Below are 72,089 nucleotides of genomic sequence, written 5' to 3' on the forward strand. Positions count from 1 at the left end.
ACTGTGTGAGAGCAGCCCAGTGTTAACAAGCCTGTCAGGCACCACCTTTTTTTTTTTTCTTTTTTAATTAGTAAATTTATTTATTTATTTGGCTGTGTTGGGTCTTCATTTCTGTGCAAGGGCTTTCTCTAGTTGCGGCGAGCGGGTGCCACTCTTCATCGTGGTGCACGGGCCTCTCACTGTTGTGGCCTCTCTTGTTGCGGAGCGCAGGGTCAGTAGCTGTGGCTCACGGGCCCAGCTGCTCCGCGGCATGTGGGATCTTCCCAGACCAGGGCTCGAACCTGTGTCCTCAGCATTGGCAGGCAGATTCTCAACCACTGCGCCACCAGGGAAGCCCAGGCACCACCTTTTAAAGTCTGTTTGCTAATGGAAAGGGGTGGAGGCTCAGCTCACCACTGGACCACACTGAAACAATCCTGGTGGGTTGTTTCAGAGCGCTGCCTCTTCTGGAGGGCAGGAGTGGGGTGGTGTGGAAGATCAAATCCTAGCTTGGCCCAACTGAAACCACAGGACATAGGGGATGGGTGCAATATTCCACTGGCACTTGGCTCGAGTAGTGTGTATATTCCACTGGCACTTGGCTCGAGTAGTGTGTATATTATTGCCCAAATGGTTTTCTGTCTTTAGCAACCCCTTTCCTCATACTTTGGCTAGGGGGAACAGGGTTTTGTGTTTTTTTCTGAAGCTTTTTTGTCTGTTGTTCTGTTGGTGGTTATTGATTGGGGGTTCCTGTAATACCCTCTCCATGATGTATGGGAAGCAACAGGAAACACAGGGGACTCATCACCATGTTATTCCTCAAGTCCCAAAGTCCCTAGTTAAGTCTGCCTTCTCATTTCCACCTTTCAGCATCTTCCTATGTTTGTTTGTTGTTATGTTCAGGGTTTTAGTTTTAAGTGGGAGAACCTGGGAGAAATGGGCTACTTCATCTTCTTGGAAGCAGAGGTCTGGAGGCCTTTTGATGTTAAAAAGTACTGCTGACTGTAAATTAATATTTGATGATATACACCTTGCCCTTTAAGAATTATTCTACTAGATGATGTGGCTTCCCAAAGTTGCTACAATTTGATTTTCATACTTCTAAAAGCCAAGTGTTTTGCTGGAGTTGAAATTTAAAGATAAGCAAGAGATGAGGCTAAGATGATCTATGTGGTAACAGATTAAAGTTGGAAACATCAATATACATTCATGTTTAGCTTAATATTGCTTCATATTACCTTAATACACATGGTTATGTAGAGAGATACTTATAGATATGTGTGTATACATGGGTCATGTACACACATATTATCTCTTTGCTCTGTCAGCTGAGAAGATCTAGAAGCAATGACATCCGAGCAGCAATTAGCACACCCTACACCCAGATCCTTCTGTCTAATACCTTTCTCCACTAAAAAGACCTAGTTATCCATGAAGAAACAGCTGATTCTAGGACTGGGGCAGTTAATATACAAGATTTATAAACAAGACCATCTTATAGTGTCAGAAAGTAAGGAAGTTCCAAAAAAAAAAAAATACAGGATGGGGATACCTCAGAGTGGCACAAGAGCCAACTGAAAAGAGTTCACAAGGGTCAGGACTAGAGCAATTTGAGGAACAAAGTAACTAAAGCAGAATTAGATTATAACCCAAAGTATAAAATAAAAATCCATGAGTTCTTCTGATAAAAATAAATAATTGGATACATAAATGCAGGAGAATAGATAAATCTCAAGTGCAAAGGAATTCCAAATAGTTTATGTAGTACTCCATCTTAAGCATAACTCCCTATTCCTTAGTTGTGGGCTGAGCATATTGACTTCCTTCCAAAAAAGCACAGTATGAAAAAGGGAAAACCGTAATCTTATGATGGAGAAACCTGAAAAACACTACTTCAGCCTGGTGATCAAAGTCGACCTCAGCATTCATAATGCATATTGATACTTTGTACACTTGATATGATCTGACAGAATAACCCTTCTACTCTGTGGTCTTCCTCCCAAAAACACATAATCCCAATATTATCATGAAAAATGCATCAAACAACTTCTAGTAGTGGGCATCCTACAAAACCCTAACTACTCAAAATTGTCAAGGTCATCAAAGGAAAATCTGAGAAGCTATCAAACCCAAGAGGAGCCTAAGGAAACATGGCAACTAAAGGTAATATGATGTTTTGGATGAAATCCTGGAATAGAAAAAGGACATTAGGTAAAAACTAAGGAACTGGACTAATGGATGGACTATAATAAATGATAATGTATCAATATTTGTTTATTGATTGTAGCAATATAACATACTAATATAAGTGGATCATCATAGAGGGAAATGGGTATAGTGTATATGGAAACACTTTATACTATCTTCTCAATTTTTCTGTAAAATTAAACACTTCTAAAAAATAAAGTCTATAAAAACGCTGTGTTTTCTTGTTTTATGATTATGTGCCTGTATTTCCTAATGAATATGTCAATTTGCTTTACCTTCCTTGATAATGATATTACAGAAAATACTAAGTAACTCTGAAAGAATTTGTAACTCCAATTCAACAAGCAATAATTCTTGTATTAACTTTTTGGAAGAACCCACCGAATAAATCAATGCAAATTGTCTTTAAAGGCTGAATTTCTTTTCAGTGTTTAATCTTTTATATTATTAATGCATACCACAAGCAAGATTCTGTTTCAAAGGGCAGAAAACGTTGATTGTAGGCAATGTCTAAAGTACAGTGAAATATTAATGCCTGATGCTATAACAACTTTAATGTATTTAATGTTTTCAAAATGATGAATTGTTATTTCAGTCAATAAAGTATTCACTTTTATACATTTCCTACCCATCTTTTCCCAAGACACCCACAAGGAAATGATACTATCATCTGACATTAGGTTCATCAATTTAAATTGGAGTTTTTGGTAGCTGTGGTTGCCAATGGTCCTGGAATGTGTGATACTTTTACAAATCCTCTCCATGGCAAAATCTGATCCTCACAAGGTAAATCACAGGAGGTGCTTAAAGCCAAATGACATATTGCTTTGTAGCTAGATTACCAAGCACTTTACTTAGAGGCACAATAGAATGTAGAAAAGGCCATTTCTCTTTCTGTCTTTTTCTGCTCAAAGGTCACTCACCATCTTACATTTTATCAGCCATTTCAAAAGTTTTCCATAAATTTAGACCATATAATGTCACTTAATGTGAATGTAGCTCAACCTTCTGTTTTAGTACAGCTAATCTCACATTATTTTATTGGTGCTAAATATGTAAATCATCAGCAAATTTTTGTACTTAACTTTTTTTTTTTGATGTGGACTACTTTTTAGAGTCTTTATTGAATTTGTTACAATACTGCTTCTGTTTTATGTTTTGGTTTCTTGGCTGTGAGGCATGTGGGACCATAGCTCCCCGACTAGGGATTGAACCCACACACCCTGCATTGGAAGGTGAAGTCTTAACCACTGGACCGCCAGGGAAGTCCCTGTACTTAACTTTTTCTTTTTTTTTTTTTTGCGGTACGCGGGCCTCTCACTGTTGTGGCTTCTTCCGTTGCGGAGCACAGGCTCCGGATGCGCAGGCTCAGCGGCCATGACTCACGGGCCCAGCCACTCCGCGGCATGTGGGATCTTCCCGGACCGGGGCACGAACCCGTTTCCCCTGCATCGGCAGGCGGACTCTCAATCACTGCACCACCAGGGAAGCCCCCTGTACTTAACTTTTAAAAATAATTAAAATAAGCTATTCAACACTTTTTTCCTTAAAAAAAAAAAAAAAGCAATTCTCCTTAGGCTGGCCCTGGGCACATATGTGACTTTGCCATTTTTTCCATGGACTATTTTCTTATCTGTTTTACGGTGTCACATTTGTTCTACCTTCTCAAAAAGAAGCATTTAAAAATTCATCTACGTGTTCATGCATTCATACATTTATTAAATAAATCTATTGAACACCTACAGACGGCACAGAAAAAAAGGCAGAAAACTAATCTGGGTTGCACAGAAAGTAATGAACTCAGTTAAAATATTTGGTGAAAATAGGTATTACTCAATCTAATGGAAATTACATTTCATTATGGGGACTCACAGACTCAAGGAAAACCAAGACCTAAATAATAATAAAGTAATAAAAGGACTAGCCATTTACTGAGTGCCTGCTTGTACCTGACTCTGAAACTCTAAAATCATTACGGATGTTCTGATGATTGTCTGATATAATTGTAATCTCCATTTTACAGATGAAAATAACAAGGTTCAGAGACATTAGGTTACTTGCCTAAAGTGAAGTGGCCCAGAAACTACAGAACTGGAAATTGAACCTTAGACTTCATAATGTCAAAGTCTGTGCTTTTAATCACAATGTGTGTGTGTGTGCGAGAGAGAGAGAGAGAGAGAGAGAGAGAGAGAGAGAGAGAGAGAGAGAGAGAGAGAGAAAGAGACAGAATGTGTTTAATAGAGAACCTCTGAGAAATGGCAAGAAAACTGCCAGGTATCCATAAAACAATAATTTAGGAGCTTCTTACTATACAAGTAATTGTTAATCATATGGCTGAACTAAGGATCTCTCACTTTTGAACTAAGAAATCAAAAGCTTCCAGAAGTTGAGTCTAAATTTTACACTTACTTAAGATACTTCATACAGAATGCTCAAGTATAATAACTAAAGAGCTCTGAAAATACTGGAAGCATTCATATAAGTATGATTTCATAATGTGGATAATAGAGGATTTAAGAAATTGGCAGAATCAACTGCAGACTCATTTGTTATCATTTCTGTGAAGGGCAAGATAAATGAATAAAATGAGAAAAATGAAAAAAGAATGGCTAGCAATTTTAGATAGTTTGCTTAATATCCATACTAGGAAAGACTAAGCAAAAAAAAAAAAAATTCTCCAAATAATATTTTTAAAGCACCTACAAGTGTATATGGTCTTTTTATACCAAATAACTTGGAGTTATGAACTGTCAAATAAGTCTAATCTTCTCTGATGATAAAATTGCTGACTTTATTTGAAACTATGGAATGAAAAATGAGGTAATAATCAGAAATTCTTAAGAAAAGGAGTAGAAAAAACAAAATTATAAGAGTTATGTTAAAAAATATTTTGAAACAAACATAAAATCCCCATTACTGGTACAGAGCTTTTAAAACTTTATTTTGGTTTTAAGTTTTAATAAATATTTATATGTTTACATAATTACTGTCATAAGGAAGAGACAATTGTAGGTCAACTTTCTTCATTCTTTCTTTATTAAGCATTATTCTATTTTGCTCCATCATCTTGTAATTATACTATAGTAACTGTGTAACTTTCTACTAAGTGGATATTTCCTAAACTGTTTTCCTATTGTTAACAATTAAAGGTGTTTCCAATGTTTTGTTATTACAAATGACATGACAATGAGCATCTTTATATAATAATTTTCTGGATTATAAAGTATTTATTGGCATAAGCGTCCAGAATTAGAATTAATGTGTAAAAAGCTCTTAACATTTTTATCTTGCTAGACATTGCCAAATTACTTGTCAAAAGATGGAACTAAATTATATTGCAAAAATCTTTGCCAACGGAAGACGTTATATATAATTTTTCATTTTGCTAAATTAATAAGTTGGAAACCTATGTTCCATTTCTTTGAATTCTTTGATAACAGAGTGCTGCTAGAGGCTGGGAGGGCAGCCATGTCTGTGAAGGCTCCCCAGAGTTGGAGCTGGGAAGTGGATAAAGGTAAAAAAAAAAAAAAACTAATTGTATTTTCCCTCGATTGTTATCTCTCACTCTCTTCTGCCTCTGTGTAACTTATATCCAGGTAGCTGGAGAAAAATCATGTGGCAGGGCAAATTGGTATTCCAATAACTTAATAATCACCAGCTTCAAATGGATTTTCAAGACTGGAAATAGTGCTCTGACTTACAGTAAGCTCTTTCTAATTCTCCTTAAGGACTATTTTCTTAGAAGCTTTACTTAACCTCCATCCTCTCTACTCCCTCCATTCTGAGCCGGTGAGGTGCTTCATAACTCATTAAGAACACAGAAGTCAGTAAATACTCCACTGCCAAATCCATTAATTCATTAGCATTTGCATTGCTCTTTGTGTTCCCTTTTACTACAGGAGTTAAAGTTAAAAGGCCATGTGCACTACAGATAGGATTTCATTTTCTCTCATCTTCTCAAGTACTTCACAGCACTGCATTTTCTACAGCCCATCTACCCCTTATGAATGATTCTTGCCAAAATTCAACCTCATTCTAGACTAGTAACTCCAACTTAAAATGTTAAAAACTATACGTGCAACATGAAAGCCTCCCTCCTCCCCTAATCCCTGCATATCTTCTTTAGCCAATTCATGTCTGAACTTTTCAAAATTGTTATCTTCATATATTGTTTCCAATTCCTCACGTCCCATTTACTCTGTAAGTTACATCCATCTGACTTCTGTCACCGTAATCTCACTGCCCACTGTCCTGAAATTTTACTTATGAAGGTCACCAGCGATCCCCATGTCAGTATAGCCAATGAATAGTTTTTGTCCTATTTCTAGGCTCTTTCCTTCTTTAAAAAAGAAAAAGAATAAGAAAAACAAAAACCATTTTTTTCTTCTATGCTTTTACACTCTCATCATCTTCTGTCTTGGTATATTTTATTGGCTTTCTGTGTTTAATCTGATTTCTAACATTCTATTAGTTTCCTTTATCTTCAGTGGAATAAACCAGTATATGAAGGATTATTCTCAACAGTTAGTTCTCATAATAACAATACTAGTAGCAGCAGTCAACACTCTGTGATGCTTATCATGTGCCAGACACTATTCTAAGACACTGTTTAAATACATATATATAGACACACACACATATATATGAGGTTTTCCTCCTCATACGCCTATGAAATAAGCCTATTATTATACCCGTGTTACAAATGAGAAAACTGAGGCAATGAGAGGCCAAGGTCACATGATCAGTACTTGGTGAAGCTACGCCTGAGTTAATGCTGGAACTTTAGAGTAGACAAGTTAATAATGTCTCACAGATTGGCCCTAAATGTGAGCAACATTTAATTAATGACTTGTGAAGTATCAGAAAAAAATGGAACATTTTAAATTGATTGGGAACTACTAAGTCATGTATCAGTAACTAAGAATGACTGTTATTGAATGAAATTAGTTTTCATTATTTTTTGAAAGGCGAATATTCTTGTGTTAGTGTTTCAGTTTTTTTTCATTCACATATTTATTCATTTATTAGCCACACATTTCCTTCTATGTGCCAGTGTCTCCTGCAAGCCTTGGAAGATTCAGTGGTGAGCAAAAAATTACAAAGTCCTTGCTCTTAAGCAAATGTCCAGTGGTGGAGAAAGACAGAGTAAACATGTAAATAAATTTTGTACAGCGACAGAAATACGACTGGACAATGGGACAGAGAGGCACTGAGGAGGCAGGTCTCTTTGGTCAAGATAGTAGTGGTGGCGTTTGAACCGAGACCTTAATGATCAGAGGAAAATTGGTCTGGGTAGAAGGATTAGCCAATCTAAAGCTGGGAGAGCAAGAAGTAGAGCTTGTTGCATCTGAGGGACTGAAAAAGATAACTGTGCCTCGAACCCCATGAAGGTCAGGGAAAGATGTGGTAAGTGACCAGAGCACATGGTCCCTGTGAGCCTGGCTAAGTAGTTGAAAATTTAATCTCTTTACAATAGATAGCCTTTAGAGGTTAGAAGCAGTGCAATAATAGCATCTGATTTGTGCTTTTTGAAAGATTACTTTGACTGTTGAGTGTCCTACAAAAGCAAAATACTTGTGTCTCTATGAAGTGCAGATAGTAAAATTTAAAAAGCCCAATGAGCTCATAAGCAGTTGGTTTACTAAGTGTAATCATTTATCTTAACTAGACTTCATTAATATAAGCTTGGTGACCTTGGGGCCCTGGGACATATTAGATTAGGGAAACCCAACTATTTTCAAATAGTGTGATTTGAAAAATTCTCGAAATTGTTGGGGTTCAGGAAGATTATTTTATTGCTGGGCCTGGATGGGAAGTTTAGAATAAGAAAAGAAAGTATGATGGCTGGCTTCCATCTATTCTCCCTTCCTGTGGGAGAAATGATGGTGGGGTGACTACTTTGCTGTTGTCCCAAAGCTTAAATTTCAGAGCTAGTTCAATCCAGTAAATATTTGCTGAACAACTATTATATGTTAGGCACCTTGCTGAAACTGGGAATATAGAGAATAATTAATAATAAAAGCAGGTATTACTAACAAGAGACAGGCACTGTGCTAATGCTTAACATGCACCATCTCAAGTTACATTAATTTACACACTAACCATATGGGGTAGATGCATTTATTATACCATTTTCTGGGTGAGAAATCTAATCTCTTTAAGGATTAAGTTACTTCTCCAAGGTTACACAGCTAGTTAGGGGCATAGGCAGGATTTGAACTCAGGTCTGGTATCAGCACCAATTCTCTTAGCCATTATGCTCTATAAGGAACTTACTTGAGAAGATCAGGATTATACATATATGGGTACAACCAACCCTAAGACCATCTGGCAAAACTGGCTGCTTGAGAAGTCCTGGATTTATGTAAGATGCTCTTGGAATGGAGAAGATCGTGAAGGAGGGTCCCCAAAACACACTCTTTATATTAAGGGGCAACAGAAGAGAAAAGAAGTAGCCTACAGCAGTATGATATTGAGGACCAAGAAACAGTGTTTCTCTCTTTTGTGAATAGTTATTAAATTATTTCTACTTCAGAATATCACAAAGAAATCACAGTACTATGGACAGTTTTCAGAGCCACCCTATCTTAGCGTGAATCCTGGCAGGTGTAGAGTTCATAGTATGACGCTGGCACCTAAGTGTAGTTAAGTAAGCTTTCATTTTTCTTTAGCCTGAAAGCAAAGTAGCTTTCTGATAGGTATAGTTTAGGAAAGTCTTCAAAGAAAATATTTAAAGTCCACTATCTCAGAGAAAACCAATTTTGCAAAAGATCTATCAGCAAAAGCAAGGCCAAACACACCAATTATTTAGTGAGACTTGTATTGTTATATCATTGCTCATGTTGTTTCTTTATGCATTTACCTGGAAGAAGGCTTTTAATGTTCAACAATTCTCAAAGAGATAAAGACCCACACTGACGTGTCAGAAAGAGCTGTGCCCAGGAATTAGATCAGTTTAGGTTTGACAACTTACTAGAATTAGGTAACGTTCTTAATCTTTCTGAGTCTGATTCCTATCTGCAAATAGGGATAACACTATCTATTACAGAGGGAGGTGGTTAAATTAAATGACACATGTAAATGAAATATATCCTTCCAGACTGAGAACATACCTAGTAAATGTTAAGTGATCTGCAAATATCCTGCTTTCTTGAAATGGATGAAACCTGTTATCATGTTCTTAACCAATGGTCTAAATATCAAGACAATATTTAGTTAAAAGTTATATTTGTTCTTTCACTGTCCATCTGCATTTTAACATATTCTAACATATTCTCCTTGATCATTTGTGTCAATATTAGTAACATTTGTCATTTAAGCTATTACTGTTCATATGTTTAAAATATTTCAATGCGATATAAGTCATTACTCAAAGGGATGCCTAGCTGTCTTTGTCAAAGATTTATTTTAAGTAAAAATGAAAGACACATTTTTCATTTCCACCAAGTTTTAGTGAACAGTGTATTCATTAACTGTATGAACTTTGCGGCCAACCCAATACAGTAGCCAAGACATGGAAACAACCTCAGTGATTTTTGTGGATGAATGGATGAAGAAAATGGGGTGCATACAACCTACATTTATTCAGCCATGATAAAGAAGGAAATCTGGCTATTTGTGACCATATGGGTGGATTTGGGGGGCATTATGCTAAATGAAATGTCAGACAGAGAAAGATAAATACTTTAGGATCTCATATGTGAAATCTAAACTGCTGAACTCATGATTGAAAGAATGGAATGATGGTTGCCAGAGCTGGGGGTTGGAGGTGAGGAAAATGAGTGAAGATGATCAAAAGATAAAAACTTCTAGTTATAAGATAAGTGAGTAATCGTGATGTCATGTACAGCTTGGTCGCTACAGTTAACAATACCGTATTTTATGTTTGAAGGTTGCTAAGAGAGTAGATCTTGAAAATTCTCATCACAGAAATAAAATTTGTAATTATGTGAATTAAGGTTAACTAAACTTATTGTGGTAGTCATTTCACACTATATATATCAATCATCACATTGTACACCTTGGACAGATCCAATATTATATATCAATTGAATCTCAATAAAACTGGAAAAATCTCATTTATATTTTAGCATAAATATATCAAATGGGTTTCTTGACAAGATGAATAATAACTATAGATAAAAGGAAATAAGATATTGTTGTTGCTGTTGTTTGCTTTTCCAGAGTGCAAAACACTAAAAAGGGGGGAGGTGAGTATGGGCTTGCAAATGCTGCTTCATGGGCCCTAATGCTATGATACAGACATTTAGTCTAGATCTGAAAGAGAACTTGAGTCATTTCAACAAATCTGCAAAACTGTCAGGTTCAAACATGAAGAGATATCAGTAAATTCTTTTTCACACTGAAAGAAATCTGCCTTCAGCTTTCAACAAAACCTCAGTTTTTGGGTTATGAGGGTAAGAGTTCTTAAGCAAGCAGTACAATGCTTCCACCAGTGCTTTCTCCCTATGATGAATAAGTTTTCAATCTCCCCACCAGTGCTCATCCCTTCTCCCCTTAATGTCTTGGCCAAAATTCAACCATCACCCCAGAAAACTCCTTCCCAGTTTCATTGACAGTACGTGACCACGTTATTTCAATCACCTTGGCACATTTATATTACCTACTTCCTAAGGTAGGTATTATATATATGAGATTTTAAATAAAAGAATGCCTGTAAAGTACTTAATGCTCAACTCCTAGCACAATATGAATATTCTGTAACTGCTGACTAGCATTATTATTATATCATTTACATTAAAACTAATCTGTGCTTTCTTTCACACACCCATGTTCTTTGTCCCCAACTGGGGTAAAGGAAATAAATGAACATTTATTGATTATCTACAGTGAGACTATAGAATGCAGTGTAGGCTATAGAATTAGTGGTGTTCAAGACTGAAACTGACCTGGATTTGAATTCCAGACCTCTCACTTACTTAGACTTTACGACGCCTCAGTTCCCTTACTGATAATTAGAGATCATAGACATTTCAGGGACCACGGTAAGGATTAAAAATATTATAATGTTTGGATCCAGAAAGGGCATTCATTACCTCATTTAATGTAAACTCTTAGATAATCTGATTGAGTTTTGAGAATCTGATAACGGCTCTGCATCCTTTTGCTATTTGCTAACTATTCATAGCATTTTGCATAGAATTCCAGGGCTTTGCTAATATGAAAATCAATCAAAGGCTTTAGTTGGCACAAAGAATTCAGAGAAATTGTTATGGGGCAAGAATTAGAATTCTTCTTGAAATACAGACTATCATCCTGGAGAAGAAAGAACAACATTTTAATGTGGTCATATTTGGGTCAAAACTATACACTTCCATAATGATGTTTCTACCAGGTCTTGATTTGACTGGGATTGAAATTTCTGACATTACTGTCCCCATCACAGACTTGAAAACCTGGCAGACAATCAAGTGCAACCTACAGTTAAAGGTCGCTCATCTAAAAACAATATGGGTGTGTTACTACCATTCTGACAAGAGCATTATGAAGATTAAGAAAAAGCACAAATAAACTCACCTAACACCTGACAGCCAAGTAATCCAACTTTCAGCTCTTTCAATTCTTTTTCCTTCTTACCTGACTTATTTCCTTCCTTGCTCTGAGTTCTCACTGTGTTTCATGTCCCACAATGCTGGAGTCATTGTAATGCTTTTACTCAGAAATCTCATTTAACATTTAGCATAGTAAATAAGAAAGCCTAAGAAGTGATTGAGGTAAACTGCCATTATTACATCATTCTGATAACCTGATTTGTCCAGAAATGTAACTTTGCGATTCTCCTTTACTTCTAGTTGCTCACCATTCATGGGCACAAATTGAGTGTATATCAGATATATTAAATTCCTGCAAAATTATCTGTGGTGTGATTTGGGGCTCTCTTTGTGTACTACAGCTTTCCTAAAACTAAACTATTATCATTTCTACTCCTCTTCTGTCTGAAAATCCTCAAAACATAATTTCTAATTAATAGTTATACTAATTGGCATTATAGTCATTCTTTTTTGTTTTTTCTCTGATTATAAGTATCTTCTGATGCTTAAGTCAATCCAATGGGTTCTCTACATATGAGGAAGTTCAAAGAGGAAAGTAGGAGGAGTAGGGTAAGAAGACATTCACACATAGAATTAGTGGAAGCCTTAGCAGTAACAAAGCTAGTGAAATTAGAGCTCATTAATCAGCAGTCAGGAAAATTTCATCATGTGTTGTCATTAATTGGTCAACTAGGGTAATTAGGCTTACAAACAATAGAAAGCAAAGAATGGAAAATCTATTGTTTCTGCCAGCTTCTCCTGCTTGTTATAAGCGTAATTTTCTCCTAGTTTATGAAACAATAACAGTTTGGTATTAGAATTTAAATGCCATCAGTATAAGATATGGAGATATGTGAAGCCTACTACACTTTCTTCGTAAACTAGTACTATAGCATCATAGATTCCAGTAGAATGATTTAGTTGAAAGATAAAATTCATGCAGAGTACACTATTTGTGTAAACTTCAAAAGAATCAAAAAGGATTGCTATATCTTGGCACACTCTTCTTTGTAGAATATGTTAGAGCTGGCCTTTTTTGATTAAGAGCTACTGTTCTGTAGAGAACACATTTTTCATATTCATAATCATCAGGCACATAAAGGATCTGACTTCCTTAGAATCAGTAAGTGTTTTTTTTCCTCACTTCTTAACAAAGAACAGAACAGCTGATAAGAAAACTAAAATACCTCTTTTTATTGATGTATAGATGACTTACGATATTATATTAGTTTCAGGCGTACAACATAGTGATTCAATATTTTTATAGATTATACTACATTTAATTATTATAAAATGATGGCTATGTTTCCCTGTGCTGAACAATAAAATCCCTCTTTTGTTAAAAAAAATAGCAAATGATGGGTGTTAGAAAATTAATTTATTTCCCATGAATAATGATCAATAACTATGGGACACTGGCCCATGTAAATTAAGAGGCTTCTTTTTCCATGTGATTCTGAATACAAAATGTATCCATATTCAGGAATCGTTTTCAAAGTGAATTTTTTTTGGTACCTTAATAATCATAATGGGTAGTAAGATCAATTTGTTTTAACACTTACGTAGATCAGTGTTGAATATAAAATGATAAAACGTAGGGTCTTTTCACTTTTTAATTTTAACTCTGTATATTAGACAAAGAAAACGAACTGCTTTCTATCATACTGTAGTTTTTGCTCAACTCCTACGACCAAAATCCTTGAAAGAGAGAATTACCTGTTTGTGTCCTTTCAGAACAACCCCCTTGCATACCAGGGCCATAAAAAACAATAGCCTTGAGAGACCATTCAAGGAAATCATTGTTATTGATTCATCCCTCAAATAGGACCCAATTGAGCAACAAAATGATGCTGAAGTTTATCGTCTCTTCTCAGTGAATTTATAACACTGGAAGATTTAAATGTCTTTTCCTAGATGACAGAGGTGGCTTCTATACACATACTCGATGGACACATACACACAAGTAACATCCTGATATCCATTTTACATCTGTAATTCCACTCTGAATTCTCCCTGCCATTAACCAACTCAATTGCTACATTATTCAACTCGTTTCCCTTGCTGGTTGGATTGGGTTCAGGAAACAGGGAGCAATTTTAATGTCCTCTTTAGTAAACCTACACCCTATTTATGAACTAAGAAGAAATAGTTTTGGTTTCTATTTTCTGATATCTTGAGCCTTTCATATGATTGCATCTCTCCAACTATATAGCTTGCAGAATTAGTATTATGACTAGAGATGCAGAAAAGTTTTGATGCCTAAAAATGTCTTCTCATCTACTAACTGATGGTTGGCACTCAACTCTCATCCCTTTATCTCGGAATCTCATCCCTTTAGCTTAAATCTTTTTTTCCCATTAAAATTCAAATACTGGTTGTGCTTTAAGATCGTAGTCATTTTTACCTCAGCCTGAATGATCCAAAAGCAAGTTTTGGTGATGTGCAAGAGGGAAGAGAACTTGAGGGCATAAGTGTTCTGCAGAGGGTATTAGGGAATAGAGAAGACAGAGCAATACATAGACTCACAGGGGAAACTCAGAAAGTGGAGCTTGATGAAACAAGCAAACATCACGGTTTTGCTAAGGTCTATTCTAATTAGTTGTTATTTGTGTGTAAAAGTTTGCCTAAAAAGCATAACCTATGAGTGATTTGTGCCCCTGCTTATTATGGATGTATAATATAATTCAAACAGTGCAAGGAACACACAGATTACCACATGGCCTCAGCCATGCTCCATTTTGTAGTCTGCCCACTTTGAGCATCAGAAAATGGATTGTAGAAATCTGGTTCATCTTATTTTAAACTTCTCATTTCCCAAATTTGAAATAGTATTTATTTAAAAACTAGGCTCTTTATAAAGATCGCAAAAACACTATAAAGTATTCATTGAAAAGAACCTAACATTTACTACTGTAGTACATTATGTACAATTTATTGACTATTTCTACTGAATATACATTTATGTATTACATAATCTAACATTTATATTAAGTAGAACTATAATATGATTCTTGTGTCAACCTTGACAAAGCTTTTGCTACAAAAATATGTCTCTGCCTTATCTTTTTGTTTCTGTATTAGTTTCCACATTTGCCAGCAAGATACTTTTCATCCTTCTAAACTAATAGGCCACTTAGTTGAATACTGGATAAAATACAAATTGCAGAGAATTCTCCATTTCTGTTGATAATTTTAAAAATTTCAACTAAAAGTGCAAAGCTTTTATCAATTTCTGTAGCTTGCTCTCTTCCTAAACCTACTTGCTTCTTCCATCAATATTTAAGTTTCTGGTTTTAAATAACTGTGACTCTCCTTTAATGTGTTCTCTGTTAAAGGCTTTCTCTCCTTTTAGAATTGTTAGTAGGAGAAGTGGTATTTTTTGTGGGAAGAAAACTTCATCTTCTCTACTACTCAGCTGTCAGGACTATAGAGCTACATCCTCAGTTGTATAATCAAAAACCTGGCCTGGCATCAACTAGTGAGATTAAAAACCACTTTTTCAATTCCATGCAATTAAAATATTTACATCAACTTCTCTTGGTTGTAACAATACCATAGAGAACCCAGTGTGGGTGTGGCTCATGATTCTGCTTCTCTGACTCATGATCTTATACTTCTTGCTTCCAACTTCCTAATGAAATTGCCCTTTAGCAATTGCTGGGGGCCAGGTTTGTTTACTGCTACTCCTTTCCAACAGTTCAAGGCCATGAGGTATCTCTTGAATGTATTTCTTTACTACAAAGTATTTCTCTGCCCTGCCCTCACCCCACTCTCAGGTTCTGTTGCTTATTTAAGATTTGCATCTGTAAAGAGTCCTTTGGGTTTGTTTCCTTGGTGGACTGGCTGTCTTCCAAGATTTTGTTGTTAACCTTGTCTGACATTTTAAAGAGGACCTTTCGGTGTTGTTATAAAACTTCTCAAGGAAAGGAAAACATAAGTGCTCATCTAACCCTCTTCTAAAGACTATGCAAAAAAGCCAGTTGTTTTAAAACATTATGGCTGGTGATATAAATGGCTGCAGCACATTATATCTACACCTGCATGTTTTTAACTTCCAGAAACTAAAAATCAGCTCTGCAACATGCAATCAGCCGTGAAGAAAGAAAGAAACAAACAAAAACCCAGTATTGAAAATTTTCTGCCTGATACTTGAATGTATTGGCGAACAAGCCTGCTACTTCTAGAGTTTACATAAAGACAGTAGTCAAATAACCAATGCAGTAAAACAAACAATTCTTCTGTGAGAAAAAAGAATGATGCTACTTAGAGTTGATGGACATGAACTTTAGGAATTTTTTTTTTTTTTTTTTTTTTTCTGTACGCGGGCCTCTCACTGTTGTGGCCTCTCCCGTTGCGGAGCACAGGCTCAGCGGCCATGGCTCACGGGCCCAGCCGCTCCGCGGCATATGGGATCCTCCCAGACTGGGGCACGAACCCGTATCCCCTGCATCGGCAGGCGGACTCTCAACCACTGCACCACCAGGGAGGCCCGAACGTTAGGAATTTTAGAGCTGAAAATAATCTTGGAGACCTCCTTTTAGCGATGAGGAATATGAGGTCTATGGTGGTTAAGTGAATTGTCCAAACCAGAGATGGGACTAGGGTCAAAGTTGAGGTCTTCTGCCAGGATGTTGAGCTTACTCTTTGAACTTGCTGGGTGTTTACATATTGCATCAACAGAGCCTATATGTACTGGATTTTCTTCCATTTACTAATAGAAGCAAGTTAGTGCCTTTACAGGTATTGTAGTATAAAATCAGCCCATTCAGCCAAAAATTAGTCAATCTAGGAGTCCCAAAGAGACAATGCTTTGCAGGCTTTTTCTTTTCTTTACTTTTCTTTTCTTTTCCACTGCAAATGGGAATTACATAGATAATGCATGTTTGTGTGTATGTATGTATACATATATATACATATATATATACTTATATCTTGTTCAAATTTAAAAGAATACAATTTTTATAGTCTAATTACGTATGACATAAAAATAGAACATCGTTAATCAAATACATTTGCAGTATTTATTTTTGTAAATAACTTCCTTTCTTTATATATCTATACAGTTTTAAAGATAATGGGACGACACAGAAATATTATTCATTTTCAAGCTAACACTGATAAATAATGTTTTGTAAGTGCCCTAAATTATGTAAAGACTAAAAGTTCCATTGTTCTATCTATTCTATGGAAAGTGGTTGATGTTTAGCTATGAAATAATATATCAATCTCAGGAAACAATTCTTAGGTCAAAAAACTTATTTTCCCTGTGATGTCTTTTCACAAAGATTTAATTCAAAGAATTTACCTTTGTAAGATCTCCATCACTTTTCACCATTGTTCCCATGCATGTTCCTGTTAAGAGTGCCTGATTCTGTTGCTAAGCAACCTTGCAGTCTTGTTGGGTCATGATGGTGAACTAATGATTATTTAAAATGTGTCTTTTTGGATAGGGTCTTTTAAAGAATATCGTGATACTTTTGTGTAAGAGGCTGGGTAAGAGGGTTCTTCATTTCAACTTCCAGTTCTACAGGAATATAAGTGATAGAATAATGTTTTCCAGAAGAGTTGGAAGAATGCCAAGAGTACACTAAAGAGCACTAGGTCTCACTTCCTCCCGGTATGCATTTTTTCTAGAAAAGGGTAAAAGTCAGTCAGATGACAAGTCAAGAAATTTACCAAAGGATTTCAAAGAAATAAGAGGAACATCAATATTCCTTTTATTGACTAGATTAAATTATTATGTTTTTCCTTCTCATCCCAAATTCTTAAGAAAAATTGTCAAGCCATATTATGTTGAAAACCAAGTCCCATGTAAGCGAGACATGGGTATTTGAATTTTATCAGGCTTCCAGATAAAACTAAATTGTTGATTAAATCCTCTCCATCCTGCTTGCTCTTGTCCCAGACATCCCTCTCCAGTTCAGGAATATCCTCCTTTAAACAGCTTATTTAACCATATGGGACTGATGCCAGTAGCCTTAATATTTTCTGTACGGTATACTGGGATATATAAGGGGACTACCATCATATCTCTAGCATGTAGTGGGAGTTGGTAAATAGCATTCCCAGTGTGTATCTGGAAAAACAAAAAGGTTGTTCCTTTAAACAATCTTTTTTGGTGATAAAGCAAAGAATCAAAGGTATTTCATTACTAAAGAATCAGAGAATGTCCTAACTCTAAGAGAAGAGCACTTCTAATGTCATCTCAATATCCATCCAATCCAGAAGCAGAGCTGATGGTGCTACGAAGAGACAGAGTCTCCTTGTGGGGACACAAACTTCAAAAGTTTTGGAAGGTACCCCCAAACATCACCAGTTTTCTTTGCACCCTGGCTTGTCTCTAGTATTTAAAGATGCATCTGATACTTATTGATTCTATTTATATTTTGAGGGTGATCCCTTCTTAGGGATATCATCTCATATGCAAAGTTAAAAGTATTGATCATTTTTCTCTCCTAAACTTAAACTATTATAATTTATGTTTAAGGCAGCCAAGTTTAATAGCTTTATGACTTGGGGCCATAAAGGTGAGTGTTTCAATCTTGGTTCACTGTTCTGTAGGTGGTATATGGCCACTCCAGGTATCAGTTTTCTTACTTATAAAATAGAGTTTGCAGTGCTTTCTTCACAGAGAAACGATTAAATTTGATATGCTAACATAGTGTCTACCATATAGTGTACATTAAATGTGAGCCCTCTTTCCTATCTCCACTGGGTGTGGCCAACTTCTAGTTTTCTAGGATTTACTAGAAAATTTCATACCTTCTAGGAATATATGGCTTCTGATCATATTCCCTTACCATCTTCATTTTACTAACCTAAAGGCTCTTAATTTTTTTGTAATTCCCACATTCTTATTTCCTATCTCACCTACTTTTCTGTTATTTTTTTAGAATTCAGTTTATTCTAGCAGGCATTAATTGAGGTAAGGGGAATTACAGTAGATCCTATGGTTACAAATGTAAACAGGATCCCTGTTCTCAGGTACCTTACAGTCCAGTGTCAAGAGTAGTAAACAGAAAAAAATTGCAATTTGACCTGATAAATTCTGTGATATTGGTAAGCCTGTGACAACACAAGTGAAATACCTAAATCAGATTAAGGAGGATGGGAAATTAAAGGTAAAGGACCTGGTCGTACTTGTAGGCTTTTCTCTAGAGTTGGCAAACATCTGTACCTGTGTTCAAGGTTTAGATTGACCAAGACAGCCTTAACATTCCTTTCAGCTTAATAAAACTTTAGACAGGTTTCTTCCTGACTTATAGGCCCTTGACCTCCCCTTATTTAGAACATTTACTCTAAAAAACATGCAAATTCTTTTTTCACCCCTTTGACATGTAAATCTTCTTCTAGTCATCTTGCCAGATTTACAACCCAGGAATGTCTTTCTCACGGACATGGGAGCCAGTTTTCGAAATGTAATCATCAAGAAAGATAGCACCTCATTCTCTGTGGGAGGGCAAGTGTCTAACTTCAATAAGTGCTGATTAGGAAACACAGATGGCCTAATCACATTAACCAGTCTCCTCCTAAAGTCCTCCAGTACCAGTCCACTAGCTCACTCCAGAATTGATAAACTGTCCCACCTTTTGTTTCAGCAGAGTTTAGTCCAATCTCTCTCTCCAATTGCAAGTTTTCAATAAACTTTCCCTTGCCTGTTTAAGTCTGTCCTTGGACAGGATGCATCCAGGTTTTGTACAAGGGGAAAAAACGGATTTTTGCCCAATAATCTACTCACTGATGCCTGGCACTTGGTCAACTTTTGTAATTGCTGATTTAAATAAGTCCATCATGTCAATGTCTAGGGGGAAATGTTTTCAGTGGCTCTAAACACTTTGAGCAGTGATAAATGAAATCTCTGAGTTCACCATCTTCTAACTGGAACTAGAATTATTTTTCCAAAAATATATTTCTTTACACTTATGCACAAAATGATCCTCTGCCTCAAAGAGACTGTGAGTAGGCTCAAGTATCCACTTGTCCTAATAGCTTTATACTCATTCTTTTGGTATTTCAATTATCTCAAGTGTTCAGAATCATGAATAAAGTTGGGAGCAATTCATGATGATGTTAATCAATTATAAATTACTCAACAAGGGCTCCCCTTATTATACTCTCCATGAAGCTCTCTAGAGGATCAGCTCAGGTACTGGCCTCAGGCACAGTCTAGATTGAGAGAGGATTTCAAATAATTGATGGTTTTAGCCAAAATTTTGAATTCTAAAAATGGATGGAAATTTGGAAATTCTAAATCAATCATAGCAAATTACAAATTATCATCAAGAAAGACTGCATAATAAAAATTTCTAAAGGTTACTGTAGAAATTAAGCTTAAATTCAAATTTAATTCTAAGGTAAATAAAACTATGTATTCCATTTTCTTTTTTCATTATAAAATTTATAAAACCAGAACTTTCCTTCTAATGTACGCATTTGGTGTACTTGCTTTTTATTTCCAAAAAGAGTTTCCCTAACTTAAGGACATATACAACATAAGGTACCTTAGAATTAAGGAAATATGGGAGAATGATTTTGATTACCTCCTCATGCTACATGAAAATTCATTACTTCAAATTTTCTTGAACAGTTTTTTTAAAAGATGCCAGTTACCTAACTCATACAAACACCCACATACATATGTACATCTTTCTTGTTGGGGAACAGACTTATATTAGTGTCAATAAGTGGTCATTAAAGTTAATGTGTTCATTTTATATAGTCATAATTTAAGATATAGTAGAAATTCGTTTGAACATGATATATACCTTGTAAAAATATATTAGAGACTTATAGAACCACCTCACAGTGACTATATTTGTCCATTATGAGGTTTAGAATATACTTTACTACTTAAATGAGTTGAGTATGATATTTTATCATTATACCTTTGCTTTTGTCATATATTGTGGATGTAGAGTCTTTGGTCAGAAACATACCCTCTATATTATAAAAACATCATTATAGAAAAATGTAGTATTCTTTTAATATATAATTTAACATGAAACTAGGACAGATTTTCAGCAAAAGAAGGGAGCTGCATATCGTTGGCTTTTACTGGCAGGCCTGTTTCTGCCCAGTAATTACCCAGTCTTTACATACATGTTACAGTTCAGTGCTTTGAAGGAAATCCAGCTTTCTTTGCTCTCTGATCTTTTCTTCTCACAAAATACTTAGCAAACACATAGCTATTAGCTCCATAGGAAGTGGTTGTATACATCAGGTATTTTTCACAAGCCCACTTAACCAAGGTACCAAGTAATTTGACTAGAATCCAAACCAAATCAGTTGAAGAGCTAAGTGTGCAAAAAATCCTGTAACACACTAGATTCCAATGAGCCACAGTTTTATTAACACTGCATCACTTAGCAAACTCAGATGGGGTCTTTGGGTCTTTAGGTTGAGTTTCTTTAATTGGCAAATGCTTAAGAGCACACTTTATTGATTGATTGATTGATTGATTAAAGAATCATCTTTTTTAATTTATTTATTTTTGGCTGTGTTGGGTCTTCATTGCTGCACGCGGACTTTCTCTAGTTGCGGGGAGTGGGGGCTACTCTTCGTTGCGGTGCGTGGGCTTCTTATTGCGGTGCCTTCTCTTGTTGCATAGCACGGGCTCTAGGCACGTGGGCATCACTAGTTGTGGCACATGGGCTCAGTAGTTGTGGTGCATGGGCTTAGTTGCTCCACGGCATGTGGGATCCTCCCGGACCAGGGCTCGAACCTGTGTCCCCCGCATTGACAGGCGGATTCTTAACCACTGCGCCACCAGGGAAGTCCCTAAGAGCCCACTTTAAATGCAGTTACACAATGACATCATGATAAGAAATGCTATAGGAATATAGGCATAGAAAAAAATTAACATCACTCACATATGCCCTGAGCATTTTCTGCTGGAGAATCTGAACTTCATAATGAGGGTACTAATATATTACATGCTTCTGATAGTAAGTTCTTATCACTTGAGAAATATCATTAAACATTATATCTCTGCAGCTTAATCCTTCTTAACCTGAAATATACCTTTAGAAATAATATTTTAACAGTTTGAGAAAATTCAGCTATTACATAGCTATTTACCTAAATATTTATGTGAGATAATTATGAAAGCATTCTATTAATAACTTTTTGAAGACATTGTAATAACAATTTAGTCAGAATTTTAGAAAAAAATAAACCAATAAAGGTACTTCTTCTGTTTCCAACTGTACAAATGAAAATTCTGAAGCTAAGTAAATTGGGCAAAGTATGTTGCTGTTTCATAAGTTAATGAAAGTAAATTTATTTATTAAATTTTTATTTATTTATATTTTCATGGGTTTATAACACATAAGGTTCATGTGTATAATATTATATTTTGACATTTATATAAACTACAGTGTGCTCACCACCAAAAGTTTAGTTGTCAACTGTCATCATATTGTTGACCCCGGCATTGGGTGTCCAGCACTGTAGCTTGCTGGTCGTTGAATGGAGCTGGGTCTTGGTGTTGAGATGGAGATCTCTGGGAGATTTTCGCCATTTGATATTACATGGAGCTGGGAGGTCTCTTGTGGAACAGTGTCCTGAATTTGGCTCTCCTACCTTAGAGGCACAGCACTTATGCCTGGCTGAAGCACCAAGAGCCTTTCATCCACACGGCTCAGAATAAAAGGGAGAAAAAGTGAATGAAAAAAGAAAGAAAGAAAGAAAGAAAGAAAGAAAGAAAGAAAGAAAGAAAGAAAGAAATAGAGAGGAAGGAAGGAAGGAAGGAAGGGGATAAAATAAAATAAAATAAAATAATATAAAATGAAATAAAGTTATTACAATAAAAAATAATTATCAAGGAATCAATTTTCTTTTTATTTTCTCTTTTCTTTTTTTCTCTTGCGGTACGCAGGCCTCTCACTGTTGTGGTCTCTCCCGTTGCAGAGCGCAGGCTCAGCGGCCATGGATCACGGGCCCAGCCGCTCCACAGCATGTGGGATCTTCCCGGACCGGGGCACGAACCTGTGTCCCCTGCATCGGCAGGCGGACTCTCAACCACTGCGCCACCAGGGAAGACCCAACTTTCTTTTTAAAGTAAAGAACAAAAATGGACGGATAGAACCCTAGGACAAATGGTGAAAGCAAAGCTTAACAGACAAAAGCTCACACAGAAGCATACAGACACACTCAGAAAAAGAGGAAAAGGGGAAAAAATAATATATCTTGCTCCCAAAGTCAACTGCCTCAATTTTGGGGTGATTTCTTGTCTATTCAGGTATTCCACAGTTGCAGGGTACATCAAGTTGATTGTGGAGATTTAATCCACTGCTCCTGAGGCTGCTGGGAGAGATTTCCCTTTGTCTTCTTTGTTCGCACAGTTCCCGGGGTTCAGCTTTGGATTTGGCCCTGCCTCTGCGTGTAGGTCGCCTGAGGGCATCTGTTCCTCGCTCAGACAGGACGGGGTTAAAGGAGCAGATGCTTCGGGGACTCTGGCTCACTCAGGCCGGTGGGAGGGAGGGCTACGGAGTGCAGGGCGAGCCTGCAGCGGCAGAGGCCGGCGTGATGTTGCACCAGCCTGCGGCGTGCCGTGTGTTCTCCCGGGGAGGTTGTTCCTGGATCACGGGACCCTGGCAGTGGCAGGCTGCACAGGCTCCCGGGAGGGGAGGTGTGGATAGTGAGCTGTGCTTTCAAACAGGCTTCTTGGTGGCTGCAGCAGCAGCCTTAGTGTCTCATGCCCGTCTCTGTGGTCCATGCTCTTAGCCTCGGCTCGCTCTCTTAATCCCCTCTCCTCGTGCACCAGGAAACAAAGAGGGAAAAAAAAGTCTCTTGCCTCTTCCGCAGGTCCAGACTTTTTCCCAGACTCCCTCCCGGCTAGCCGTGGTGCACTAACCCCTTCAGGCTGTGTTCAGACCGCCAACCCCTGTCATCTCCCTGGGATCCGACTGAAGCCCGAGCCTCAGCTCCCAGCCCCAGCCTGCCCCAGCGGGTGAGCAGACAAGCCTCTCGGGCTGGTGAGTGCTGGTCGGCACCGGTCCTCTGTGCGGGAATCTCTCCGCTTTGCCCTCCGCACCCCTGTTGCTGCGCTCTCCTCCCTGGCTCCGAAGCTTTCCCCCTCCGCCAGCCGGAGTCTCTGCCCGCGAAGGGGCCTCCTAGTGTGCGGAAACCTTTCCTCCTTCGTGGCTCCCTCCCACTGGTGCAGGTCCCGTCCCTATTCTTTTGTCTCTGTTTTTTATTTTGCCCTACCCAGGTACGTGGGGAGTTTCTTGCCTTTTGGGAGGTCTGAAGTCTTCTGCCAGCGATCAGTGGGTGTTCTATAGGAGCAGTTCTAGTAAACTCAGGTAGAATAAAATTTGTTTACATTCATTATTGTAATTAAACCAACACACATTTTAATTAAAATAACAAACTTAAACTAGGTTTTATTTACTGAAGATTATCCCAGATTAACACTTGGGTTAGTTTCTATATTTCTGAGAGTTTTAGAAGACCCAATTTTTTCAAGTACTTGACCTTCAACCCAACTAAATAGAGCTCTTTTACAAATTAATTTTGGCAATACCATCCTAAGGTAGAAAAATACCACACATATACAATGTACATATATAGACACACGTACATATATAGACACACATAAACATACAGACAGATGCAAACAGGCCTTATAACTATAGTTTTAAAATTTTAGCTATGATTAAGGTACAGTAATATAAAACTCAGGAGTTTATAAATGAACAGGTGGATCCAAATTTTGTTTTGGCAGTTGGAATAAGTGACATTCACCTGCTCAGATGGCTAAAGCTTTTTATTAATATTTGTGGAGAGGACATTTAAGATTTTTTTATTTGCCCAATTTCCAATTACCATCCCTCCCCGTTTTTCGGATGAGGAACATCTCCCTAAGGTTTGCATTTTAGGGAATGGCTGTTGAGTCAATAGAGGAGATGGAGGTAGAAAATCTACATCACAGAGAAAGTATCCAAGTTTTCTCCAAGATGGAGTTTTTCAGGCATATTTGCCTGTTTTCAGAGGTCCAGGGTAATTACTATTTAAATTTTTCTTTTTCTTAAGTGCAAGACAGTTCTGTCTCCAATGTCCTGGTTTTTAACAATATCTACAAGCATTTTGAGATGAATAGGGGAGGTTTGTAGATTGGTAAAATAGGTGGAATTTGATCTGCTTCTAGAGCCACATTTCTGGTTTTTTAGCGTTTTGTAAGACAAAGATTGTTGTTTCCAATTCCCCAAAGACCTGGTTAACAGCCTATCAAGGGACTGATGTGCCCATCCAACTAAACTTGCTTCTTTATATCAGGGAGATTTCCAACTAAGATGAAAATTAAAAGATTTCTAGAGCTTGAGGGTTTAATGCAGTACGCCTTCAAAAAGTCTGTCTAAAGCATTTAAGAAAGACCTTTCTGAGTCAAAATTCAACCTCAGACCAATTCACCTTAGGGAGAAGCCTGTACTATTGCTTCTACTAGCCCCTAAACATTGGCCTCCAGGTGACCCATTTCCCGATCATTTGTAGGAGGGCCTGGGAGAACTTCTGGCCATCTGTTTCCTCTGCAGCGGGGAGGTGTTCCTCAGGGGACTGCCTGGCTTGTCTGATAGCTGTAGTATAATCAAGGGTGGGAAGAACATCCCTTAACAGCCAATCTAGGTTGCTGTGAGTGTGGTTGTGAATGGCCACTAAGCTTTCCATTCCTCTCTAAATTTGGTAAGAGGTTCTGAAAGTTGAGGTAAAAGGCTTTATAACTTAGAAGATCTGCTGCTGTCTGGGGGCCATGAATTTTTTGTGGTGTGGGTCCTGGAAACAACCACAGAGGCATTGCATAGGAAGGCCTAAAGCTGGCAGAGCCTGTTTACAGAGCCCTGGAAAGTGGCAAGGGTCATAAGGGATGGAAAAATGATCCCTACCATCTGTCTCTGGTACTTGTTCTGAATTCAGTTCCTTGTTTTTAGTATTTTAATGCCTAATCTGTATACCCCAGGCCTAGAGGTTAGGCCAGAGTGCTCTCTGTAAATCTTGTAAAGAAAGGGAAGTCAAAACAGGCAACTTGATGTTTAATGGATTTGGGGGGACGTTGGAGGAATCTGGGGACCTAAGGGAGTTCACTGAGGTGATGGAGTTGGATTTTGAGAGGTAGGGTTTAGACCAGAGGTCCAGAGAGCCGAAAGATCTGGAGGGTCAGGGACAGGGAGTTGGGGGTAAAGGAATGTATAAGAGGATGAAAAAGGGGAATTTATGTCAGGTGTACATGTTATTTTTGTTCTGAATCTAATTTCTGTTCTCTCGTCTTATTAAGGGAGTCCCTAACAATAGCCATTACACTTAAATATAGCCAATTCGAAGCTCCCATTGTCTGGCAATTGACAGGTAGGATCTTATCTTAATCTCAATATCAAATCAAACCAATAAGACTTTTTATGGCTTAACCATGGATGCAAGAAATGTCCCAAAGGAGACTGCAAACATGCAGCCCTAACAATATCTAGAATGAGACAATGAAGGTTGAGATGACAAAGGCCCCTTATGGCGCAGGGCCCCTTGTGACAGACTCCCCTGAGAGCTGGCATAGTCAGACAAAGAGATGCCAGTTGCAAGCCCAGATTGTTACCAGTGATTCTGATCAACTGGCTACCGCACTTGGAATCCCAGTCTTTTCAACTGGAAATGCACATAAGTATAGGTACCTTCCAGGTGGTGGAGACTAGACGTGATATTCTCACTGGTCATAAAGCTAAGCTCTTAAGCGTAGAACAACACAAAAGGAAAATTTCCTGCACCTTATTTTTTTTTTTTCATGTACACATGAATGGCTTCAGCTAAGCCTTGGGTCTCTTGGAGCCAAACTGATAGCTAAGAGGCATGTGCCACTGGATTGGGGATTGTGGTATTTTACCATGTACCTCATGACATGGAAATTTTCTTGAGGTTGGTGGTGACCTAGTCAATTTAACCCATTCATGACCAACTTATCCTAACCTGGGGGTCTTGGAGTTAGGTTGCAAGTGCTTTAACAGCTTTTAAGTGCTCAACAGTGCCCACCAATTTTGTGGCTTGCTTCTGAAATTCCATTAGTCATAGCCTTTACCTCATGTGCACATTAACTCACAGTGCCTGTCTGGTGAACTCACCAGTCTGTGAGGCAGGCTCAAATGACAAGCTTATAGGACTTTTGCCGCTGTTATACACTGTGGTTTTCATCCTTATGGCAAATGACACAAAAGACATAAACAAAGAAAAGAAACAGTAGGAAAAGAATCAATAGAAAACAAGAGTACTCATATCAAATTTTTACCAGAGTAGGTGTTCCTAAGGAACGAATTCACCCAAATATTTTCTCCTGCTAATCTAAATTTAGAAAAAGCAAAGGACTCTCACCACCTTCACTTCCATCAGACCCTGCAGGCAGAGATCTGGGAGACTGACATGAGATTTCTTCTTTTGGCTTTTGTCAGAGGTCCCAGGTTCTCTCAGCTGCAGCAGCCAGAGTGAGCAGTGTCCAGCCAGTGAAGGTCGCTTCATGGTTGCCAACTCGAGTGGAAACATTTTCCTACTACCCTTCTAGGTTCTTTGGCTGGTCTAATAATCAAATTGACCTAAGACATTAACAGGAGAAAAACAAATTTAATTTTATATGTATGGGAGTCCCATAAAAATAAGAGCCCCAAAAGGCAGCCAGGGAATTGAAGCTAATATAACATTCTGAGCTAAGGAAAGGGGTAGGGGTCTGGGGGTACAAAGGGAAAGAAGGCCATTCACAGGAAGGAAGAGATGTTTAGAAAACAAGGTTTGCCCTGTTACGCAAGTAAGTCTCTTAGGTAAAAAGTTCTCTCTGGTAATAGCTTTTTTCCTGGTACAGGCTCCCTTTCCAATGTAAATTTAAGCTGTTGAGGGGCAGGTAAAGGGCTTTTCCTGAATCTGATGTATTTTGATTATCTTTCGCTCAAAATAATCCTTATGCCAAAGAGACATCTTTTGGGGTAGAAAAATGTGTTCCCCTTTAATCCTCCTATAATAAAATACAGAGTAACAGGAATAAAAAGAGAATTTTTAAAATAAATTTATTTATTTTATTTTATTTATTTTTGGCCACATTGGGTCTTTGTTGCTGCATGCGGGCTTTCTCTAGTTGTGGTGAGTTGGGGATACTCTTCGTTGCAGTGCGCGGGTTCTCATTGCGGTGGCTTCTCTTGTGGCAGAGCACGGGCTCTAGGCATGCGGTCTTCAGTAGTTGTGGCTCGCAGGCTCTAGAGTGCAGGTTCAGTAGTTGTGGTGCACGGGCTTTGTTGCCCCGCAGCATGTGGCATCTTCCCGGACCAGGGTTCGAACCCATGTGCCCTGCATTGGCAGGTGGATTCTTAACCACTGTGCCACCAGAGAAGTCCCCAAACAGAATTTTAATAAGAGGTATACCTCCTATATACATGTGAGGTACCCAGGAAAACTGAGTATCTCCCCAAAATGGCCCAAGCCACCACCTGAGATACCATCTCCAGCTAAAGACAAAGAAGATGTTTAGTGCGGGGGGGCAGTTATGGGAGGTTACCCGGCAAAGCACAGTAAATAAAGATATGTTTGTTATGCAGATTTAAGTCATTTTCCTCTCTACTGATAAGAGTTTCTAGAGATTTAGAGTCATCCTTCCTGTTCTGATATAGAGGGGGAGACACCCTTACAAATGGAGATTTCCCCTTGTAAATGTCCTTTACAAAAGGGTAACTTCTACTTGGTTTTCTGAGTTTCTCCTGAGTCTGCTCTTTTTTTAAAAATAACCAGTCTAAAATAATTCTTATGGCAAAGAGGCATATTTTGGGGTCCCAAATTTTCCTCCACTTTTGTATAATGGATGATAGAATTGAATTAATGTTAATTTTCATAAGTGTGGTAGTGGTGATATGGGTTTGTATCCTCATTACAGGCATAATGACGTATTTAGAGGTGAAGTATAATATCCTCAGGCTAATATCAGATTGTTTGAAAAAAGAGACATAGGTGTGTGTGAGTGTATGTGTGTGTGTGTGTGTGTGTGTGTGTCTGTGTTTGGAGAGTGAGAGAGAGAGAGAAAACTGGCATTGTGGTACATTAATAGTTGATATATTTATTCATTATACTGGTCTTTCAACATTTCTTTGAGTTTGATACTTTTCTCACAAAAATGCAAAAAATAAAATATGAATTAAAAATTTGGTTTAACTGCTTATAGACATTATCAACTGTATGTGTATTTATGCGATGTTATAGATTTTAATATTTCATCTTTTTTTCCATAAATAATTGTATACCAAAAATCTATGAAACATCAATTTGAAGGAAACACTCTAAGTATGAATACCAAAAGTGTTGCGTGTAGTGAGTATCAGCTCATGTTTTTTTGTTATGTATATAGATGATTGTCAATGAATCTATCTGTGGACTCAAGGGACATTCTGATATCAGCATTCAGTTCTCTCCTTGAGTCCATAGAATAAATGTACAAAAATCATAGCTGACTATGAAAGAGAGTTTGACTTAGAATAGATTTTCAAGAAAGGTTCACAGTATTTTTAAAGAACAGTAGTAAAATTAATGCTAGAGTAGATTAATGTCTGTGAATTTGGATTTTTTTTTCAAGTCTTGAGATATTTCTCTCCAATTAATTTCACGGAATTATTGTATAATGTGTCACCCAAGTAGAACTAACCTTAACATATGGATGTTCATACATTATTTCAATTCTGTTTTGTTCTTTTTATACTATGCAATCTCATTATGAGGACACTGCATAATGATAGGTTTTACTCAATCTCACGGTAAGCTTAATATTCTCTTTTCATATTGTGTGCAATATTGCGGTGTGGGGGGGAATACATATTACTTTTAGAAATCATAACGAAATCGGGTATATAGAATGGATTGAAATGGGAATTAAATGATCTGGTTAAAAGTATTCTAGCAAGACCTAGTAACTGGAAAGAAAATATTTTTAATAAAAACGATTATTTTGTAGTTTCATTTTCATTGCTAAAGCATATATTTCACATTTTTATGTTCAAAAAGCTAAAATTTCCATTATTCTTTCTTTCACCTTTCACACTTGAGAAACCTATTTTTCTGTACCTGCGAGTGTCCTACTTTATAATAGTAACGCAAGTGCAATCCTGATAGCATTTATGCTATCATAAAAATTGGCCTTCTACTCTCACCTCTCTTAAAAATTATACTCTTAGATTAATAGATTACCTTCGCATGCTAGATATTTAATAGTCTCCCACCAAAGTTATATATAATTGTGCACCACTAATTGTGCACTTTAGTCATAAAAGCTTTGGTTCCACCAGTGTTATATGATGTCACTTTCTCTACAGAAACTTTTATTTGCAAAAATAGGTCTACAGGATTCACGTCAGAATCATATTTAGAAAATTCCTCAGTCTACAATTTTCTGTAGTCTAGCACTTTTCTGGAAAGTCATCTAACAAAGCAATTTTTACCTAATATACTGATGCTGGTTAATTGTTTCTTTTGTTTTTAATGCTCTTTAAGATAGCTTTCTAATTATGGTACATATTTTCACATTTACTAATGTTGAGGTACTCTGTAGCACATAACAGAGTTTATTATAGTGGTTCACTTCTTGGAAGACAATTGTGCTATTTTGTGAGGAGTTTATGTTTAGGATAATGGCTTTAGTTTGCAAAGCTCATTCATGTGAATTATTCATGTCAACACATGTTTAATGTGTACTTACTATGTTCCATATACAAGGTTATGTACTAGAGATAAAAGGAAAAGGAGGAAGAGAGAAGGACTGGCCCAAGGAGGAGGAGAAAGCATGATCTAAGACTCAGGACTTAGTAAAGGACATTGATCCATTACAGATTTTTTTTAACTTTTACTGTTTACAACTATTTAAACTTAATAAAACAGCACAGAATCACTAGTATATCCAAAACTCAGAGTCAAGATGTGATTTTTCCCTATTTGATTGGTACCTTGTTTTAGAATAAAATATTAGTGATACACATGAGAGCTCTCAAAGTCCATGGCATTTTCCTTGCTGCTTAGTTACACACTGTCTAAAGTTTGACTATACTCTAGCATCCATATTTTTGTAAATCAAGAATTTGTTTATAGTTAGAAATCCTATTCTACTCTTTTATATTTTGAACTTGCATAAATAATATATTTCCTTTTGTAACTTGCATTTTTCATTCAATGTTATGTTTTTCCCCTCAACAGATTTGGAGTTTATCTATTCTAATTCTAGATTTTTAGTAATTAAAGGTCGAACATTCCTACTTGAGTGATCACAGTCTTATATTTAATAGCTCTAACCCTTACAGAAAACAAAATTGATGAGTTTCAAAGCATTGGTTCTGATTGTATTTTATATCATCTCCATGTAATTATCATCTCTATTTTAACTGTACTTATTTATTATTATTATTATTTTAGTTTCTAATTTCTTTTTTTTTAATATCTATATTGGAGTATAATTGCTTTACAATGGTGTGTTAATTTCTGCTTTATAACAAAGTGAATCAGTTATACATATACATATGTTCCCATATCTCTTCCCTCTTGCATCTCCCTCCCTCCCACCCTCCCTATCCCACCCCTCTAGGTGGTCACAAACCACCTAGCTGATCTCCCTGTGCTATGTGGCTACTTCCCACTAGCTATCTATGTTACGTTTGGTAGTGTATATATGTCCATGCCACTCTCTCACTTTGTCACAGCTTACCCTTCCCCCTCCCAATATCCTCAAGTCCATGCTCTAGTAGGTCTGTGTCTTTATTCCCATCTTACCACTAGGTTCTTCATGACCTTTCTTTTTTTCTTAGATTCCATATATATGTGTTAGCATACGGTATTTGTTTTTCTCTTTCTGACTTACTTCACTCTGTATGACAGACTCTAGGTCCATCCACCTCACTACAAATAACTCAATTTCGTTTCTTTTTATGGCTGAGTAATATTCCATTGAATTGCACTTTATTTTTGACTTGGCCCCCAAATTAGTCACACAATTACACAGTGTTTAACAGTTAAACTTCTTGGATTTATCTACATGTATATCACTTTCTTTGCTCAGTTTGTTCTTTAATCCCACTTCTTCACGGTGAGTTTAATTCCCTTCAGTAAGAAACCTATTCCTTGGAAGTTTTAGTATTGAAGATCTATAGGTAGAAATTTCTGTCTTTGTCTGAAAATGTCATCTCTTTCATTTTTTAATATGGTTAGTTAAATGTTCTATTCTAGGTTAAGAGTGATTTTTCCATTAGTACTTTAAGGATAGTGCTTTCAGTTATCTTCTGGCATCTATTGTTACTGATGAGAAGATTGCTACTAGTCTCATTGCTCTTTTTATTTGATATTCTTTCTTTCTTCCAAGTTGCTTTGTAGACTTTCCTCTTTGCCATTATGTGATGTGGTTTACCAGCTGTTTTTTAGCCTTGGTTCCCCAGAAAGCAGAGCCTCAGGCCAAGAGTTTATGTGCTATTATTTAATTAGAGAGTACAATGTAAGTGAACAGGATTGCAGGGCAAAAGCAGTGAAGCAGGGAAGGATGGCGATTCAATATGAGAATGCATGATCAAGCTGGGATTTGACCTCTGGAAGTTCTGTAAACTGGATCTCAAAATTATGGGGAGGGAATGTGAAGAAAGGAGAAAGAATTCATCCATGGGTTTAGCCTGTGGGGGAACTGAAAGGGTTGCTTTAGGAATATTCTCACCTGCTGGAGTAAGGAGAGAGGTGGAGGATAGATTTGTTGGAATCATGAACACAGTGAGACACTGTCAGATTGTATATATAAGTAGTCTGCCAGTGTTGCACATTCTTTTAATGTGGAACAAAGGAAGGATCAGGCTGAGGTGAGGTATACGATACAGGATATAGTCATGTATTTGTTTTTATTTCTTTTACTGGTGACTCCATGCACTTCTTTTATCTGAGGATTTATTTCTAACTTAATCTCTGAGAAGTACTATTTCTTCAAATACTTGTTAAATTCACTCTAATCTCACCTTCTAAAAATATTAGATGAATGTGGGTCTTCCGTTTTATCTTTTATTCCTTTATCATTCACATTTTCATTTAATCTCATCATTTTTTCTGGCTTATTTTCAACTTATAAAATTCAAATTCAGTTTTATCAAATATGTTATTTAAACTTTCTATGGAGTTTTGAACTCCAATGAACATACTTTTTCTGCCTTTTTCTGCATCAATTGAGATGATCATGTGGTTTTTCTGTCCTTCATTCTGTTAATGTGGTGTATCACATTGATTGATTTTTGTCTGTTGAACCATTTTACACAAAATTCCCACTTGGCTATGATGTATAATCCTTTTAATATGGTGTTCAGTTCATTTTTCTAGTTGGATTATAGCTTATCTTTGAAGGTTCCAGCTTATCCTTGATCTCCTAACTTCAGATCATCTCTCATTCCTGACATCCAGCCCTACTGACTTCAGGACTGGCACCAAGAGGCAGGGACAGTGGATTTACATAGACTGCTTAACAAAGCCCCCTTATCATGTAAGGTTTAATCTCTATAATAAAGTCCTTCTAGTGGTTCTACTTGTCCAAACAAACCTTAATATAGAGTTTATCAAATGTCATTTGATATTCTGATCAAGGAAAAAGGGAGAAAGCCAAGGTATAAAGTATAGGAACAGAAAGAAAAATAACACAAAGGGAAATATATTAAATTTAGGATGATGCACGGAACATAAATATGCTGTAAAAATCTAAAAACTGGATGAAATTGATTATTTCCTAGTAAAATATATACCACCAGAATTGATTCCAGAAGAGTGTGAAAAACAAGAGAACCCTTAGAAGACCTTCATTGCTACTTTTGGTGAATTTGTCCACATTTCCATCTGGTTTGGCTTGGAGATCCCACCTCCATATTCTCGTGCTGGGCATGTGACCAAGACCTGGCCAGTTAGAATTCCCTGATCTTGAGGTTTTAACAGAAATCCCAAGCTGAGTCAGTCTTTTGTATAAAGGCTGTCTCTTTGCCTGGGTTCAGTAAATTGGTAATATACAAAAATAGAGTTGCGTTTGGTCATTTTTCTTGCCACCCCTTGGAGAAAGGTTTCCCCAAAATAATACAAAACAAAACAAAACAAAACAAACAAAACAAACTGCAGAGGGAAGAATATCCAAGTCAGAGAAACATTTTCTATTTATATCTTTGGGCCCCCACACTTACCTGTGTCTGAAAGTATCAGCACTTTCAAACTTTGTTGTATTGTGAGTCAATAAATTCCTTTCTAGCCTTTAAACTAATTTGTAAGTGTTCTCTAAAATTACAACTTAAAATTAATACAATGACCATGGCAGCAATTGCATAAGATTTCAAGAAGCTAATTTTCTTGCAAAAATGAAGTTATGGGTATATACTCTTTCAAGTTCACATACTCTGAAACCCTTTCCCTCTTGCTGAATTTTTAAATTCCTTTATATTAGATTTCAAAATACAAAAGAAAATGGGCTCTGCTTCAAGATGTTTGTGAATGTAAGCATACGTAGCCATTACCTTTGCCTCTCAAAAACCTATCATAATAACGGTGAAATCTGAAAGAAAGGGAAGCCCACTACTATAATATGCAAGGAGGGGGCTTCAGCTTCTGAGATATATATGTGCCCAGCAGAACTCCTGAGTAACTCAGGATGGCAAGAGGGAGACATAGACTGAAAGTCTATGTGGGGCAGAGTTACTTCACCTACACCTTTTTCTCCAAACAAAAAGCCTGACAGAAAGACATTTAACCACCCTCTTACCAATTCTTTCTTTTAAAAAGGAGCCTTTTAAAAAAGATATGTAAAGACTGTTTCCAGGTGATCTATAATGGCCAGTGTGTTTGTTACAGTTCCTGCCAAAGACTTATTCTTTCAACATTTGTATGTGTTTAGAATAGTGGCAGGTCTCCATCTGTTCATGGTAAAACTAAGCCTTTCAGGTTCTTTCCTAGTCCATGAATTATTCTTATTTCTCCCAGGATTTATTTTGCTATTTTTAATATTTATCTTATTCTCTCTTATGTCATGCCTATCTCAAATATCTCAACAAATATTTATGGAACATCGACTTTGGGCAAGGCAGTATTTTGGGGTGCTATGACTATTGTAGTGAAAATTACAAAACCCTTGCTTTCCTAGGAGTTTGCATTCTTCTTAACATCTAGAGATATTTTGTTTTCTCTTCATATTTACGAATGAAGACCATGAGCTCTGTGTTTATGATTATCTTTACACCTCTCATTTTTCTGTCTTGATTATCTTTGCTAGCTTCTTTATGTCTGTCTTCTTTATAATTGCTCCTGTTCCAAAGGATTCCATCCATCTCCCTCCACTACTACCATGGAACATACTTTCACAGGCAATACCTCATACTTCTTTGACTTCAGTCTGGCATCTTTATCCTGATTTTAGAAGCATACTTGATATTCCGTGATAGCGAGATGAACATTGCCACTAAAATATCACTCTGACATCTCAAATCTCAGAGATTCCAGCTGAATTGTCATCTATTCCTCTACTATGACAAACAGGTTATATTGCATTTCTTATATCAGTGGAACTTCTCACCATCTACTCAGTCACCTAAACCAGAAACTTAAGGTCATCTTTAAATTATCCAAGCAGCCACCAAATTTTATTGTGCTTCTTTATACTACTTGAATCTATATGCATCCATATCTCAACTGTCTCACCATTATATCAGGACTTTATACGTGTTTCTTCCAGTTAATGCCGTAAATCCGTAAGTGGGACAATCTAAATTTTGACAATCTGTTCATATACCTGCTAGTATGACCATTCTAAAAATTGAAAAATTTTATTCCTATTAGAAAAATCATGTTGACTGTGCATTGCTTAGAAGATCTAGTTCAACTCTTCAGCCTGATACACAATACCACTTGTTACCTCTTTGGCCTCACCTCTTCATTTCTTGCTAATGTACTTACATCTCTTCCTCTTCTACCCCAGAGCATGATGATTCATACTTACTGTTTACTGAGCCCTAAATTTTCAATGCATCTTTACTGTTGCATGCAGTGTTTATTTTGCTTAGAATAAAATTAATGACTTCATTTCATTGGCTAATTGCTACTAGTCCTGTAAGATACAACTCAGATATAACCCAACTTTAAGGAGGTTTGAATTATTAGTGTAGATTTCTCCTCCTAGATCATTCCATTTTATCCTGTATCTGAATCTGTGTCAGGGCATCCCTGACCTAGAGTGTTACTGTATGTTTATTCATCTGCCTTCTTTAAAATGTAATACATTTCGTCATGATAAGTGCTGTACTTCCTAACTATAACCCTAGCACCCAACATCGGGCATGGCACATTCTTGGTCAGTGTTGAATGCCTGAAATAGTGATTTAGAAAAGGGATGGCAGATATTATAACTTAATAGGCAAGAAACCCTATACAAATATGTTAAGTAAGTGAGAGAGATCTAGGTTGAAATACATCAAATCCAGGATGGTAGGTAACAGTATTAAAATAGGTTTTCTTTGGAGAATAAAGGGTGAAAAATAAGTCTGGGATGCTCACAGTGGCCAAAAATTCTGAAGCAGTGTGTGTGTGTGAGTGTGTGTGTGTTTGTGTATGCCAGTAACTGTTCTAGTTTTTAGAAATGTAGTAGTAATTTTTAAAAAAAAGAAAGATCTTTTGGAGCTTCTATTTTGGGATAGGAATGGGGAAGAAAACAAGCACAAGATAAATAAAAAATGTTTTAGATAGTCACAAGTGCTACTAAAAAAAAAAATACACTTCCAGAATAGAAGATGACAAGGCCAGGGGTGGTAGATAACTGTGTTGTGACTAGTGATGTGAGAATGGAGAACCCAGAGCCCAGAGTTGGCTTATAATTAGTGTCTGTCCTCTAAGAATGGTGGATGAGAGAAAAAGGATTTTCCCAAACATGCTTTTCCAAATCTCCACATTTTTGCAGTGATGTTAAAGATGCTGGCTTGATGCTTAAAAATGGAGAGTTTTGAATATCACACAAAGGAGAGCCTCTTATTTCATAGGGAGAAAGCCTGAGTTAGGATGGTAAAGAATTTTCAAATCTTAAATGAAGTCACAGAAAAGAAATGCAGTTCAGTTTCCAGTCGAAATTCTCATACCAGGAACTTCTCATTGAAGGGAGTATACATTCACCTCTCAAATAATGAAAAGACATGAAATGTTTGGTTAATTGTAGTAAAGAAGATACTGAAGATCTCAAAGTATTGCATATGGATAACAAGTAATATTACTTAACAGAAACGTCACATTTCTTTGTGAACTTTCCAGTACATGCAGTGTTTTGATGTTCATGTTGTTCGATGCTCAGGCTTGTTTGCATTTACAAAAGAATCTTTATACTTAATTCTTCATGGAATATTGAGAGCACAACTTATTTTCATGGTTAGCCAAAAAAGATAGACTTTATATTGCTATCAAAAACTTATCCACAGGCTATAACTACTTTCAAAAAGAATTTGTTATTCAGACAAGGGTTTTTTTTTTGGAATTAGGCCAAAATAAACAAATGTTTTAAAAACTACCAAGAAAATACAGAGAAAATTCTTAAGATGGAAATATTTATGCTCACAACCACAGTGATGCTGTGTATTTAAACTGATATACTGTAATGTAAAAAACATATCAGGTTGAGCTCAGAAGATTCAGGTACAAATCTTCTCCATTTCTGATTTGTCAGGGCAGACAGAGAGGAATATGATTTGGAAGAGCAATATAATACTCAGCAATCGCTTTGAGAGCAAAATAAGTGGCTCTATAGTTTCAAAGTCAGAGTGTTAAATTGTGTTTATGATATAAGCAGCATACACTGGTAGAATGACATAGGGTGATGTGAAGTAAAGTTAGAGCGATACGATATTGGTGGTTGTTCAAACAGGAAGGATACTGTCTTCTAGCAGCTTCAGTAGCAGGAATTAGGGATTCCATTTTTGGGAAAAATGGTAGAATATAATGTTATAGTGGGCCTAGAACCAAGACATTAAGCCATTTACTTGTCTAGGACTCATTATAATCATTTTCTAGGTACAGGATGGATCCTAGATGAGAAGTTGTATTAGTTGTCTGTTGCTGCATAAGAAATTAGTACAAATGTAATGGCTTAAAACAGCATCCCTTTATTAGCTCACAGTGCTATAGGTTGGGATACTGGCATGGAGTGACTAGGTTCTGTGTTCAAGGTCTTAAAGGTCTGAAATCAGCATTTTTAAACCCTTGTCAGATAATTCTAACATCTAATTCATCTCTGTTGGCATCATCTGTCACATCTTATTCAAGCTGTCATGTATCTGGTTCTTGGTATAAGTAGTGATATTTTATTGTCTTTTGGACATTTTGGCTATTATGTTAGGATACTTTGGTCCCTATTTAAAGTGTTTTGTTTTTTTTAATTTTTAGCAGGCATTCACTCTTTATAGGTTTGGCACACATTTCCTGTACTTTTATGGATGGTGGTTCCATGATCACCTAATTTTCTGACCCTTTGTGGTACTCTTATGGTCTGTTTCTCTTGTGCAGGTGGGGTTACCTCTGGTCCCTTCTCATGCTGCTTATGGGGTCTGAAGTATCTTCCCCAGGATACGGCACTTGGTGCTTCTGGTGAGGGAAGGGAATCTCTGGAACACGTGATGAAGAGTCCTTCCTGGGCCAGGCACTTGTGACAGGATCTCCCTGGACTGTAAGGAGTGGAGGGTGCTTACCAGGTTGAGAGATTTCTGTGGAGGGATCTCCGTTGCTGGTACCAGCAAGTTGCCTGATGTTTCTGGGGAGGGGAGAGGAGCCTCAGGCCCATCCGAGGAGAGCATTGTCCAGGTGGGAGCTTTTTGTGGTAGGAGCACTTTTGCTGGGACCCTTAGCCACTGATGTGTCTGGGTGGTGAAGGGGGATCTCAGGCCCAGTGGGGAAGGAAAGCACTTTCCCTGGTCACTTAGTGTCATCAGGGCTTCCAATTGTTCGTCCTTGCATGTTCAGCAAGGCTCGCCTGGTGTTTGGGGGATTCCCATTTGATGTGATGAGGAAGAGCCTCTTTGAGCCACTTCCTGTTACTAAGTTGGGAGTTAGGAAATGCTGGGCCTGGATCACATTTTTTTGTTGGTAGAGGGTCATAAGGTGCCCTGTCATGAGGCTGTTCATCCATTCTGAGGGTCCCTAGGCAGTTCACCTTCTCTAGACCTTTCAGAGATCTCCTTTGGTTGTCTCATATTATTTCCAGGATATATAGTTGTGCGTATAAAGGGGGAGCAGGGAGAGGGAAGGATAAACCATCTTATCTGGATTAGAAGTCCTCTCTGTGCCTTTTAAGTGCTCACCTGATTAGGTCAGGCTCACTCTGGATAAGCTCCCAATCAACTGTGCTATATAACATAATCTAATAATGGGAATGATATTCCATCACATTCACAGGTCTCATACTCAAGGGGAGGGGCTCCTACAAAGATCATTGGGCATCATCTTAGAATTCTGTCGACCACAGAAAGTGCATGTGAATGTACTGAAGCATTAATTAAGCAATTATCATCCTTTGGAAGGTTTTAATCTGTTAGGATAGCATGAAAGCCAAGTAGTGTTATAATTATTCTACTCACTTTAAATGAAGTATATCTGATATCAAAAATACTTCCTAAAAATCAGACTATTCAAACAACTTTCAGAAGTTAATGTAAATTTCAGAGGTTTGATCCAAGCCTTCATTTCTGGCCATGCAGATATCTTCTGTGTGAAAAATATGCTACCTCAAAGATGTTTTCAAAAACTTCACCACCACTCCCCATTTATATTTTGTAGTTATGTGCAAATACTGTGGCTGCCAGCAATTCACATAGAAAAGAAAGGTCAGTGATGTTTCTGACTTTAACTTTTTAGAGAAGGTGTATACTTAACACTGCCTACATTTGTATAGGCTGCACATTGCACAAAATTTCTGATTATTGCTTTAGGTTATAATACAATGTACTCTCACCTATACCAGGATTGAAAAATTTAAGCAAAATTTTCTGGACTGGCCAATACAACCCCCCAAAAATAGCCTTCAGGCTGAATTAGGAGAAAAATCCTTCACTATGTTTAGGTTGGAAGGAAGCATGACCTAAATTTTGATTTCAAATACTCGGGGTTTGGGGTGATGGTTTTACTGGGGACAGTTAGAATTGAACTATGTAGACATGTTTCCTGAAGCCAAGTTTTACCTTTAAGGCTTTCATATTGCAGCTTGTGAGGCTCCAAGCAGCAATTGGCTACTTTGGGTCATTCACATGAATTCACTCTTAATCATATGATTGAGTCATATATAAACCATAAAACCCTTTATAAGAAATTAGAATCTGTTTTAAAAATTAATTATATGAACTAAACATATATAGAAAGAAATTGAAGCTTGAATATATTGAAGAAGCAAAAATTAAAGACATACCTATAACTGCCCTTTATCCTTAGTTGTTTACAATCACAGCAAATCAAAGTGTGACATGTTTAAGAGAAAGGTAATTAAGTTCTAAGGCTTTGTCATCTTATCACTTTTAAAAATACAAGATCTGAGTAAATGAAAGGAAAATAGAGAGGGTTGTTAAAGAGCTGAGTCATAGAGTGGAATAGAGAACAAGCGGAAGCGGAAGAGGCAAGAAAGCATACACAGGCTGGGTTTGAAGAGAGTTGGGAATGCTGGTTGTGGTAGATGGTCTCTGATTTGCTTACCGGATCTACTCGCTATCCTTCTTAACCCTGCTTCGTGATTCCAGGAGGCTGATCTTTATCAGCTTCATGGACCAGTCTCTCTGTGTCTTCAGGTTGGGTTTGGTTAATATGAACTACTGATAAGTGATTAGAAGTCAGGAGGAAAGAAGGCAAGGGTATTTATTTCCATGATCTGCCCCCTTCCAAACTTTAGGTTGGCAGTGGATGCCATTTTCTAAGGTTACATCTCTTGTTGGGTGGGCTTCTCCTATAACTCGAAGACATTCTAGGTTGCAGGAACTGCTATCTCTCTATGCCCCTTCAAACCTAGTGGTTATAATACTGGCTTCTCACAGCTGCTAGCCTCAGGCTACTTCATCATCTCTTCGTTTCCCTTCATTCTTTACACACTTTAGTCTCTTCATTAAATGCTATTCCATCACGCTTTTAAAGTGTGCCATCAGTTTTTAGCTAGAACTGACTGATACATTCGTAGTGGGGAATAGGAGAAACGTTAAGGTAGTGTTAGGGAGGTGGGATAAACTGCTGTGGAGAGAGATAGGAAGAGAAGGGTTTCAAAGCTTTTTATGGCATTCTAGGAATGTAACATGACTTCTTTATGTGAATGACTCTAATGTAGTCTTAAATGGCTTCTTAATTATTGATATTTGGTTGGGTTTCTCTTTCTTTGCATGCACAACCAGGATTGAACAGGGCTAAGAGATGTCTGGGATTTACATGACGAGATAATACTACTAGGATCTATCTAGATTCGTTATATCATATTAGGACATTTCTCCCATGGAATCAGGAACATCCCAACCCAGTGCACATGCTAAGTTTCTATTGAAATTCAGTGAACTGCTATGGTGTGAAATTAATTTTTATTGTCAGTCCCCTGCGTTGGCAGGCCGACTCTCAAGCCCTGCGCCACCAGGGAAGCCCTATAACACTTTATATAGCTGAGAATTCATCGATCAGGATTTTCACTCTCATTGGAATCCACTACTTGCCTATGACAAATCGGACACGTAGAGTTCTCAGACAGCCAGCGATCAATGCAGTGAATGTGATATTCATGGGAGCAAGGTAGTATGCGAAGCTTGCTGTTTTCTGTGTACTCTGTAAGGCAAATGCTACAGGCTTTTAGTGCATCATTTTCACCAAAAGATCTTACAGCCAAGCTGTCAATCTGTGCTTTGGTGAGTCCTGTAGTTTGCAGATTATGGGAGGACCCAGAGTCACTTTCATCAGATATTATTAGGCTAATTTGTATACCCCCTTGGCTGGTCTCTGATGATAAGTTTGTTTCTTCAATGCCTTCAAACATCAGTGATCTAATTCCTGAATTTTCATCACTTGAGCTGGAACCAGAAATAGGACTAGAACTGGAACTAGACGTACAATTGGGGCTTGAATGCCAACTCAGTGTGGAACTTGAATGGGTATCATAGCTAGCATTTGAATCAGAACCAAATGTACCACTACTACTACCATTAGGTGACTCTAGCCATTCCATGTTTTGACTTAGAGGTGAGACACTATGCTCTAAATTACTGTCACTGTCCATAAGGTTATTTGAGTTACTAAATTCTGTCATTGTCTGCCTTAACGTGCTCTGAATTGGAACAGATGTTGTATCATTTAAGCTAGTATTTAACATTCTGCAAACGGGATTTCTAATGGTATTGACATAAGCTCTCACACCTGCCTGCTCAGAATGTGAATACATATGCCTCAGTCCTCGTTCACTTTCAGAAGTGACAGTGTTGTTTGGTGTCTCAGATGTTAACTGAGTTCTACTAGCTCTGCTGTCTCTCTGAGAATATGCTCCAGAATAAACTTGTCCTACTTCAAGATTGAAGGGTATGGTTGGATATATTTCCCTCATTCCCCAAGATTCACCACTGCTGGTTGTATCTGGAGAATTTTCTCCATGAACGGCATTCCTTGTTCTAGAAGTTTCAATAAGACCGCTATTTTGCAACTCAAATCCAGTCATTTGCTGTGTCAATATTTCTTGGTGCTCAGTTCTAGAAAATCTCGCATTCTCACTTAGCAGAGGCTGCTCAAAATTCTGAGAGGGTATACTATGATTAAGTCTTTGTACAATTTCCCTAAGTGAACGTGGAGGCGACCAACTTTCAATTCTTGCTCTGGTTCTCCGATACTCTGGACTCCTACTTCTTGCTCGTCTCTGACTTGTGGTAGGTGGGAATTCCATTAATGTTTCAGTTGTATCTTGTTCAGGCATAGATGGTCTTGTAAATATTGATTCAGATTGTGGACTTTCCACTTGCCTTTGGCTGTCTTCCATATTTTCTCTTCTGGGAAGTCTTGCAGATGCTACATATTCATTCTCTGGATTTGGACTCCCATTATCAAGGTTAGCATTTATTTCTAAACTGAATATGAACTGATCACTTTTAGGATTAATTTGGCTCTCTTCTCTCCAAGATTGGTTTTCTCTTTGTCCACTTGTCATATTTTCAGTTTGTCCAGAACAGTTAAGCCAGTCTATTATAGAGTCACCACTAGACACGTCATCTGAAGAGTCTCCTCAGTCTGTTAACAAAAAAAATGGGGAGGGTGCATAAAAGAACTACCAAAATTAGAACCATCATAAAATAGCACTCTGAAACTTTGTTTCAAAAACAAACAATAAATGAGAACTTAAATACTCAGGTGTTTTCAACTGATTTCACATTTATAGAGTTAATATTTTATAAACTGCACTGTGTGGATTTATAAGTAAAGGTAGAAAAGTTTCGATTCCATCCAAAAAGAGTGAGCTAATCCTAGATAAACTTAGAGAATTTTTTAAAAAGGGAATCCGGAGGAAGTCTATTTTTCAGTATTTCATCATATACACAGCCCTGTGTACCACTCTCAGAGGAAGGTCAAGAGACTTTTTTTCTGTCCACTGTCAAAACACTAATGCAATTAAACAATGTAAACACCAGTTAAGGTACAATGCTAGTACTTTAGTTCAATTTACATTATTGTCTAATTTTCATTAGTCTCCAACATGACTATTTGTAGGCTCTTCACTTATGTGCTTTTGATAATAGATAAGCTGTTTGAAAATATAAGGTTATTGCCCAAACATAAACAAGTTTTATAGGTTTAAAAGTGTTTGCATTTTGAATACTTCTTAATGTTACCAAGATTTTTAATTGACATTAAATTGAAGGTCAGATCAAATGAATAGACTGAACCTAGCATGGTACATATAAGACCATATTCAAGAGCCAAAGTATTATAGTATCCTCTTCATTAGACAGCAAAATCCTCTACTTCACACTGGGAGGGAGGACACCAGACCTGAGGTCCGAGCAGGGTTTCTCAGCTTTAGCACTACTGACATTTTGGTGCTGGACAATTCTTTGTTTTGGGGAGCTATCCTGTGCATTGTGGGATCTTTGGCAGCATCCCTGGCCTCTGCCCACTAGATGCTAGTAACACCCATGCCTCCCCTGTGACAACCAAAAATATCTCTAGCCATTGTCAAATGTCCCCAGGTGTTGAAGAGAGCACAATTGTCCCCAGTGGAGAATATTTCTGTTTGCTTTTTTTACATGTCTATGTAGAAAAAATAATTCAGGAAGTAGGAGGGACTTTCAGTTGAGGTAGAAAACCAAGAAAAATACAAATAGGCTACTTTGCACTGTTTCCCAATTAAAACAACCCAGATGTGAATCAGGAAAACAAACAAACAGACCTTGACATGCTCACCAAAAATCAAGTAAATGCCAGTTCTTTTTATGAGAAGTTACTTACCAAATTAATGTAAGTCACTTCTGTATAATTTACTCTTTACTATTATGAAGTTACTATTTCCTATTATGAAGTTCCTTATTCATCCCATCCGATTCCCTCCAAAAGCAGAATATACCTGTATTTTCATCTGAGTCTTGTGGTGCGTTTTCTTTAATTACCTGAAGTCTTCTCAGCAACTCTTCTTCCGTACTTTCACCTGGAATGCCTAGAAGATTGTTGTCTCTCGTAAGTTCGTAATCTTCTTCACTCAGATTATTTACGAACCTGGAGAAATCTTCTTCCCGAACCAATCGGTCCGTTTGACTTATGTGTTGGGCCGAAACTCCATCTCCTTCATCGTTGGAATCCGAGTTTTCCACCTTAATAAACAAGTGGAAAATTATCTGAAATTCACGACGTGGTGTTGAAATTCACCAATGGTCGTTTCGTTTTCTTCGCTTTCTACTTCCTGCCAGAGTGTCCGGTTCCGACTCAGTCGGATGACCCTCCGCACAGATTCCTCCCTTCTCCCTTCCCGACTCAGTTCTGTGGCCCCTGGTGACGCAAGAGTTGGGAGCCGCCTCTAGCCCAGAACTTGCTAGACGTTGCCTAGGCACCCATTATCTTCCCCGCTGTTACCGAGTAGGGACTGGATTCAGGTTAGGTTTCATTTCATTCTAAACCAGCCAATGTTACTGAGGGTTTATAGTGTACCAAGCACCGTGCTTCACCTCGTTTCACCCACAGGAGAATATTCTCAGGTTTTCAGGCTCTGATATGCTCTATTTATTCGTTACATTCCATATGACTGCCTTCTTCAAAATGCCATGCCAAAGTCAGCCTAGTTCAATGCAGCAATTCTCATTTTCAGGTGCCCAGGGACCTCCGCCTTTTCTCCTCATGAATTTCTCAAATCCTAGACTCTCACTAAGAAAGCCCACAATTTTTGATAATTTACCAGGGCCCTGGCTGAGTCTCTTTAGTGTGTCCTCTCCCTTTTAACTGTTAATGGCTTCATCTTGCATTATATGGTCCTTCAGTCTTGTTTCAAACAAACAAGAAACACCAAAACTTTGGCAGGCTTTTCTGCTCAGCCAGGGAATTCCTTCTCCACAAAAGCATCAGGTTCATTTTTGTCCTCCTTTCTCATAAATATTATAAATAGTACTTAAGCAAAACTAGCCAGAACATCACAGGAACTTTTAGGACAGATACATAATAGTTACTTTGTCTGCCACAGTGAGTACTGACTTTGCTGATTTTGTCGCATGTATCACCTGAAAGGCTTGGTGAAAATAAAATAACACTCATTTGCAATGCTATCTGGAGGAGACCTCTAATTCACTCTCAGTACACAGCTTAGAAGTTGAAGCAGCTGTGTAAATTCACAGTTGTTGTTTTGTTCAGGGTCCACAGCAGGCTTTCTTGTTTGTTCTCAAGGAGATGGAAGGATGGTAACTTTACTGGTGTGACAGTGAAGAATCTAAGTCTATGTCCTGCTTTTGACATTTGTTCCATGCCTTGTTTAACTTAAGCTAGAAAAATCAATCTTTCCCCTCTGAATCAAATCTCAGCAAGACTTTGGATGAGAACAGAATCCCCTAGACTACCCTGCCTCCTTTATGGACTTCTGAGTGTATTTGTTATCTTTTACTGAAGTTATTCTTTTCACAGGGGAACTCTGTTGTAAACTTGTTTGCTGTGCCTCAATCAAAACTAGCAGTATTATGAAAATTCAGCGTGATTTGTACTCTTGATGCAGGAAACCCTCACAATCGTTAGTGTTCTTGAGAGTGATTGATTCAGTTTAATTCCATTCAATCAATTCAAGTGTCAAGTATGTTTAGCGTTTGTTAAATGTCAGTCATATTATCGGATATTAAGATACAAAGATGAGTATATTTAAGAATCTGTTGTCATTAGAGTATAACAAACAATTGAGCTACACAGAGGTAAAATTACAGTTTTGAGGAGAAAGTGATTTGAGTGAGAGAGAAAATCGGTTTCACTGCATTTGGGTTTTAAAGGATGAATAGGAGTTTCCTAAGTGAATGAAAGGGGGAAATATTTTCAAAAGTGAGAACAGGAACTAATGACACTCATAAAACAACAAGGATAGTAGATTTTAATTACTAAAAAAAAGACATTAGTTAGATTGGCAGAGCAAGGCCAAAAAATGGAGACCTTTATGACATGTTTAGAAGTTGGACTTTATCATTAGTGCAATGGAAAGATGTTGAAGTCTTTAGACAGTTGATGGTCAAATTTGCAATTTAGAAATAATATTGATAGTAGTGTTGAGGATGAATATGAAGGGCAACAGTTCAGATGGGAGGGTCAGAAATAGATAGAGGGCAGCCTAGGCTAGTGATGACAAGGATCTGAATCAGGGCAAAGGAATATGATTAAAATGAAGGACTTTAACAGATCTCTAGGCAGCAGAACTGATTAAACCTAGTAATATGTGGGAAAGAGGGAAAAGTGGGGAGGGGGAATATATGAGGGAAAGGCAGGGGTCAGGATTACTTCTGTATTTCTGTCTTTGCTTAGTGGACAGTGGTACCAATAAGAAGTAACACCTGATTCTGAAGTTGTATGGTGTAGCTTAAGAGGGAGCATGATTGCTTATGATTAGAATAGTATGCAAGTTACCTGAAGATTCAGAAAGTCTTACAGTCTTTCCAAATTTAGGTACAGAAGCACATGAACTATTAATAGCCCCGGATGTTTGGTGTTCCCTGTAGTTGGCTCTCAGTGTCAATGACTCTAGCTTCCTGAACTATTTGTTCCTGGTTATGTCCCAATTCTGGTGCAAGTAACAGGGTATAGGGATCATCATCCCAGAGACCTACTTATTGACCTTGATTATTTAAATAGAAGCCACCAATATAGCTGTGCTTTACACTTAGTTCTCTCATGTCTTGACTTTCCTTCTGAGTATTGCAGTGTAGGTTCAGTAGTTTTTCCTCTGGATGGCAATATTGCTGCTTTGGCCTTTGTTCTATCCCTTGTCTTGATATCAGAAGTCTTCTGAAGATGTTTTTTCTTCACTTCTCATTTCAGAGATGGGAGGTGCATCAGGAAGTCCGGAGGTTGACTAGAGCATCACTCTAAGTTGATTTGGAGGGGAAGAGGTTGAAGATGGAAAGCTGCTTACTTTCAAACAGAGTCAAGCACTTAAAAATTTGGCCAATCCATTGTTTATGATGTGGTGAAAAAATGGGGTGTGTGTGAGCAGATTTGGCTGTTCTTTTTTCCTGGTTGTAATAATGGAGTTTTGTAATCAAGAGTTTTCTTTTACTGACTCTGTCCAAGGAAGCTTCTGAACAGATTCTATGACTCAAAGGGAGACTGAAAATAAGCAAGAGATAGCATTCTCCCTGAATATGGGTAAAAGGAGTTCCGTGGCTTTAGAACTGTAAGAAATGATCAAGACATATATTCCAGATACCTATTGCAGTATAAGAAACCAGTCCAAAACGCAGTGGTAGATATAATAGAAACCATGCTGTTATAGTCAGGACTTTGTGAGCTAAGAATAAAGATAAAGAATACTGGGGATGGCTCATCTCTGCTCCATCATGACTGGGCCTCAGCTGTGGTGGCTTGAATGATTGGAGATAGATTAGACAACTTGACTGGTGTCATATGTCTGGGGCCTTGGTTCTGGCTAAGTTTTCTTTGAGTCACATCTTTTGGTGCTGAAATGTCCAACCAAGATGGCATCTTCATTCACAAATCTGGGGCTTGAGTTGGGCTGCACAGGCTGAAAAATTTGGGGCTGGCTTTCCCTGTGTCTCTGTCTTTCTCCATGAAATTTCTCGGTGTAGTTTTGGAGTCCTAGCCAACTGGATATCTCAAAATAGTTGAATTCTTACATAGTGAGTGGCTTTACCCAAAGTAAACATCTCAAGAGACTTGGCTGGAATCTGTAAGTCTTCCTATGACTTAACCTCACAAGTGCAAGAACACCTTTTCTCTTGCATTCTGTTGATTGAATAAGCCACTGTATCAGCTCATATTCAAGAAGTGGGACACCACATTTTACCTTTCAATAGAGAGGTAACAAAGATTTTATGGTTATATTTAATGTACTATAGCACATGATGAAAAAAATCTTATAATGATGACTTTTCAGTTGAAGTGTAAATTAATCTCTCCCTCTGTTTTCTGAATTGCATTATTCTCTGGGTAAAAATAAAAAAAGGGAGGACATAAAATCTGAAGTTCTTTGCATTCAGCCTGATTTTAAAGATACCCGATTAAGGATCTTTTTATTATGTAATAGTTTTCCCACATCACAGACCATTGGTAATATTAAGAGCTATTTACTGAGCAACTGTAATTGCTAGACACTCTGCTTGTGTTTTAACTTATTTGATCTCAAGCCCCATGCAAGATAGGTATTACTATTCTCAGAGATAAAGGCATTGAGGCTGATGCAAATTAAGTGATTTTCTCAAAGTTACAGTAATAGATAATATGTTTAGATTCAAACAAGGTCTATAGGATGACTCTCCCTGTTTCGCTCTACTCCGCTATGTTTAATGAAAACACAATTTTAGACATCATTACACAAACGTAGTAAAATCTCAGTTAAATGAGATGCTTGAATCATGTTTGATCATTTTCGTGTGCCATTTCAATTCTGCTTTGGAGTTAGTCTAGAATATCTTCGTTTTAACTTAATAAAGAGTAATTTTAAATCAAGAAGTAAACATAATTAAAGCTTGATAAGATATTTCATATTTATGTCTTTTTCTTTCCTACCAGAAGGATGGGTTAAAAGCTTGAAAGCATTGATGCAGAAAAATGAATATAAATATGCATGTCTCATGGAATCTACTGGAATTGGTTCTTTGACACAAATACTTGTTTTGAATCTAAACAAGAAATTCTTGTTAATTGAAATCACACCCTTTCCACTTACATAGGCTTGACACTAGGAATTAGTTTCATCTCTTCCTTATTCTTACCTCTAATTATGGAAATAAAAATGTATTTATTTAGCAAGGTCTCATCCCTCTTATGATTTCCTTTCTTCCTGGTTCTGCTCAGATTTAGACTTTTTTTTTTTTTTTTTTTTTTTTTTGCGGTAAATGGACCTCTCACTGTTGTGGCCTCTCCCACTGCGGAGCACAGGCTCCAGACATGCAGGCTCAGTGGCCATGGCTCACAGGCCCAGCCACTCCACGGCATGTGGGATCTTCCCAGACCGGGGTACGAACCCATGTCCCCTGCATCGGCAGGCGGACTCTCAACCACTGCGCCACCAGGGAAGCCCAGATTTAGACTTGTGATAGCTTTTCTATTAGTGCCGTGTCAGTGGTTAGTTTGCTTCTATGCTTTCTCTAGTTTTGAGCCATTTTACACACTTTCTCTGAGGCATGCTCCAGGTCTGTTATTCACAAGCAAGTTAGTTTGTACTTCTGCACATTTATTTGTAAAGTCTTACCTCCTAGATTATTGTAATAAATAAATAAACTTACATATACATAAATAATATTCTGTTTGTTTGAAAAGCACTCTGACTTTTTGTGAAAGAGACTCACTTCCCAATTTTACAGCATTAATCTGAGGAACAGGGGCCTGCTGGAATACTCCCCAGGGACAGAGGCTGGCAGGTGCCATCTTCCTACTCTCTCTCTGCCTTGATAAAACTGAAAGGTGCCATCTTTTTTCCCCTTTTTCCTTTCCTGCAGGTGACAACTTTGTGCTCCAGCCAGCTGGCTCCTTCTTCCCTGCTCTTCCTCTGTCTTGCTATATATATATATTTTCTTCTTCTTTTTCTTTTTTTCTTTTCCCTCTTTCCCTTTATTCAAATGGTGTCATCTTTGCACTCTTCCCACCGCCTCACTCAGCCAGTAAGCATCATCTTCACACTTTCCTTTTGATGTGCTCCAGAGACCCAGAATCTCCAAGACGGGAGATCCCATTTTTGTGGCCTCCACTCAGGGGATGCTCCTTGATCACCTGGCTCTGGAGGCCAGGAGGGATTTCTTTTCTGGGTCCCATGGGACTGTAACAATTGGAGAGACAGTTCTTGGCAGGATACCACCCCCAGGATGTACCACTACACATCAGACTGAGACACAGCCCCAGCCTTTACATGAGAAAAGCCTATTTGCTAGTAGGGACAAGACTTAAGAGCAGACTTCAGGTTCAGCACACATCTAGAGGCTACGGATGTGCTCTCGGGGAAGGTAGGCTGGGGGTGCCATCTCTCCACCCTCACTCTGCCTTACTACAGTTCACTGGTATCTCCCAGAATGGAGCTTGTACACTTATCTGAAGCACTGTTTTCTTGTGACTGCTCCCCGGGGAACACCTTCAGATTGCTTGCTTCTGGGGCGCAGCTGGGCTTACACTTGCAATCTCACAAGGCTAAATATATTTGCATTCTTTAAAAGCTGTTACCAAATTTTCTGGCTTCCTATCAACCTGAATCTAGGTACTGCCTGAGATCCTCCACTTTGGGTTGCTCATTTGTCTTGGCACACCCTCAACTGCTGGGATGGTGTGCCAGGTCTATTAAAAATAAACTGCTTAGACAATCACAAAGATTTGAGAGGCAACCAAGAGTAGACAGGGTTAAATGACAAGGTTCATCTGTCACACAGCTCTTCAAGACTGGGAGATGTGGCTATTTCACTTAATGCATAGAAACCAACACAGAGAGTCAAGCAAAATGAAGAAAGAGAGGACTATACTCCAAAAAAAGAACAAAATAAAACCTCAGGGAAAAATCTTAATGAAATGAACATAAGTAATTTACTTGATAAAGAGTTCAAAGTTATGGTCATAAAAATGCTCACTGAACTCAGAAGGAAAATGGATGAAAACAGTGAGAACTTCAACGAAGAAACAGAAGATATAAGAAAGTTCCAAATAGAAGTCACAGAACTGGAGAATGCAATAATTGAACTTAGAAATACAGTAGATGAAGCACAAGAAAGAATAGGTGAACTCAAAGACAGGTCAGAGGAACTCATCCAATCAGAGAATAAGGAAGAAAAAAGAATGAAAATAATGAATATAGCTTAAGGGATTTATGGCACATCAAATGGCATAACATTCACCTTATAGGAACTCCAGAAGGAGAAGAGAAAAGGGGGCAGAAAACATTTGTAGAAATAATATCTGAAAACTTTTCCTAACCTGGGGAAAGAAACAGACATCCAGATACAGGAAGCCCAGAGAGCTCCAAAGCAGGTCAACCTAAAGAGATCCATACCAAGAAATATGAAAATTAAAATGTCAACGTTAAAGATAACAAGGGAATCTTAAAATCACCGAGAGAAATACAGCTTGTTATATAACTTGTTATATACAACTTGTTATATAACTACATCAACCTAAAAAGCTTCTACACAGAACAATAAACAATCAACAAAACGAAAGGGTGAGCTACAGAATGGGAGAAAATATTTGCACATCATGTATGTGATAAGGTGTTAATATCCAAAATATATGAGGAACTCATAAAATGGCTATATATATATATCTATCTATATATAGATAGATATAGATTCTCAAACAATTCAATTAAAACTTGGGCAGAAGAACTGAATAAAAATTTTTCCAATGAAGGCATCCAAATCACCAACAGGTTCATGAAAAGATGCTCTACATCACTAATCACCAGGGAAATGCAAATCAAAACTACAACGAGATATCACCTCAAAGAGACTAAGAGGTAACAAATGTTGACAAGGATGCAGAAAAGGAAACCCTTGTGCACTGTTGGTGGGAATGTAAATTGGTACAGCCGCTATGGTAAACAATATGGAGTCTCCTCAAAAAATTAAAAAGAAAACTACCATACATTAGCAATCCTGCTTTGGGTGTATATATATCCAAAGAAAATGAAATCACTATTTCAAAGAGATATCTGCACTCACACGTTCATTGCAGCATTATTCACAATTGCCGAGAAATGGAAACAACCAAAGTGTCCATACATGGGTAAATGGATATAGAAGATTTGGTACGTACATAGATGGAATATTATTCAGCCATGAAAAAGAAGAAAATCCTGCCACTTGCAACAACATTTATGGATCCTTGGGGCATTATGATGAGTGAAATAAGTCAGAGAGAGAAAAATAAATACTGCATGATGTAACTAAATTGTAGACTCTAAAACAGCCAAACCCAGAGAAACAGAGAATAGAATGGTTGTTGCCAGGGGTTGGGGTTGGGGGAAATGGGGAGATGTTGACCAAAGGGTAAAATATCCAGTTAGCACATGAATTTCTGGGAATCTAATCTACAGCATGGTGACTGAGGTTAACAGAACTGTATTATATACTTTAAAGTTGCTAAGAGAGTAGATCTTACATGTTCTCACCGAAAAAATAATGTTATTTATGCGAGGTAACGGAGTTGTGTTAACTAGCTCCGCTGTGGTAATCATTTCACAACATGTAACATACCAACAGGTTGTACACCTTAAACTTACACAATGCTATATGTCAATTACATCTCAATGAAGTTAGAAAAATACAGAAAACAGACTGTTGCACAACATTCAAGCAAAAATACTAGTTTTGGGCTGCTTTTTCTTGAATTTAGTCATTGTTCCTTCTTGAATCTGTTTTGTATCACATGATAGCAGACTCATACAGGCAGCCTACTTCTGATCAGGCGCAGCCAAAAAGAAGCAACTGATGGTATATGGGAGTTTAGGGATAAGCTACGAGATTTCTCCCTTTCTTCCTCTACTTTGTGAAGATTCTCCAGCAGCAACTTTGTAACTTCCATGGCTCCAACTCCAATGAGACAGAACTGGTATGGTCTGACATTGATGATCATTTAACCTGGCCCTGGACTCCTTTACAACCCTCTGCTTAACTCTGCCTTTCCAGCATAGGGGTAAAAGTAAATTCCTGTTCCTACTAATCACTCCATTATCTAGGTGGCCCTTCTTTACTTCTCAGAAGTTTCATCACTGGTGTTCTTAATACCCTGTATTAAATTTATTTGCAAAGACTTGAAACAATTTCTATTTTATTTGTCATGGGCAAATACAGTATAATAAAATTTCCAAATATTAAAAAAAATTAGAAGAGACATGAAATCTCAAAATGGGGAAATGTTAGCCACGTTTAGGAAGAAAATGTACTAATATTATTGGAGGAGAGAATTCAGGAATTGGAAGAGAACACTAATGAGTTTGGAAGGTATAAGACTGTGGAGAAGTTTGAATGGGGGGCTTCATGCCACCGGAAATAGGGAGTGATTCAAAGTTCTATAAAGATTGTGCTCACTTCAGCAGCACATATACAAAGTTTTATAAGATTAATCTGAAAGTGGTAGGCAGTTTGGAGTATGTGATGGAGTGATGTCAAAGAAAAATTGCACCAGATGGTTAAACAGGCAAGGAGTACTTTACTCAAGATGATTCTGTAATAGGGGAGAGAGACTGAACTCCGTTCTGCTGAAACAAAAGGCATGGAAGTTTTTAGATGCCAGGATGAGCTGTAGGAAAAATAGTAGAGGATGCTGGGGAAGAGGTTGGTCAATATAATTAGACCATCTCTGTTTGCTTTGGCTCTTATCAAAGTTAGGCTCCTATACTCCCCACAGAGACTGGGAAGTAGGGGCAATACCTTTCTTGAAGGTTATGTTTCAAAGAGCTGACTCCCAGGTCCTTGAGAAAGACATTTCTGGGTTGGAAAAGTATCAAGTGACTAGGAGAAAATTTACATCTCAAAGGGGCAGAGAAAGAATTTACAATTTCAAGTTTCTTAAAGTAAATGTTTTCAGAAAAGGGAGGTTAAGGGCCTATGGTAAAGAAAAAACCTGTCTGAAGTTGAGCCAAACTGAGGGACACATTAAGGCCATCTTGATCAGTAGTTAAAATTAGCATTACCTTCAGGAAGGTTATTTTATAAAGAAAAGCAATGCTTTAGAAACTTTCTCAGAAGAATCAAAAGTAACTGTCTGCTAGTTAGATACAGGTCAGGAATAATGAGAAAGGGCAGTTACAAAGTTAACTCAACTAATGTTCTCTGTGTTGTAGCTTTAATAAAGATGAAATAAGTAGAAAAAATAATCCATTGGTACACGGTGAGAGCCAATTGGATGGATTGCCCAATTAGAAATACTTCTTTATTTTCTAGTCATTATCAGTCAAGGATTAACAAACCTACTTTTATTAGATATACTTCTGTCTAGGGATTGAGAAATATCAATTATTTAAACTTAATCACTACTTTATTTCTGTGAGATTTTTAAAAATATACTTTGGGGAAAAGTAATGGAAGAGTGATATAGCACTAAAACATTGAAGTGAATGACATAATAAGACCCTATCTTTCTCAACTTAAGGAGAAAAAAAGGGAGGGCAAAAGAAATGGGCAGAAAGTAAGTTTACCTACCAGTCATTGTGTCAAGTGTTTTCATATATTTATCTAATTTAATACTCACAAAACAATGAGACATAAGATATTTATCCCATTCCGTAGATGAAACTCTGTTTACAAAGTAATATATCAACCAATTGTAGAGCTGACCCTTGAATTTAAGGCCTTACGTCTGTTAAAATGCAAGAGCCAAACCCTGCTAATACAAGGTGCTTAGAATAGGTAGACTTCAGGGAGCAGGAAAATTAGAGCATGCGTGAACTGATGACAAGTTTTGCTGATCTAGTAGCTTTCTGAGATTTGTCTAGATCCAAAGACCCTTGCTCTACTAAACCATCAAATTAGAGGTGGTCTCCTTCTTAAACAACCAATATTTGCAGAGCTATTCAGACTTTGGGTCATGGTATTTTTTCAAGGATTAACTATGATCACTGGCTTTTCAAATTTTAACTTTAGAAAGTCCTTGCTTTTGTTGGAAGCAATGTTAAATTTTGATGCAGTTGTTTGCAGGGATGAAACTTGGTCGCCCTCTGGAGGCTATTCTCAGGTCCGACTAGCATACCTTAATTTTGAGAAAGAAGTCAGGGCTCAACAATTTAACAACTCATTTTAAATGTGTGGAAATTATGTATATACATTATACTTTTTTAGAAGTTACAAAACATTGAGTTCAAAATGCTCAAAATATTTTAAAATGCTGAATTAAACGTTTTATGGCATAGCATGTTTTGAATTCCTGTTCTCCCTTTGGAAATGGAGATGGTCATCATTCTCCTTTTATCATGCAATATCTATACTGGGACTAAAACCGTTATTTTTTCCTCCCCTATTTTAAGAACACATGGGCAATTAGTTCTATAAATTGAATGATAAAACACATGACAATACAATACACTCGATTACTACCAAGATCTTTCATTTTAAGTTTAAAAAAAAATCTCTAAATTTCCAATTAAAAAAAATTTTTTTTCTTTCTCTCAGATATAAAACATCAGAGCTTACAAGAACCCTTAAAAACAGAATGGCTCAAAGGATAAAAATGTTTTGCTCCCTAGTTCATTCTTGTTCAGTTTTCTTGTAGAAGGTGTATTATACCAGTTAGTGTAAATTATACAAGCAAAGTTCTTGCCATATATTGGTGACAGCATTTCTACATAAAGTAAGCATTTATGGGGCTTCCCTGGTGGCACAGTGGTTAAGAATCCACCTGCCGATGCAGGGGACACGGGTTCCAGCCCTGGTTCCTGAAGATCCCACATGCCGCGGAGCAACTAAGCCCATGTGCTGCAACTACTGAGCCTGCGCTCTGGAGTCCGTGTGCCACAACTATTGAGCCTGTGCTCTAGAGCCCATGCGCCACAACTACTGAAGCCCGCGCACCTAGAGCCCATGCTCCGCAACAAGAAGCCACCGTGATGAGAAGCCCACGCACTGCAACAAAGAGTAGCCCCCACTCTCCGCAACTAGAGAAAGCTCGCGTGCAGCAACGAAGACCCAACACAGAGCCAAAAATAATAGATAAAAAAATAAATTTTAAAAAGTAAGCAGTTATGAGCTGCTATAAACCTACTGTTTCTTTACTTGATTTAAATGAATTTAATTCTTTAAATAACTGAGCAGGTAGAGAATTTAGACTCAGCCATTATTAGAGGTACCTTATACAGCCAAAGTGGTATAAAAACCCTGTAACATGAAAGTGTTGTGGAAGTCCTTCTGGTCTTCTGAGACCGGGACACCTGTACCTTTATGTCCCATTTATAAATGTTCCTGTATAATGTTTGGGATGTTGAAATATTTGATGAGATAGATACCTCATGCCTATTACATGCCTTCCCTATATCTCTCTCAACTACATCCCTCTAATGAGTTGGTGCAGCTCCAAGGCTCTATCCAGTAAAAAGGTAGTGTCAGGCAGTGCTTGTTGTACTCAATGGCTTTTAATCCTCCAACTGCCTTGTAATCTCCTCCTTCACACCTTGATGCTTAGAAATGGCATATTTCCTGAGGAAGAGGTTTCTAGGGAGTCCTGGATACTTGCTTGAAATGGGGACAGGAGGATGGAGGAACAGAAGGGAAGATATAGGGAAGATGAACGGATTTTTTAATATATATATTTTTTAATTTATTAATTTATTTATTTATGGCTGTGTTGGGTCTTCGTTTCCATGCGAGGGCTTTCTCTAGTTGCGGCAGGTGGGGCCCACTCTTCATCACGGTGCGCGGGCCTCTCACTGTTGCGGTCGCTGTTGTTGCGGAGCACAGGCTCCAGATGCGCAGGCTCAGTAATTGTGGCTCACGGACCTAGTTGCTCCGCGGCATGTGGGATCTTCCCAGACAAGGGCTCGAACCCCTGTCCCCTGCATTGGCAGGCAGATTCTCAACCACTGCGCCACCAGGGAACTCCGGATTCTTTTTTTATATAAATTTTTCTGCCATAAAAACTATAGGTAGCAAGCAAAGCAATCAGGGAAATTTATATTCATGCATTAATTTACCACTTACAATGATGAGTAGATAGAGGACATTAGATAGATTAAGGAAGTATCTAGGAGGTAAAATGGATAAGATTGATAATGGATAGGATATAGTGGCTGATGCGAGAGGTTGAACTCAAGGATTATTGTTAGGTGCCTGGTTTATACAACTGGGTGAATGGTGTCACTACACACTAAGACAAGTGAAAATGAAGGAGGAGAGATTCGGCAGTTTAGGGAGACCATGAGTATTTAGCTTTATGTATATTTTAAATGAACAGATTTAGATGTTAAATAAGCAACTGGATTTACAGAATTCAGATTAGAGGTCTCAGGTACACAAATGTCCAAACTTTATGGAGTTGGTAACTGAAGCTGTGTGTTTCTGTGAAATCATATTATGAGTTCTAGAGTGAGAGGACATAATGGCCTAGAACTGAATTTTGAAGAATTTCAACATTTAATGTCTGAGGAGAAGAATACGTACCTGCAAAGAAGATAGAGAATGAACTGCCGCAGAGATTAAAGGAAAACCAGAAGAGTTTTTGGGTCAAGGAAAATCAAGTCTCAAAGACAGAAGCAAATCCTACTTACAGGTCAAGTAAGTAGGAGATAAAATTTTCACATCGCATCCATGGATTTGGAAATAACTTATGAAGTACCTTTTTATTGGAGTAATAAAAGATGGATTCTATTGGGAGTGGGTTGAAGCATGAGAAGGAAGTAATAAAGTGAAGATATCAAATATAGATAAACATTTTTAAACAGCTTTATGGAGGTACAACTGATGCACAACAAATGGCACATGTTTAATGTATACTATTTGATGAGTTTGGACATGTGCATAAACCCATGAGACAATTAACACAATCAAGGTAATAGACATATCTGTCCCCTCCAAAAGCTTCCTTGTGTCCCATTTTTTCTGTGTGTGGTAAGAACACTTAACATGAAATTGACCCTCTTAACTAATTTTAAGTGCTTAACACTATTGTTAACTACAGACACTATTTGTACAGCAGGTTTCTTGAATTTACTCATCTTGTATAACTGAAAATTCATACCTGTTGAACAACAGCTCCCCATTTCTCCCTTTCCCCAGCCCCTGGCAACCAACATTCTATTCTCTGCTTCCATGAAGTCTGATTATTTTAGATACCTCATATAAATGGAATTATGCAGTATGTGCCCTTCTGTGACTGGCTTATTTACTTAGCATATTGTCCTCCAGGTTCATCCCTGTTGCCACAATGGTAGAACCACCTTCTTCTTTTAAAGTTGAAAATATTCCATTGTAAATATATACTACATGTTTTGAACCATTCATCTGTCGATGGACATATTGGGAAAAACTTCTTGACATTGATCTTGGCAATGATTTATTGGCTATGACACCAAAAGCACAGACCACAGAAGCAAAAATAGACAAGTAGAACTACATCAAAATAAAAATCTCCTGCACAACAAAGGAAACAACCAACAGAATGGAAAGGTAACCAATGGAATGGGAGAAAATATTTGAAAATCATATATCTGGTAAGGGGTAAATATCCAAAATTTATAAGGAATTCCCACAACTAAGTAGCAAATAAACCAAATAACTCGATTAAGAAATGGGCAAATAACTTGAATATATATTTTCCAAAGAACACATATGAATGGCCAAAATGTATATGAAAAGGTACTCAGCATCGCTAATCATCAGGGCAATGCAAATCAAAACCACAAAGAGATGTTACCTCACACCTGTTAGGATGCTTACTTTCAAAAATACAGAGGTAACAAGTACTGGGGAGAATATGGAGAAATTGGATCTCTTGTACACTGTTGGTGGGAATACAAAATGGTATATAGTCACTATGGAAAACAGTATGGAGGCTTCTCGAAAAATTAAAAATAGAACTATCATATGATTTAGCAATCCCACTTCTGAATGGATATATGTATACATATATATATGTAGATATATGTGTGTGTGTGTATATATATATATATATATATATATATATATGTATAAGAGAACTGAGATCAGATCTCAAAAAGATTGCACTCTCATGTTCATTGAAGCATTATTCACAATTGCCAAGATATAAAAAAACATTTTCAAGAATTATTTTAAAAACTGTGCCTTTGAAGAAGAGATAGTGTGGTAATTAGTAATAGAAGTCAGGTGGAGAAAAGTGAGTTTGGTTTTGCTTTTCTTTTTTGCTTTACTCTTCTTTATTATTTTTCCCAATTTGGAAGATTTTAGAATGTTTAAAAAAGATAGTGGAAAAGATCCAGATTAGAGAAGGTATTGAACAAAATAAGGATCCTTAGAGAGTACAAGGTGATGCAATCCAAATCAGGAGTAAGGGAATTGGGTTTAGTAGGAATAGAGCTTCTGTTCTCTTAAATTACCAAAGGAGATAAAGATGGCAGCAGATGTAGTAACTCTATTATGTTAATTAACAGGAAAGTTCTCCTAATGTTTTTTTCTTTTCTGTGAATTAAAAGAGATTATCTCCTGATATTATAGCAAATGGTGGGGACATGCCATTTAAGAATAGTGCAATAGCTGAATCACTTTGTTATACAGCAGAAACTAACACAACATTGTAAAGCAATTATACTCCAATAAAGATTTTTTTAAAAAAACAAAGAATAGTGCAGAAAGAGAGAACAAACTGTAAAGAGTGGGAAATGATGGGTCCAGATTAATGTAGCAGAATTAAAGGGCAATATTAAAGGACCTTTTAGGTTAGTGATCATGAATTTATAAAGGAAACAATCTAAACTATTATACACTTTACTTGGGAAGACTTTGAAAGCTGGAGATCAAGAAAAGAGAAAGCAATGGTTTGGGTTGATCCAGCATAATTAAAAGACACTGGAACAGGGCTAGGGACAAACACACTATTAGATAATGGACATTGGAATGTAAGAGAGTAAGGAGAGATACAAAGGCAGTATCAGGAGAAATCAAGGGAGTAAACAGACTTGCGTCAAAGTACTATCATAGTGGTGGGGTATTTGAACAAGTGAACTGGAATGTGAGAAGTTATCGTAAAGGGATGGCATATTTGTGTGAATAATTTTTAAAGACTATTTCTCTTTTTCCAGCTCTGATTTTTATTTTAGAGGACTGACTCCTGAAAACTCGGTTTCCCAGGATTCACTGGCAACTAGCTTCCAATTAATTTTGAGTAAAGGAAGGACTGGTGAGAGTTTGGAAGAAGGGGATATGGGAGAACCCAGAATGCCCTCTTTCTTTGAGTTGTACATACAACTGAGGCTTCGTCTCCCTCATGCGTCCAATTCCTGCTCAAGGGCTTCTCCCTCCATGTCCCCAGCACCCACAAGCAGTCTCTACATTCATTCCAGTTCTGCTTAGGGGATTCAGTCTTTCCAAATAGGTTGTCTTCCTATTTCATTTGACTCCAGATTTTATAACTTTTGAAACAAGCTCCTTTTATTAAAATCTACTTTCTAAACTTCCTGAAGCAGATTTCCTGTCCTGCATGAGTAATCCCAGGAAAAAGATGCTCAAGATGGGACTCTGGAATAAGGTTTTGAGCTTGAATGTAGTAGTGACTCCATTGCCAATGCAAAGACAAGTGCTTCTTCCGAGTAGTGGAAGCAATAAATAAATTACCAGCAATATTTGCTTTGAACATATTGCCAGTTGAAGACAATACTTTTACATGTCAAGTGGCAGCTGATTTTGTCTATTACAGCAGTAATAACTACAAGCACCACGGGGACCATTAGCTGCTTCTTATAGCACCAGAGAGCTTACAAAATGAAAATGTTTACACTTAATGTTAAAAGATGTTAGGTGTTTAAACTCTCAGATCGAGGCATGGGAAGACACAGAGAGCCACACTGAGGGCCTTAAAATTTTCTCACGTCTTATAGCCACAGAGCAGACATGGCTGAGGATCAAGTTTCAAATCTAAAAGTGTGAGTTGCAGAATTAAAATGTAAGTTCAAGGTACATCTGTGCTAAGTCTCACAGATTAATATCAGGACATTGATCAGGAAGAGCTGGGTATTAAGATAAGGATATATTGAGTATTTAGGATAAGTGCAGGTAGGCAGACTCAGATTAATATGAAAATTTTTAACCCAAATCTTCCTGTGGTTTCCTCGCCAAAGGAAGCCACCCTTCTTCCTCCCCATTTGAGGAAACTAACCTTCCCTTACTTAACATATGTCTAAAGACCTCATCTAAATAGGTTAGTTTTCAAGGAAATTTCTACTTTTCTCAAGACCTACCCACATCAGCACTTACTGCATCCTAATAACTACAGTCAGATTCCACCAGGCCCCAGGAGGCAAGTATAATGTCCACCCTGGTAGGAGTTAGCATATACATCAAAAGAAATGCTATATCCTGCTAATGTGTATCAGCAGAAACCTGTAGAATGTGTGTGTGGCATATGGTTTGTTGGGTTTTTTTGTTTGTTGTTTTGCAGTATGCGGGGCTCTCACTGTTGTGGCCTCTCCCGTTGCGGAGCACAGGCTCCGGACGCGCAGGCTCAGTGGCCATGGCTCACGGGCCCAGCCACTCCGTGGCATGTGGGATCCTCCTGGACCGGGGCACGAACCCGTGTCCCCTGCATCGGCAGGTGGACTCTCAACCACTGTGCCACCAGGGAAGCCCTGGCATATGTTTTACAAGTGCTAGACTGAGAAAGATGGAATATAAAGTTGGAAGGGGTTGAATTTATTATAAAGAACATACTTGATATTCAATGTATTAGCTCTAGCTGATGGAATTGGCTCTAATCGTTGGCTTGTTTGGCTGACTGATACATAGATTCAATAGTCAGCAACATTCAAAGAGGGCAAGATGCCATAATTTATCTGACAGAATGTAGACAAAGGAATCCATGTACTTAAAATGAGAATGTTGGAGTGGATTAATTATGTAAAACCCACTCAACTATCCCACAGTTATGCCCCCACAGAGGTCATCAATAACATTCTTCTTCAAGACATTAAGACATTCTTTGATGAGAGAAATACAAGCATCCTTGAAAACCTCTGTGGAATCTGTCTTCTGGGGGCTAATGATGACAATGCGGGATAGCACCAATGAAATGGCCGCCGTGCTTTTAACAGGAATATAGGGTTACAGAGTAGCAGAGGTTAAGTGGTAGCATTTAATATGAGAAAAAAGGTGAGTGCAATTATCATAAAGGTCAGCAGGGCAGAGTGGCACTATTTTGACCCAAAGTGACTTCCAGCAGTAACAGATTAATCACATTTACACTGGGAATTACATTGATGAGCAGGCTTGACTGTATAAATGAAAATAAAATTCAAGCACAATGAGCAGAAACCTGCATTGATTTTCCAGGAATGAAAATTACAGCCTCGCCCAGACCTAAACCAGAGATCAGGTGGCTACAACAGCTTCAGAAACTTTGCTGCAAAACTGTCAAAAGTATAGAGTGTGATTTTTTTTTCTCCAGGTCTACCTCAAAGGGGTTTACAATTTTCCAGGGGGAATGTTTAGAAAGAAAAGTGGAAAACTCAGAATTTTTCAGAGGTTATTAAGATAAATTTACACACCTGAGGTTCCAAAACATCACTGTGGTCTTCAGGTCATAATAGGGCTTATGGAAGCCATGTGATAATTGGAATTTTGACACAAGTTCACCTCACTAGAAATCCTGTGCAGTGACCTACACTATATTTCCCCATATCTGAATGTATTTTTGGAGTACACATACTTGGAAAATGACAGAACTCTGAAACAAGGTAAGTGCTATTGAGAATGGCTACTGCCTGACACCCATTAGGATAGCTATTATTAAAAACAATAATAAATAACAAGTATTGGCATGGATGTGTAGAAATCTGAACCCTTCTCCGTTGCAGTTCCTCAAAAAATTAAACAGAATTACCATACGATCTAGCTATTCTACTTCAGAGTATATATCCAAAGGAATTAAAAGCAGGGACTTGAACAGATGTTTGTAATTTCATGTTCTTAGCAGCACTATTCACAATAGCCAAAAGATGGAAAAAACCTAAATGTCCATCAACAGAGGAATGGATAAACAAAATGTAGTATATACATACAATGGAATATTAATGACCCTTAAAAGGTAAAAAATTCTGACACACACTACGATACGGATGAACTTTGAAGACATTATGCTAAATGAAATAAGCCAGAACCGAAAACACAAATACTGTGATTCCAGTCATATGAGGTACTAGAGTAGTCAAATTTATATAGACAGATAATAGAATGGTGATTGCCAGGGTCTGGGTGCAGTGATGAATGGAGAGGTGTTGTTTAATGGGTACAGAGTTTCAGTTTGGGAAGATGAACAAAGTCCGGGAGATGAATGGTAATGATGGTTGCACAACAACGTGAATGTACTTGATGCCACTAAATGGTACACCTAAACATGGTTAAGATGGTAACTTTTATGTCATGCATATTTTGCCACAACTGGAAAAAAATACATAGGAAGGGCCAAGTGGAAGCTCCTGGAACTGTCCCTACATGAAAACAATACCAAAAAATAGCAATAGCACATATCTGGGGAATTTGCAGAGACTAAAATAACCATGCAGATGGTAATCTCCATCACCTGCCCCATTTAAATAATCTGTTTGGCCTGTAAAAAAGGCAAATAAGTCATGGACAATGATTGTTGATTATCATAAGATAATGAGGTACTAATTCTAATCAAAGCTGCTGGATTTTATGGGCCTTTTTTTCCTGGAACAAATCAAAACATCTTTAACTCCTGATATACAGCTATTGATCTGGCGAATAGTTGTCTCCACATCAAACAGCAAAGGTAATGGAGCAGTTCACTTCTACCTGACAGAGACAGAAGTACACTCAAACTCTGACTTACTTGAGTGCTATGCCAAGTCTCCCGATGTCTATAATATTATAGTCCATAGGGAGATTAGTCATCTGGATATCACAAAAGCATTATGATAGTCCCTTGTATTGATGAGTTTATGGTGATTGGACATGAGAAAAAGTAGGAAGTACTCAAGTTGTGTCAGTAAGATACATAGATGTCAGAGTGGGAAATAAACTCCATGAAAATTTAGGATGTCAAATATATCACAGCCTAGGTATGATAATGCACACAAACAGAAACCAACCTCCAGAAAGCACTGAAGATCATGTTGATTTGTTTTAAAGATGGAGGCAGCACACAGCTAGGATTCCGAACGATTTTTTACACACTCCCTTTCCTAAATCCCATTCCTGATAGTGACTGCTCTTTCCTTTTACCTCTTCTCTCCTGTCCTCACCCTTCCTTTATTGTTCCCTATCCTTCTTACCCCTCTGCCCTCTTTCATTCTTCCTCATAGAGAATAGCCTGGGCTATTATTTGTATTCTTTACATTCTTTGTATCTCTCTCCCGTCCACCCCCCACCTCAACAAAGGCCTTGTACCAATTAAGAAAGTAAACATTTCAAGTCTTCAGAGTATTGAGAGGAGAAAGTTATGGGGAAATAGCAAATCCTGACAATTTAAATATTCTCTATGTATCACGTAAGTATATTTATCGTAAATAAATTCATACATGCAATAACAGTACAAACAGAAAATATTCACAAGCTACCAGACTGCCAAATTCTGCATGAGATACAAAATCACATACCTATACTATCTGCTTTTCAATTTATAATTAAAACCATGTTACCTCAGAATTTTAAAAATAGCATTTTGATAATTATAAAAAAAATTATAACTACATTAAAATTTTAAATTTCTGCACTTTTAAAGACACCATTAGAAAATGAAAGGACAAGCCACAGATTAGAGAAAATATTCATGAGATATAGATATAGATATAGATATATACATAACATAGACTGGCATCCAGGACAGGTAAGATGATCTTACAACTCAATAGTGAAGTAGTATTTGGGGGAAATACTACTTCAGAATTATAAGAAACAAATATTTGTGTTTAAGCCACCCAGCCTATAGTATTTTTTATTGAGATATAGTTGAAATATAACATTATGTAAGTGCAAGGTGTACACTTGTTGGTTTGATACATTTGTATATTGCAGTCTGATTACCACCAGTAGCATTAGCTAACACCTCTATCATGTCACACAATTATCATTTCTTTTTTTGTGGTGAGAATAATTATGATCTAGTCTCTTAGCAACTTTGAAGTTTATAGTACAGTATTGCTGACTGTAATCACCATGTTGTGCATTAAATCTCCAGGGCTTATTTATCTATCAATACCAGTTGCAAGTTTATATCATTTAACCACATTTTTCCAATTTCCCCACTCCCAGCCCCTGGACCACCATTCTACACTTTGCTTTTATAACTTTGGCTTTTTTTTTTTTTTTTTTTTTTTGCTGTACGCGGGCCTCTCACTGCTGTGGCCTCTCCCGTTGCCGAGCACAGGCTCCGGACACACAGGCTCCACGGCCGTGGCTCGCGGGCCCAGCCGCTCCGCGGCATGTGGGATCTTCCGGGATCGGGGCACGAACCCGTGTCCCCTGCATCGGCAGGCGGACTCTCAACCACTGCGCCACCAGGGAAGCCCCTGACTTTGGCTTTTTTAGATTCCATATATAAGTGATATAAGACAGAAAAAGACAGTCTATGGTATTTTTGTCATAGCAGACCAAACAAAGGAGTATTTGGGAGATGCCATATCATGTAAGCTTTTTAGTCAATGGTGAGAAATATTGATTTTATTCAATTACAGTAGGATAGTGCAATGCAGAGTTGGGTTTGGAGGCTTAAACATGGGAGAAAAATGATCTAATTTATTTTTTTAAGATTATCTATTGGGGGCTGCTTCCCTGGTGGCGCAGTGGTTGAGAGTCCGCCTGCCGATGCAGGGGACACGGGTTCGTCCCCCGGTCCGTAAAGATCTCACATGCTGCAGAGTGGCTGGGCCCACGAGCCATGGTCACTGAGCCTGCGTATCCGGAGCCTGTGCTCCGCAACAGGAGAGGCCACAGCAGTGAGAGGCCTGCGTACCACACACAGACACACACACACACACACACACACAAAAAGATTATCTATGGGGAGTTTCCTATAGACAAGTAAACAAGGATTCAAGAAGAAACTTTAGAAGGCCCTTTATAAGAGTCCAGGTAAAGGATAGGAGATTAAGTTGGTAAAAATAGAAAAACATTAACTAGCAATTCACTGAGAAATAGATTTTCAGGAACTAACCCCCACACATTTAGATAATTCATCTGAAATACGCTATTTGAAAATATACCTTCTTAGGATGCATCATATCTCTGAAGGAAATGCTAAAATACCAATGGATTGATAGTCCAACAATGAAGATTTACTGAGTGGTGTGTGTGTGTGTGTGTGTGTCGTCCTCAACTGTCCTAGGTTCAAGGAAAGGCAAATAGAAATAAAACCTTCATGTTGGAATACTGTCCCACAGTGAGTAAAGGTATCATGTACTTTTAAAATTATATTTATTTAAACAAAGCCTAATATAATGGGAAAAATAAACTAGACCTGGAATCAAAAGACCTGAGTTTGAATCGCAGCTTGATTAATTACCAGAATATTAAGTTCGGGCAAGTTGTCCACATTTGATCAATTTCAGGTTCCTTATTTACAAAATGGTAGGCTGGATGGAGTGATCTCTAGGCTCCCTTCTTGCATGAGATTTTGTTATTCTACAACACCATATTGGTATTCTCATTAAAGTGAATTTCAACTGATTGGTCAAGAAGAGGTTCATTTCTTTACTTCTTTTATTTCAAATTTAATAATAATGTAAGCCCTCATCCCATCAGGCAAAGAAGAAACTCTACCAGTTTGTCATCATTCAAGAATCCATTTATTTCATTAGGTCACATGAACATTCTAGAGGCTTAAAATAACCCTAGAAAGTGTGGTAGAGGGTCTGTATTTGGGCCTTAAACAAAAGATACATCTTGTTGAACTTTCATGGTGGCTTTAAATCTGCTGACTCTACTGCTTCACTGATAAACTGGAATCACAGGAAAGTTGGTGCCTGAACCCATATTACTTGCATGAAGTGCATAATCACTGTTTCTGAAATCTTTCTCTATCTCTGGAGACATGCCCTATTTTCACATTGCCATAGTGAATGTTTAAGTTTTCTGCTACATGAAGATATGTCCCTCTCTCCAGCCTCAGGGACATCTATCCCTCTTCCTTTGGAGTCTCAATGGCTCTCCTCTGTTTCCTCTCTCTCTCTCTCTCACCTAACATTATTCTTTCAAAGTATTTGTGCTTTTCAAAGAACAAAGGAAAATCTGTCAATTCCAGGAAACACCAGCTTTTCACCCTAACACAAATCTCCCCTGAAGTAATTAACAGCAAATGTTAACTACCATCTTGAAGTGGTGGTAATAGAGTTATTGGGGAAAATAAACACAAATTAAAGCTTCAGTAAATTATACTGCCATAAGTACAAATAATTAGCTCTTCAAGAAAACAGATTTATATATCGACAAAATCCTTGTTTTGGAGCCTTCTCACCAAATAGCCTTAGTCTTTAAGGGAACAATCAGTGATCTGAAATCTATCCCTCACCAAGCATACTTTGAAAAGTTCATTCTACTATACAGCTCATTAGATCGAACTTGCAATAAATCTTAACAGACTCAGAGAAGAAAATGTTTATTTAAAGTGGTAAATTTTTCAAAACTTCACGTGGAGCCTGACCGTGTTTCCAAAGATCTGATTCCTGCATTTCGCTTCAGATCATCCCCAATCATTAGAGAGATCTCTAACCAAAAGGTATGTAAATCTTCTATGTTCATGTTGCCATATCTGACTACATATATATTCTTATTTAACACACACAAAAACTCATGCACACACTGTCTCTCGCTCTCTCACATACATACACAAACACACACACACCCATCCCTTCAGTTCATATATTTGTAAACCTACATACTCTTTTTGTAACTGCAATTTATTTTTTAAATCCACATTATGTTATTATGATCCACCCATGTTAATACACACAAAAACATTTCATTCAATTTACCTATTGTATAATATAATACTTTTGAAAACAAACCATAATTTATTTATCAATTACCTTTAAGAAGGGAATTTAGGTAACATCCACCTTATTATAAACAGCACTACATTAAAATTCCAATGCACCTAGCTTCTAATGTAGATAAATAAGAACTTCCTTAATGATAGAGAGGCTAACCTTTCTATTACAATTTTCGTGGCCACCCAGATTTAATCTTTTGTGTTTTTATTTCTCCATTTGTCTATACTGCTGTGGAAATGTTTCAATATTAATGTCATATAATCTGTTCAGCTTTTCTTCATACTTTGTGATTGTTTAAATGTTGTCTTTAAGACACCTTTCCCTAACCTGATTTCATAAAGCTATATCCATATTTTGCTTTTAAAGTATTAATGTTTTTTCTTTCATATTTAATTTTTGATTTGAACTGGAATTTATTTTCTCATTTCTTTAAGATAGGGGTCTAACCCTTTGTCCATATGAATTTCCAATAATCTCAACACCATTTATTAACAGGTTCATCCTTTCTCCACAAATCTGTAATGTTACCACATTAGTCTTTTTTTTAATCTATGTTCCTGGGCCCTATATTCTGTTCAATTTTGTTTGTCTATACCTTTGCTGTGCCAGTACCACACTGTTTTAATTAATATGACTTTAAGTGTTTATATCAGGTAGCATAGGTTGCCCTTTCTTCATGTTTCTTAATGTTTACACATCTTCTTCAAAAATTTTTGGCTACTTTCAACTCCCTACTTATACCTAATGGTCACCTTGGCTAAGACACGGTAACCAGACATTTGGTCAAACATTATTCATGATATTTGTGTGAAGAAATTTTTTAGATGAGATTAACATTTAACCCAATCAGTTGAAAGTCTTAATAGAAAAAAGGCTGACGGCCCCTCAAAAAGAGGGAATTCTGCCAGCAGACTGCCTTTGGACTCACACTGCAATATCAGCTCTTCCCTGGGTCTCCAGCCTGTTGCCCTGCCCTGCAGATTTTTTGCACATACACATGTCCTATTGGCTCTGCTTCTGTTTCTCTGGAGAACTCTGCCTAATACACTTCTCTCCCATATAAACTTTAGATTTAGCTTGTCATGGCTTATGAAAATATCTATTGCAATTTTCATTGTAATAGCAATGCATACACAAGTTATTGCCATGGTCAATTATAAGATATTGATTCATGTTTTCAAAGAATATTACAAAGTGTTCCATTTAATTTTTTACATCCTTTAAGAAAGCTTCATTTTCTCTATGAATATTTGACTCACATTATATTTATTCTCAAATACCTGATATTTATTGTTTTATTGTGAATGATATTTTTACTTAATAGTAAAAGTATTAATGGAATAGTATTTACTAATAGTAGTACATTTTCTTACTGGTTGTTGCTAATATTTTAAATTCTTATTGGTTTTTGTACGTCAGTCATCCAGCAAGTTCAGAGATTACAGATTTTCTTATATTTTGTATGCAGACATTTTCCACCTCTTTTTTTGTTTTCACATATATTTTCCACTGCCTTTTGCTTCGGTACATATAAATTAATTTTGTGTTAATATTTTATTTGGAATAGTTTTATTGATTTCTATAAATGGATGTGTTGTATATTTTATTTATTTATTTGTTTTGGTTTGGCTATTGTACATTGAAAAAGTGAGTATACCCTCTTGTTTCACTCTCTGAAAAATTTTATATAAGATAAAGGTTAATTTGAGCCCAGAAGGATTTGCAAAGTCACTTTTAAAATGTCTGGTCCTGGTGTTTTTGTTTGCTGATTTGTAGACATTTGACCAGACTATCCTATTCATGTAAAAGTTGTTAGTATACTATGTTTCTCTATTTCCTCTTAAGACAATTGTGCTAATTTTATTTTTTAATTCAATTTTTTATAAATTTTCGTATTAATGGCATAATACTCTTTATTCCTATAATTACTAAAATTTCAAATATATGTAAATAAAACCCCTTTTCTTTCATAGTTTTGTTTGCACCTTCCTCTTCTATGAACATAAAAAAATACCATTCTTTATATTTTCAAAGAAACAAAATTGAAGTTTACTGATCCTCTCTATTGTCTATTTTGATCCCATTTTTTACTGACATATAATTCACATACCATAGAATTCACCTATTTATATATTTCAGTGATTTTGAGTATGTTCTCATATAAGTGCAACCATCATTACAGTCAATTTTGAACATTTTTATCACTTCAAAAAACAAATCTAATATTCTTTAGGCATCACCTCCCTATATTCCCACCCTACTTGCCACAAGCTCTAAGCAACCACTAATCTATCTTCTGTCTCTGTAGATTTCACTATTCTGGACATTTCATAGAAAGAGAATCATACAATGTAAGGTCTTTTGTGACTGACTTTTTTACTTAGCATAATATTTTGAAGGTTCATCTAGGTGATAGCATGCATCAGTATTTCATTCCTTTTTATAACCAAGTAATATTTCATTGTATGGACATACCAATTCTGTTCATCCATTTATCAGCTGATGGACATTTTGGCTGTTTCCACTTGTTTGCTACTATGAAAAATGTTGCTATAAACATTCTTCTTCAATTGGTGTGAACATAGGTTTTCATTTCTCTTGGGTATACATCTAGGAGTAGAATTGCTGGGTCATATGGTAATTTCATGTTTAACTGTTGGAGGAACTGTTTAGATGGTTTTCAATTGAGTGACACCATTTTACTGTCCTACCACTATTTTTTTAAATAGTGTGAAGTGTGAGTCCTCCTACAAGTTGGAGATTATTGATACCCTCTAAAGTTTGTTTTCTGTTTGTCCTACTTGTTTTATTAATTATCTCTTCTTCTATGGCACAATCTATTTAATTCTTATGTTGCAAACTTAGCTAATTAATTTCTAATAAGTTTCCTTTCAAATATGTGTGTGTGTGTGTGTGTGTGTGTGTGTGTGTGTGACACAGATTACAAGAATTGATTTACAGGTTTCCAGCAAGGGTTTTTTTTTCAGCTCTAAATATTTAGTAAATTCTGACAGAAATTGTCATTAAATAATAAAATAGAGCTTACAGTTTCAAACTTAATAAAGTAAAAGTAGACTGTTATAAATATTTCATGATTCCAGAAGAAAAAGAAAAATATGAAAGAATTTAGACAAGTAGGAAGTAAAGGAAGATTTAAACCAAATTAGTAACTACATTTAATGCAAATGGATTGGCTGCTCCAAATGAAAAGAAAATAAGTATCAGATTGCATAAAATTACATGGAACTATGTGCTCTCTTCAAGAGACATACCCAAAGAAAGTGGAAGAAGTAAATAATAAATGCAAGAGCAGAAATTAATGACATAGAAAATAAACAACACAAATTCAAAAGCTAACACTTGGCTCTTTGAAAATACTAATAAAAATGGCTATCTACTTGAGAGGCTTCTCAAGACCAAAAAAGAATAAAAAAAGATAGAAAGCACAAGAAACCAATATCAGAAAGGTAAAAGGGTCATATATCACATACATGTTACAGACTTTACAAAGGAAAAAATGAACAAAGTGTTTTCAAATAAATTTTAAATTTTATAAAAGTCACAGTCCCCTAGAAAAATATAACATCAAAATAGATTCAAACAGAAATAGAAGTTTATACATACATTTATACATTACAGACATTGAATCAGCACTCACTACTCTCACCATGAAGAAAGCTGAAATCCAAGATTTTTCACTAGTGTGTTCTAAAGAAAGGAAGAATTCCAGTAGTACACAAACTCTTTGAGAATAGAAAGAGGGAACACTATTCAACTACTTTTGAATATTTTCTTCATTTCAAGACAGGAAAGGGTAGTATAAGAAAGCGTAATTAGAGGTGACCTTACCCAGGAAAACAGATGATAAATATAATATAAGCAAACTGAGTCCAATATAAAAAGCTAATTTCATGACAGACAACCAAAATTATTTTACACAACAAAATTAATAAAATTAAACATACAAAAAATTAAATCAAAAGTTTCTTATAATTTCAGCAGTCATGTATGATTTTACAAAAACCTGCAGCTAATCTTATCAAAGTAGAAACAAACTT

At 37.2% G+C, this 72,089-nt stretch overlaps 1 protein-coding gene across 1 annotated transcript; it reads right to left on the reverse strand.

Moving 5' to 3' along the window:
• Nucleotides 1-25,851: 25,851 nt before the first annotated feature.
• On the reverse strand, nt 25,852-52,982 carry LOC309801885 (E3 ubiquitin-protein ligase RLIM-like; the record flags this gene model as incomplete). Its single annotated transcript, XM_082616988.1, has 4 exons — nt 25,852-25,881; nt 42,520-42,968; nt 44,305-44,548; nt 52,893-52,982. The coding sequence occupies 4 exons, from the start codon at nt 52,980-52,982 to the stop codon at nt 25,852-25,854; spliced, it is 813 nt and encodes a 270-aa protein (XP_082473114.1).
• Nucleotides 52,983-72,089: the final 19,107 nt, after the last annotated feature.

The sequence above is a fragment of the Mesoplodon mirus genome, assembly GCF_964341445.2.
Source record: "Mesoplodon mirus genome assembly, chromosome: 1".
NCBI classification, from domain to species: Eukaryota; Metazoa; Chordata; class Mammalia; order Artiodactyla; family Ziphiidae; genus Mesoplodon; species Mesoplodon mirus.